This window comes from Nelumbo nucifera, chromosome 8 (assembly GCF_055504915.1).
Source record: "Nelumbo nucifera cultivar China Antique chromosome 8, China Antique-T2T, whole genome shotgun sequence".
In the NCBI taxonomy this organism is placed as follows: Eukaryota; Viridiplantae; Streptophyta; class Magnoliopsida; order Proteales; family Nelumbonaceae; genus Nelumbo; species Nelumbo nucifera.
In genome coordinates, this window is record NC_142656.1 from 15,932,823 (window position 1) to 15,990,054 (window position 57,232).

The following is a 57,232-nucleotide window of genomic DNA, read 5'->3' on the forward strand; positions in this document are numbered from 1 at the left end:
TGGGAACCAATTTTGTTTGAAATCCGGTCTGCATATATATATATATATATATATATATATATATATATATATATACATGATTTTCGAACTGTTATTGACCCGGACGGTTGGACCATTCAACGTATTCAGAAACTGTCTAGGCAATTGGTTCAGTTTTAGTCCACCATTGAATCGATTAACGACCGATGGTCAATCCATCGATCTATTCAACGGTTTTTGGCCGTTTTTTATTTTTATTTTTGTTGTTAAAACGGGCCACCCATTTGAATCGGATGATCGAACCATCAACCTAGAAACCAGTGGACAGAACGATTCTATTTCCGAATCATTTTTTAAAACCATGTATATATATATATATATATATATATATATATATATATATATTATATATATATATATATATATACCCACAAGAACCAAAACTGAACCACTGATCTAAATCCTGAAACTAGAACCAATACAATCAAATTTATCCGATCAGACCGGACCCTACCCATTGACAGCCCTACCAATTATTGACTTGAATGCAGCAAATTTCTCTTGACTCTTGGTTCGACTTCTAGCTGGCCCTAAAAGCGATCAATGGGGGATGATGGGGAGTGGGGAACCTACTGGTCCATGTTAACCGACCCCACCGCTATTTTTTGGTTCCATGTCGGACCGATTCTATCATAACCATGTGCATGGCCACATAGGGCCTCGCTACTGCAAGCTAGGTTGGAACTAACATCTCCATTAGTATTGTTCAATAATCTTGTACATTATACCAACCCAACCCTTTCAGTTGTCAACTTGTCACATTTCAACATATAAATATGTGGTGGGAGAGTTCAGATTTTCCATCAACAAAACACTTCCAACACTATCCCAACAACCCACTGCAGCCGCACATTGGATCCCTATCCGAGTGGGAGCCATAGAGAACCGGTCTACCATCAAAGTTCTTCATTAGACCAGATCCTATTAATTGGGCCGAGCACACTGCACCAATAGGAAGTACACATACAGGATTGGTAAGAAGACAAAGCGGGCCAACCACATATTGTAAAGTCGACATCCACTTAGCTTGTAACTTGTAACTGAAGCTGTGAAATGGCTTGGGATGGAATCCTTTGTTAGATTTTGGGATGAAGTCCTGTTAAAATGGAATTAGATTTATGGGAGGAAATACATAATATTCCTTGGATGATTCAGTGATTCAAATGGTCATTCGGCGTCACTCTATATGAATGGTGGCATGGAATCATATGTACCCTACTTTGTCCCCACCTATGAGTCCTCTCTAATGTGTACTATGCCATACCAAAAGGAAAGTTCCTGTTCCTCAAGCCTTCAAATTTGTTCCTCCCCTCAATTAAGTTTGTTTATCAACTTACTCAAGCCTTCCAGTTTGGGACTTAGCTACTTACTATCAAGGATGGGCAAATATCTCAAGTTTTCCCATAATTGACTAAATCCTTCCCGATTTTTTTAAATCCTATATTTCCCTTTTGTGGTCGATTTTGCCCTCTACTATACTTTAAATTTTCGAAGTCTCACTCTGTGCTTTGTTGCTAACCAACAAAAAGAAGGTCTAATCCCAAGAATCATATTGATGCACACAAATACACAAAAACAGTGAATTCTATTTTTGAAATGATATTTATGGATTTCTGAAAACATGAAACTGCAAATCGACGAATCCATCTTCAAGAACGTCTTGAACTTTTGAGATTTTTAAGCTAAAAACCAATGAATCCAACTTAACAACTTCTCAAAGTCTAATTGAATCTTCTCTAATCCTCCCAACAGTAGTTGTTGCTCTAGAAAATGGTTTGACATATGATCTAAGTGACTCTAGACCGATTGCAGCAATTCTGCACAATTGATTACCTCGATCAGCCTTCCTGCTTCCAACTTCCTGACCTCCAATATGCAATGGATGAACTTCAAAGAGATTAAATTAAAATGCTAACGAAGTTTGACCGCTAAAACATCTGCTATTTTCTATCTCAACCTGGAATAGAGATGCTATTCCAACGTCGACTGCATTCATGATTCCTCCGGCTCTCGCCATTTCTTTTGAAGCTTGTTTATTGAACGAAAGCGAGGAAATATAGAAATAAGGAAAATAACAAATAAGAAAAACCTTTATCTAAAGCCCTGGACCTATCTATAGCTTTCATTTTGCTACAAGAAAGTATGGAGATGGAGAGAAAAGGCGAGAATTGAGACTTAGAGATTGGATCTACAAATTTAAAATTTTAAAGAATGATGAAGTAAAATTGAAATTGGTTCATTTGAAAATTTTCAAATATTTTATTTAGAAAATTTAAAGAAGAATGATAGGAAAAATGTCATTTTCCACCTTTTCGTTAATGGAGCTAATAGTGAGAGGGTTTAGTCAATTGTTAAAAAACTCTGAGATACTTTAAGTCAATTTCTAAACTGTGAATAAATCAACTTCCCAAATTGATATCCACTATAATGATTTATAATATTTTGAAAACATTATAACACCCCATCACATTGGCAATCTGATGTGTCACTTGTTTATGTTTTAGAAAACAAAAAGCATTTACATTGACAAACACTCCATAATTATTTTTATTCTAAAAAACAAAACCATACACATGGACTAACGCCCCATAAATGTCATATGAGCATTTTCATCCACTAAACTTGATAATATGTTCATGGTGTGGTGGAGCAAGTGAGGGGTTGTTTGACAATATGGTTGGTTTTGTTTTCAAAAACAAAAAAACAATTATCACATCAGCAAAATTATATTGTTTTTAATGTTATGCAGTTGTTTTTTTTATTTTCTAAAACAAAATAAACCATATTATGCAATACCCCCTAAGTTAATCCAAAGTACAATGGATGAGAATACAGAGGAACCCTATGGTAGTTGTTTTTATTCACAAAAAACAATAACCATGGTTTGAAAACTGAATTCGACCAGATGGTCGGACTGGTTGACCTAAGAACAGTCAGGTAGCCAGTTTTGTTTCACCATAAAACCTCTTTTTAACAAAAAAAAAACTGTTGATTTAGTCAATGATCAGTTGGCCTAAATGGTCAAACTGTCAATCCGGACAATAATTTTTAGCTGCTTTTTTTATTTTATTTATTTTTTTAAGTCAAAATAGGCCATCTGTTCAAACCGCACAATCAAACCGTTCAACCCGAGAACCAATCCCATAACAGTTCCGTGTCCAATCTGATTTTAAAACCTTGACAATAACCAATCATATGGTCGAACACCCCCTTAGTATTTGATTTAATTCCAAATAGAGGTAGCGGTAATTCCGCAGCAATGTGTAACCTATTTCCCAACGCTTGGGCTCAGATGCCTGCATGAGTAGTATTTTCTCATAGATCAATGAGATGGTCCCACATTATGGGGCCTGGGCTGGCTGTAGAAAACACTAAGGTCGTGTTTGGTTGCAATGCAAATGCAAATATGTATACTACATATTTACCCATTTTTTGGTTCATGAATGTAAACATGGTTTACATTTTAAACCGCTTTTGCATTCATCTTGTTTGTTTGAAATCGGTGCAAAAGTGTGTGCCCATCATTAAATGTTCCAACTATTTTATACTCCAATGTATTAACTTGGGTCAAAAAGTTAATTATCAAAAGAACATAAAATTGTATCCAAAAATTAGGTACAGTAATGCCCTCTTCTCAGAGTACAAAATTGTCAAAAAATACATTTTTACTCTGATAATCATTATTCTTTTACGTTTCAAACAAACACTCACAAACACGAACTGGGGTACATAAATACCCTAATTCGGTGTTTGTATCGCAAACAAATGGAGCCTTAGCATTTAAAAACAGTACAAATGCAAATAATAATACAAAATATAAGGTTTTGCACTCTACATATTTACATTTATACTCCTTCCAAACTCAGCCTAAACAAGTCCAGATTGCTCGAACTTCATTGTCCGCTCTAACTTGACAATTTTATTTGAAATGATTTTAATTCGTAGACTGTGAAATGGGACCCATCCATGATAGGTCCTGACCTCGGGAGGGGATCCTCCAAATATGTACACGAGATGACAGGTTATGTGAGTCGAGGGACCCATATATATGCTGTGTATACTTGAGACCCATCTAGAGAGCGGATCTGGTCCTCACAATATTTGTCAGCCGCACATAGGAGCATCTTTCGTATTTGTATGTTATTATTTATAGGAGATGTTCTCACTATACAATGGGATATAGATGTAAGGTTGATGTAAAGAGTGCATAGATGAGTTGTTTTATTCGGGGTCGAAGTAGCCCACCTAGCCCAAGTGTCCAACCCAATTTTTTATCAAGGTTATAGTGGTTCTTGCTCAGAATCGGAATCAAAACAGAATTATTTCGAAGTCAAAATTATAATGGTCAATTATCATAGTCCATTTGGTTCAAATATGAATTAGAATCAGCTGGAATGAGATTTCATTCTAAAGGGAGAGAAGGATTGCCCATTCCCTCAAATGGGTGAATGCCATTACACTAAGAATGGGATTCTAATTTCACCTAACAAAACAATTGGAATTGGAATAGATCATTCAGATTCCGATTCCAAACATTTATTTCCACGAACCAAATGTACCTTTAAAATCATAAGAGGAGATCTACAGTTTATATAATGGTTTTCAAAACCGGATCGGACCGGAAAAACTGGGACGGGTTCCGTTTTCCCCAAAAACTGGATTTCCCCCCTAAAACCATTGATTTTAGTCAACGAATCACTAAACCGGGTGGTTAACTGTTTGAACCGTTTGAACGATTTTGACTGTTTTTTATTTATTTTTTTGAATTTTTTGAATTTCTTTATTTTTTTATCAGAATGGGCCAAGCATTCGATTTGAACAGTCAGACTGTTCGACCCGATAATCAGACTCTGACCAATTCGATCACCAGGTCGGTTTTAAAAACAATGGTTTATATCACCATCCAGTCAGACTCTTTGGATCGGACTATTTGATAGTGTATATTCCATAAGAGTTTGATAGCGTATGCTTATGACTGGGCTAAATTATAAATGGGCCAAGAAGACAGAATGAGCCAAAGAGGGTTGTAGTATTATTCCACCCAAACGAATTCTCAAATTAATGAACCCACAACCTGGAAGCCCACACATCACTTTGAAGCCATTATTTATGTCTTTTTTATTGGTCTACCAAATGAGACTTTTTATGTGAATAGTGCATTTAATAATGAGAACAACCATGCAGATCCACTAATCCAGGCTGTGCTTTTAAGCAGCTGAGCTACGTATCCACCAAAGAGGAGGCAGAAATACTGAGGCCTTTTGGTTTGTGAGAATAGGGATTTAAAATTAGAATCAGAATGAGCCATTGGCCATTCTGATAGAATGGCATTCTCTTATTTGAGGCATTGACCATTTTGACCTTTCACAATTAATTTCATTCCAGTCGGTCAAAATAGAAAAAAAAATCAAATGACTTAAAAATCTCAAACCCTATTTCTCTTTAACTAATACCAATCATCCTTACATTTTGTTTGCTTTTTAAGAAGTTAATTATTCAGATAAATGCAAAATACTTACTTAGGTAAGTATATTTGTTCATGTTCTTTTATTTCTCATATAAATAAAACAACGACCATTTTAGTCATAAAAAACAATTGTTAAGAGGAGCAATTTTGTCCGATCAAAGCATTGGCAAGTGGCAACTTTCCCCTGAGTGGGAAAGTTGTTTACCCACCTTAGCCACCTAAGAGAGGGAAAATAAATTTTCCGCAGACCCTACATAATCTGAAAAATAGAACATTGGTATCTTGATCAATAAGAACAAAAATCCCATTGACTAATTTTCCCCCTCTTAAGATCAAAGAACGAACGGGCCTTTAAAGTCATACATATCTTATGGAATCTGATTCTACTTTTTGTCAAAACTAAAGAGAATAAAGGGATTGAAATTATAATTGGAATCGGGATCAAAATCTTTCAGAATTGGAATCAGAATATCTATTCATATTCCCATTCAAACAAGAATTGAAATAGAAATTGGAAAAAAAAAAAAAAAAAAAAAAACTAAAATAAGATTTCATTCTCAAAGAAAAGGGAGAGAATAGTCATTCCCTCAAATGATGAAATACCATTTCACAGGAATGGGAATGACCCACTCTGATTCCAATTCCACACCTCTATTCCTGCAAATCAAATGCGCCCAAAATTCCAATTCCCACCGTAAATCAGATGGACCCTGAAATTTAGCAAGTTATTATGGTTCAACATCATGATCAATTAAAGCTAAATGATCTGTTTGATGGGACCCATTTCATGGTAGGACCAGGGTCGTATGACCCGATTTTTCTTTTTCCACTTTGCTATGCTGGCCGTTTCCCAAACGTACGCCATCTGTGGTCCAAACCTGACGAGAGTTTCATCTCATGAATCCATGCCCCTCTTTCCCGCCTTTACAACTGACGAGACGTGACTTCGTTCAACGAATAGGAAAAAGTGATGGGCCCATCAGCCCATGTTCGTGAACGATGAGCGCGAATGAGTTTCATTTGGCCCCTTCAAGTTCAAAAGATAGCGCGAAGAAGCTTTCAATTGTTACAAAAACCAAAAGAATGAAAACGAATTTGGCTGTGTCCACTCCTCCATACATTTAAGGAGCACACGACGAAAACAATAAACCAACTTTTTCATTTCAACTAAAAAGAAAGAAAGCATCACCTTCACTCATCGGATTTCAATTCAAATCTATAAATATGGAGTTAGGACTGAGGTGTCAATGGTATTCAAAAATCTATATCGACTTCGAGATTTGACATAATTAAATCAAATTTGAATAATTAGAATATTATCATTAATCAAATTTAGATATCTTATTCATATTGTTTAAATAATCGAATATAATTCGAATATGATCTGATTCGATTTAATAAATATATGAATTCGATTGATTATTTAAATATTATATATTATATATAACATTTAAATTATATAAATCATTTATATATTTAGATATTTTATATATTTTTTAATTACCTAAAATAATTAAATGGTTAAATTTTAATTAAATTGAATATTCAAATATTGAAATTTCTAATTGAATTTCATCTGTTTACACCCAGGGATGAATCCAAATGGATTTGATCAGATTCTAATCCTATCAAAATCAGATCAGATTTGGATTTAATCCAATCCTACTTCATTTTTAAAAATAAAGAAGAATTAGAAAAGCTAACCACTTTTTAACTTATATATAAAAAATAAATGAGAAAATCTACAATACCATAAAGACATGGTACTCGGAGATATTTGACCAATCAAACCACCCTTATGAATTTTGACGAATACCACCTGATTGGTCATCTCTTTTAAGATATTGGGTGATTTATATATTTATATAACTTTTATATATTAAAATTAATGTATATTATAATATAATCGGATTCAGATTTTAGGGTAATCCAAATCTGATCCAATTATATAAATAGATCATATGAATCCGAGTTGGATTTTGGACTTCCAAAGTTAATTTGACATCCTTAGATAGGCCTATCAAAATAAAAGAAATACAAAATATAAAGTGACAAAATATCCCCATACACAAATTAAAAAAAAAAAGTTGATTACATAGGCTCAAACTCAATTTGGAAAGAATATGCAATGCAAATACAAGATTTAGAAATATAATATACAAGGTTTTGTACTGTACATATTTGTATTTATAGTTTTTCCCAAGCCAAGCCATAATAAAAAGAAAAAAAAAACAAATATAATTTACTTGACAAAAATGGTAGTAAAATAAGAAGTTTTATTAGGTTTAATTTAATGTTATTGAAATAGGCACATGCTATTTGAAAATAATATAATTGTTTATAAAACACTTGCTTCATTTCTTGAAACTTGTAATTAGGGGTGCAACTTGGGCAGTTTGAGTCTGGTTAAGTGTCAACCCAGGCCCAGCCCTAAAATGCAAATATTAAGCTTAGACCTGTCCCAACCCAAACTCAAGCTTGAATTTACCAACCCAAACCTAACTTGAGCAGTTGAGCTTAATCCAAAAAAAAAATGCATTGGATCAATTTGAACAGATTAGTCGGGTTTGAAAGAATTTATGATTTTTTTGTACAAGCATTTTTATTAGGTTTTATATCCCAACTTAAGAGTAAAATGGATTGAAATTATATACAAATTTTATTAATAAATATATTATATATTATGTACATGTATATATAATTAGAAAAAATATATTTTTTTTATATAAATAAATTACATATATGTATGCATTAATTCTGGTGGGCTTGGGTTATCCGAGTTCTGAACCCAAACCCAACCCGAGTTTCCCAGGTTGCAGCCCTATTTGGTAGTTCATAGTTGCAGTGCAATGTTTTCCAAGTAGCAAAGCCAAACGACCCCAAGAAAATTGCTTTTCAACTTACACAAAGCAAAAAGAAAGGAAAATAGGATTCACAGCTAACCGTTTCCGGGTTTTCTAGCTCGCTCCAGACTCCAAACCCTTACCAAGACAAGGAGACCCGGAAAGGCGGAGACCAACCCACAATTGTTTTGCCTCGGTCCTCGGTTTAGGGCAGCTCTCACTATCCGAACCGTTCAATCAGTGGGTCGCCTGATATCCCGAAAGATTTAGAAGACAGAAGGATCTCTCACGCCACTTGTCAATAGGTGATTCGTCCACCTGTACTATTCATACATGTCTGTTATTGGCAATAACTGTAAACCAGCTAAGCAAAGAGCTTTGAAATAAATAAATCAAAACGAGCATTCTTCATCCACTCTGCCTTCCTTTTCCGTGTTCGTAACTTCGTATACTCCGTTCTTCTCCTTATTCCCTCTATCATCGTCGCTAAATTTAGCTAAATTCCGCCAAATCCCATCGAAACCCTAGTTTTTGTTTGAGGTTCCGATTCCCGGAAATGAATCTAACCGACTCGGATAGATAACAAAAACTATTTCACTCGATCTGTCTAGATAAAGAAAGAGAAAGAAAGAGAAAAGAAAAAAAAAAATTTGATCAATCGTTGTTGATCGGAGATAGAGAGAGATGACCATCCTGTATGCTCTGGTGGCGAGGGGATCCGCGGTCTTGGCTGAATTCAGTTCAACTTCGACGAATGCGAATGCTATCGCTCGGCAGATACTAGAGAAGATCCCAGGCACCAATGACAGCCATGTATCGTACTCACAGGATCGATACATCTTCCATGTTAAGAGAACCGACGGCCTCACTGTGCTATGCATGGCCGATGACACTGCGGGAAGTGAGTTCCTTCTTCCTTTCCGATTGATCGGTCCACCCTGTTGGATTTCTCTGTTGTGATTTTTGTCTAGGTGCTTATTTTGTGGAATCCATAGCACTATTCGTTGTTCAATTTTTCTTATTGAATGCATCCTTTGGAAGTTTAGTTTGGGTGAGGGAATAACAGGAACTGCGTTACATTCTTTTTAGTTTCAGATTAATAAAAGACTGATATTTTCTTAATTTTGTTTCGGGTTCACTTTTCTCTATATAAAGGCAAGTGCGAGAGAGTTGTTTGATGATATGTAGATAGATAAGATTTGATCCTATAAAACTGAATGGATTTTGGGCGGCTTTTGCAAGAACCGATATATCATGTTATCTTTGGAACTTGGCAGAAATAATGAGAGAGAAAACTTTGGAACTTGGCACAAAAGTGATTAAAGAATTTATCAGGCTATCAGCGTGCTGTATATTCATCTGTTCTATTTTCTTTCATGGATTTTAGGAAATGAAGAGTAACATGCTTCTTTCATGTATTAACATCTATGCTATTTTATTCTGTGATGTATTCAGTTCCTTTTGGTAACTGCTGGGTAGTGGTTTGTAGTCTTACAGCCATTTCTCGACTAAATAGCATGCGTAAATTGTAATCTTTGTTGGACCTTTTTCTGTGCAGGGAGGATTCCTTTTGCTTTTCTAGAAGATATTCATCAAAAATTTGTAAAGACTTATGGCAGAGCTGTTCATACAGCTGCTGCTTATGCCATGAATGATGAATTTTCAAGGGTTTTGAGTCAACAAATGGATTATTATTCAAATGACCCTAATGCAGATAGGATAAACCGGTTGAAAGGTGAAATGAATCAGGTAAATATTTGGATTGTCTTCGGGGATATATATACCTTTTGATTGTTATTTCAGTTGTGTTCTTCTACACTCACTTTTCAATTGGGTTTTTGTCTCTTTTTATTTGAGATTTTAAGTTTTTAACATCCGAAGTTCTATACTATTTGACAGGTGCGTAATGTCATGTTAGAGAATATTGATAAAGTTTTAGACAGGGGAGATCGCTTGGATTTGCTGGTTGGTAAGACTGAGAATATGCAAGGAAATACTATTCGCTTCAGAAAGCAATCTCGCCGTTTTAGGAATACTGTATGGTGGAGAAATGTAAAGCTCACGTATGTGTTACCATCTTTACCTCTTTTTTCTCCCTCCCTCACACACACCCCCCTATGCAGGTATGCATGCATAAAGGAACACTTGCATTGGGATATGATGGGAAAAGATCCTTGTAGCTGCCTCTGTATATATTGCAGCTTTTCTTTCTTTCCTTATCTCTTATTTTTCTTTTCTTTTGTGGGCGATGGGTGGAATTAAAAGATGGGTCCCCTAAGGAATTGTGGCATTGAGTTTTAAGAGATTTAGTGATTATTTATTTATCTTTGAAAATGAATAGGTCTATGATTACAGCCATTTGATATGAAGATTGTTTGGTGGAAAAGCTAGGGAAATTGGATGAAACTTAGGGTTTAAGACCATGTTTAAGGATGAATTGAAAAATCTGGTAGTTCAATTAGGCAATTGAGGTTAGTTTGGCTTTTGATCAGTATGAGGTTAGTTTGGTATTGGAATGAAGTGTTTATATGGGCTGAATAAAGGTTTCAAGATGATTTCTCAGGTTATGCAGAAAATCGCATGAAATTTCATAGGGTAAGAAATGAGCTGAGAAAATTAGTGAATTTGGTCAATTGGATGAAAAACTATTTGGATGGAGTTATGTAAAGGGGTGGCTAAGGTTAAATGGATTCCTCTTGGTCTTTGGGTTTTGTGGTTCAACTAGATGGCAGTTTTTACTATTGTTTCAGTTATTGATTAAAAAAGGAGGCAGTTTTGACTATTATAGGTTGGTAACCAGTCCAAGTTTATAGACTTTAATCCAATCAGTAAACTTGACAGAACCCAAGTACTCAACTCAACAAGGCATTGTCCCAGCTATATGCAGTTGACTACATAAATCTTGTTCCACCATCCTGCTCTGTTCAATGTCATATACAATGTTAAATTATGGGCCTTCAAATCATTTCTAACTACTTCAACCCATGTTCATTTTGGCCTGTTCCTAGCTTTTCTAGACCCTTTAACTTGCAAAAGTCACTTCTTACTGGTGTTGAATATGGTCTTATTATACTTTTTCGTACTCATCCATCTCAACATCCAAATCTCTACTACACTCATATTTTGGATATATTGTTTACTCCATTTAACACATTGCTGGCTTAAATTCTCCATTTAGCCTAAGTGGTATTCTCCCATTACATAGGACTTCAGATGCACCCTTTCATTTCATTTCCACTCCGATTCTATGGGTGACATCTTTTTAAATCTATCCTTTATTGTGAATTGTTGAACCAGACTATCAAAGGATGTTACATTGAGGTATCTATTGGTCTCCAATCTTGATTTCATCCTAATTAAAAAAGGCCATTACCCAATATGGCATTTTTTTGCACAAAGTGGCCTCTCCCAGACCTGAACCCAAATTTTCATGTGGTCTTTCAGCTGTATACAAGCTGGGCAGACCGTGCCATGGTCTTTCTCCATTTGGTTCGTAATAGATCTAGCTGCGAAAAGTCGGTGCACCGAAAAGACATGAAGCTTTTCGCATCTTTCTCGCTTTATTCTCGCGCAAAAAGACACAGAAAGACACGTGATATCCAAACTAGCTTCGGGCTGCTCAGATCTTCACGAAAAAGCTCAATGCATCTTTTGACTGTCAGAGCTACTAAAAGATCTTTCCAAAAAGATTTGCCAAAAGGCCCTGTAGTTAGGAAGAGATTATGAGGTTGGATATAAATTATCAACCAAAACATCTAAAATGCTAGGAGATTACATGGAACAATGAGATGAAACATCTAAAAGCTTTGATCTGGGGTATTTCAAGCCTGGGAGTTTAAATAGGACCACCTCCCATTCATACATGCAACCCATATACAGCATATATATTTTCTACAAGTTTACAACTTGGACAATGTAAAAGAGAGTTGTTTAGGTTTAGGTGGACCTCTTACATTTCATAGTGTTATCATATGTATAATCAAAACATTATCGTACTAACTCTTGAATGTTTTGCCTTTTTGCAGAGTTACATTGATTTTCATCCTCTTGGTGGTTATTTATATCGTGATTGCATTTATTTGCCATGGAGTGACACTGCCTTCCTGCATTAAATGAACACATTACACAGGTGTTGTGTGCTGGTGCTGCTTCATTGCATTTTGTTGGTTTGGGGAGTAGGGGATTATCCATTACAAGTTGTCAAATCTTTTGCTGTCTCAAATTTTTTGGTAATTCGACATATTTTGGGTGGCTTTTTTTTGTTGAGGCTTGACTTGATTGTATGCCTGTCGAGAAGTCCATGGCTTGGATAGCTTTGTAGGTATCAGTGAATATTCTCTTTGTTTTTCAAGCAGGGCTATGAACGATAAAGCGGCTTATTCAATTGGTATAATTTTGGTTTTGTTTTTTTTTCAAGCAGAGCTATGAACAAGGATAAAGCGGCTTATTCAATTGGTATAATTTTGGGTTTTGTCTATTGAAACCTCAGGTCGATAAAGCTAAGAGCGAAGCAATTGATGCGAATTTCCTGTTATTTTTCATTTAAACCGATTGAATGTATTTATTCCATGTGGTGAAATATATTCATATTTTTGACAGACCTAATTTTCTTAAATTCATAATAAATGTCTGGCTTTTTTTTCTGTTCTTTAACGCATTTCCCCTTTTTAGGAAGATCTTCTAACTGCCCAGATGACCAACATATGTAATGAGTTTTGGGGGTCCTGCTCTTTAATGCTGTTAAATGAAAGACTTTTGGTCATTTTGGGCGTTCATGAGCTTTTTAGAGCATAGGTCTTTCTGACTTTCTTTCATTCATTGCCAAAAAGAGAAAGACCAAATTTTGGTCTTCCAAGTTTTGAAAAGCCAAAAAGATCACACAAAAAGACTTGCCAAACACTTCCTAAGGTCACAGTAGAAAGATATTTTGTAAATAATGGGTCAGGAATTAAGCGCTCTATATTAATGTTGCCACTTTTTTCGTTTCCTCACCTAGGTTTTGTAACTTGTGCTAGGTTTGGTAGAAACTTGGGGAGAAACAGAAAAGTTGAGGGAAAGTGTAATCAAGGATTCTTGTGAAATTCCTAAAGAATTTTCTTTCAACTTTCTGTTTCTGCCTTATTTTCTCTAACCAAACACAGCATTAGTGTATTTCAGAAGGCTCGAGCTCGAGTAGTCCCTAAGATTTCAATTTAAAAGATAAAACTACCACTAGCTTACCTCTTTACTGATTTTTTTTTAAAGAATCGAGAAGAAAGAAATTTTATTAAAAGAAAAGGTTAGCTCTAGCTTACCTATTTACTGATTTTGTGACCCTCTGTCGACTTTGAGTTCTGAAACGACATGCAAAGGCCTAACCTGAGCTTAAGGTCACTTATGGTGTCTTCATCACAAAAACTGATCGGAATGGAAGCAAATAATTTCCGTCACGAACCAGCACCTTGAAACATTATCAATTCACATTACAACAGATACTGCACTCTCAACTTTATGCAAAAAACTTCCTTCTATTGTAACCATAGCTACGGACCTCTTAATTGAGACAACAAACTTTATACAATTTCACTCATTTAATCCCTTTTCTCTTTGAAGAAGGTAAGAATTTTATCAACAGTAACAGCAATACAATACAACACAACAAGCTCCTTGGGGCAGGTCCCAGATCCTTTTAGAATTCACAAGTTAAAACTGTAAATACATTCTGATTTCAATCTCTATTAATTGCTGACAAACTTGACTCTTCAACCCCTTTCAAGGCGGTGTCAGGTGGATCAAGAGCATGCCGAGCAAGAAACACGGATGGCTTCATTTTGATCTCCCTTCACATACATGGTGAGGTTTAAGTTTGAGGTAATATCCTTACCCGCTAAAATGAGTCGTCAAATGCCTATGTGGAGAAGCATCAAATGACAATTGTGATGGAAAGAAACAGCATATTAAACCAGCCTAATTCTTTATATGTTTGCTAATTCTATCTAGGATGGGATGTTAATATGCTGGTCATTTCAACTAATTCACTATGACCCAAGAACAGCTAATACAGTGCTCAATTGGATCCCAATATGGGCCACATATTATCAGCTCAACTCATCTTGTTGGAAATCTGGATTGATGGAGATTTAAGCCTAACCACCAGAGTGTCTACCAAATGAGAGAGTGCTACTATGAAGATGCAAGAACCTGCTAGAAGATTGTAATCAAAATGCAAAAGAGTGATGACTGGAGCCTCATTACTGCCACATTTGAAGAGAAGGGGAACCAAGCTGCAGATTGGTTAAAGCAAATTATGGACAGAATCTGCATGGTTGTATCAGTTCTCAGATGCTAAACTACATTTTATCTTGTGATATGTAGGGTAGAGTCTCCCTGCAGATTGTTTAGGTGATCCCTTCCCTCAATTACCCCACAAAAAAAAATCCTATGATGACCCAAAAGATTCAATATAACATCCTAGAAAGATTAAATGGGTATAACAGTTTGGGTGGGTTGGGTTAGAGCAGATACAGGTTAAAATGTACCATTTAGACTATTTAATTGCCTTTAAATAGGCAGGTTGAAGCTCACCCTGCACCTAGCCTGTTCTATTACTCCAAAGCTAGCAACCCCAGTGCACGAGGCTCCTGCCAAATGTGAGGTATGGGGAGGACAGATTATGCCGCCTTCCACTTGCAGATACAGAGAGGCTGTTTCCAAGATTTGAACCCTGGTCACCTAGGTCACAATGGAGCAACCCAACCATTGCACTAAGTCTCACCCTCCAAAACTAGTAACCCCACCTCCAAAAAAATAAAGATCAGAAAAAGAAAGCCAAAGACCCAAAAAAAACACATGAACACACACGTGTGTTGAGAGAGAAAGAGAGATGGGTCTCATAGTGTCATGTTAAAAATGAAACAAAGTAAAAATAGTATAGGTATAAAATGGATATTGTACCTTAATAATTTGAGTCATACATGGTCTTCTATGAGACGAACCTTGTTCAATGACTCCTCTAGAACTTGTAAAGCGACCTTGTATCGTTCTTGAGATATCACCCCTTCCTCAACAATTTGAAGGGCATGTTTGTATAATTGATCATAACGTTGTACTGGATTATTAACATCAATGTTGTCAGAATCATGATATGGAACATATATGCACTTAAAGTCCTTCCTCCATCTTGACAGAATGAATTGCGGTGGGATTTCCTCCACACCATTGTAGTTCAAGACACTTAATGCATGTCTACATAGGTAACCTTTAAAGTTAAACCAACCACAGATGCAATGAACATCCATTTCAGCTGCATTATATAAGACTTCAAAATCCCTGATTTCCCAGCTGTTCTGTTCACCCTCAGAACGCTCTTTGACTATGTATGTAATGATAGGCCTATCAACATGTACTTGTGTTATGTTGAAACATGAATATACATGTTCTACTTCACATTGGAACTTCTTAAAGATTTCTTTTGTGTACACTTTGGAGAGCTGCAACTCGAAATAACATCTTGTTTTCAACATGGGACTTGAGTTTCTGGACTCATAATCTGCCTTGGCTTCTTTCTGATGGTTCTTCTGTAAGGCCAATTCGTACTTACCAAGAAATTCCTTCAAAGAAGTATCCTTGTGGATATATCCTTCAAAAAATGAATTAATGCTTTCACTTGGTTGGATGGTGGACATTCCTGCAAAAAAATTGTCTTTTAAGAAAGTTGGAACCCATCGTTGTCTATCTTCATACAATGCTTGGAGCCATTCATGATCCCCAACTCCATAGCGCTGGATCATATCCTCCCAAGCTGTTTCAAATTCATCCACTGTCAAGGATTTATAAATTGCTTTATTAAATGCACTTTTAATTGCTTCATATTCAGGCAAACCACCCAATTTCACTGGAACTTTTTGCATAATGTTCCACAAACAAAGACGATGGTTGGTCCTTGGGAATACTTCAGCAACTGCTTTTTGCACATTCCTAGGTTGGTCGGTAATCAAGGCATATGGAGACCGTTCTGACATGCATGTAAGCCATGCCTTGAACAACCAAATGAAAGACTCAACTTCATCATTTGCAAGCAAACCACAACCCAACAGGACAGTTTGCCCATGGTGGTTCACTCCAAGAAATGACACAAAAGGGATATCATACTTTTTTGTCAAGTACATAGTGTCAAATGCAACTACATCTCCAAAGTAGACATATGCAGCCCTAGACCTTGCATCAGCCCAAAACACATTTCTTAGACATCCTTCATCACTGACATCTATCAAATAAAAGAAGCTTGGGTTTGTCAACTGCATGTGGGAAAAGTAATTATAAATGGCCTGTGCATCTCCTTCTTTAAGCTTCAACCGATTGCACTGATCGGCATAATTCTTGAGATATCTTCCATCAACAACCAAGTTCTCATATTCCCTTCCATCGAGAGCAATTCCAGAATCACAATATAACTGTGAATTTCTTTTAGCCCTATGTGATTTATAGAAGCGTGCACTTGCTGGACTATTTGAATGGTTGTGATCAAGCCTAACTTCAATCACTCTCCACACTGTAGAGTCCATCAACTTAATTCTTATCATTGCTGGACAACCAGTTCTTGTTTCTGGTCTTGAACGCTTTGCTCCTCTTTCCCTCTTAAAACCTTCTCTACTGCAACAAAGCACTACAATGTACTTCTCTTTCCCTCTTTTCTTAAACCATGAATTTTTTACTCTGACACCAAATCCCAGCTCCTTAGCATAGCAATTGTAAAATTTATAAGCCTCATCATAAGATTCAAATTCCATCCCAACAGCAGGTGGCACAGGTTCCTTGCTTCCATGGATTTCACCATTTTGGCCATCTGACTCCATTATAGTACAATCTCCTTCCATCTCAGATTCACCACCTTCATCTTCCATCTCAAATACAGGTTCACTGTTAAGAGAAACTTCCTCCATCTGGAACAAAAGCGAAACAGAATAATGTTAATAAAAGATTGAAGCTTTTATTATTTTTGGGATGTTATAAAATAACCTCTTGTTACTTGGACAATCTATTAAATAAAAACCAGTTTTCAGTTGATTTCTTTAACTAGTTCTCTTAAACAGAACGGAATGGCGAAACAGGATTCGTGTTGCCAACTCCATGTAGTTGGGATAAGGTTTGGATGATGATGATGAACTAGTTCTCCTCTTAATTGATTTCTGAACAATAATGTTTCTGATCCTATTGAATATGACACAAGTCTCCAAAATGAGTCCATTAGACACTCCTTAAATATCAAACTCTTCTGCAATAGATGGGTCACGTAAAGAAAGGCACAACTAAAGAAAAGTTTGTCCTTCTGGGATATGATGGCTCATGAAGCAAAACCTCAAATGATGTGAAAAAAGCCACATTCCTTTACAACTAAAATTTTTCATTGATATTTAGACTCTAAAAGTAGTGTAACTCATGGGAAGTGATAGGACAAATTTGCAACTTTGTGGAAATTAGAACACCTGTCGATCATGTTGATTCAGAATGAGACAAAAAATCTAGATCAGACATATCAGAATATGGTGTTTTATAGTTCTGAGAAGACACAAAGAAAAAAGACTCATAGTCATTCGAAATTTTGTACTGATACCCAAGGAGACAATTATCTAGTCATACTGTGAAGATTCTAGCTTATTAATGATTATTTTCTTGTAGCCTTGATAACACTTAGTTTGTATTTTTTTTCCCACTTCGTACATTGGGCATGGAAATGACAACTCTTATAGATTGTTCTGTTTAACTGTTATGCCATCCACTATAAGTTTTGAAATGTTGATGTTGGTGGAAATGTTGGTCATCCAAATATAAGAAACACGTCAGAAATGTCAGAAATATCGTACGGAAATATTACAAAAATTATAGATATGGTGGAAACATTGTAAAATGTGCAAAATATAGAATGTTATTTTATGAAATGATAAAAGAAGCATAGGCACACCTTTTTAAATTATTATCTTATTCTAAATCATTAAACAAAGCTAAGAAAATAAGGTTATAAATAAAAGAATATATTCTAAAGTTGCCCTATAAACCTTAAGATTCGGAGCTTCATGATAGAACGAGTTAAAGCAGAATTTGAACTCATAGAAAATGTAAATGGTTGTAATAGATTAACCAAATAATCTATTACACAAAAAAAAAACTAATATTTAACTTTATATTTGAAATGAATATTGAGTTAGCTCAAAGTGGTAATCATATAAGTTAGGTGGACAATAACTTGCTACTTCACATACCTACAATATTATTACCAAATTATGTTATAATACTATCTCTTGTACTCCACATAGTATTGGTAGTGTTCAATGGGGAATATGTCAATTCCAGTAAAATTTCATGTTGTTACCCATGGAAGTGGAAATGGAAGTATGTCGTGGAAACTATCTCTTGCACTCCACATAGTGTTGGTAGTGTTCATTGGGGAAATGTCGATTCTAATAAAATTTCGTGTCGCTACCCATGGAAATGGAAATATGTCGTGGAAATATTAGGGAAATTAGGGACATTTTAAACCATCTCATTACTCACAATCCACTACAATATGAAGAGGTAATTGTAGGAACATTAGTGTGAATTATTTGAAGAGAATTGTCTAGAATCTAGACCAACTGAGTAATCTACCTTTGAAGGTAAAATTGATATTCTTTCATTTTATTGTGATAAATAACGAACCATTATCAGCTGCAATGGATTTCACCACATACGAAATTTTAGGATCACTTTTTCTTGTTTTTTTTCTTTCTTTTTTCCCTTAAATCAATTCTTTAAATAATTCAACTAGATAAAATTCTATTCTCATTTATACTATGTAATCTCTAAAGATCCCATGGGTAGAGTAGAGAACCAACCTATCAAGACAGCCTTTCCCTCTTCAACCTTGCATCTGACAAGGCAGAATCTGTAAAACAGTAATAGCAGATGAAAAGGCAGAGTGGAATCTTTACCTTAAAAGGAATTTGAATGATTGGAACCAGATACAATCATTGAGGGTGGGTCTTGGCATTCAATGGTTGGGTTGCTCCGTTGCAACTTGGTTGACCAGGGTTCAAATCTTGGAAACAGCCTCTTTGTATTACAGGGTAAAGCTGCATACATCTGTCCCTCCCCAGACCTCGCATTGGCGGGAATCTTGTGCACTGGGAACCAGATACAATTTTTTTATGGGAAACGGTAACTTTCATAGTGTCACCTTCATAGGCAAGGTGACCCCTCAAAACAAAAACAACTTACAAACACACCCAGAAAATATTTTCCCCGCTAACTCCTTGCTTTGCTAAGGTATCAACCATTGCATTTGCTTACCTCCTACTCCATTTATAATGTGTTTCAAGCTCCCTTGTTAGGTACAATATTTCCCTTACAAGCTGTCTAAGGGACCAAGTGCCCAAACTGTTTGTTTGCATCCAACCTACTACCAATTTTGAAGGGACCCAGATACAACCATTCTGCTGTTAGAAGAGCTACAACATTCTACATTCAAATCCCCTAACTCAGACTTCAAGGATCTGGGACCCAGACTCAAATAGCTATTTTATTGTTAAGTCCTGTCCTGCTGCCTTTCTTTTATTGAAAGGAAGCTCTCATGCAAGGGAAATGGATCTGAACACTAAATATACCAAGTTACCAACTAAGATATACTATGTAACCACTTAAAGGTTCTCTTTTATGTTTCTATTTTTAAGTATTTCGGTTCTAATAGGCATTTTTTCTAGAACTTGGTATCATGTAGAATCCAATCTTACTCATCTAAATATATTCAGTCATAACTTCTCAGTTCCAAGTTAACTTGATAAAGAAAAAAGGTCATTACCCAATGTAGGTCCCAACCATCTAAGGTCTTGGGAGGGTTGGATTAGATAGGGACCTAACCTTTGGCATTTTTTATACAAGTGGCTACACTCAGATAAACCTGCATTTTCACACTTGTCAGCCTGAGATTTTGGATCTTGAAATGAGTTTAAGTGTGAAGAATAAAAAATAAATAAGTAAATAATAAACAAATAATGAATTATTGAGAGATGCCAAAAGCAGTAAGAGGAAACAGTGTTGCCAAGACATCAGGGTTATTTATAGTCAATTAGGTAAAGAGGATGAAATTTCCCAAATAGTTTGCCAAAATTTGGAATACTTGTGCACATGAATTTGATTTTTTTTGGGAAAGATTCTTCAATACCAAAGTTCTCAAGTATCAACATTAAGAGAGGTGGAATATCTTTGTAAAGAAGATGACATTTTGCTGTGGAGAAAATCCAAACCATGGATGTGGTATCAATCACCTAAAGTCAGAACATCAACACTGGCAAAGATGCACTTGTGGTAAACTTCCATAGGAAGTTTGCAAGAAATGTGGTGCTGAACCCAAGTTCAAGATAAACTTCAATGACTTGGAGGTCTGGATGTTTGCACTTCTGCTCTCTCAGAAGTCATCCAGTTTAAAAATGATGATAACTGGCAACAGGTAGTACAGGTACTCACTTATCTAGATATCCAATAAACCATGGCCTGATTAGTACGGATTCTGTCCACCAATTTTGGACCTAATAATAACTGGGTTCAATTAAGGTCCATAAATTAAAGACCCATTGGGGATCAGGTACAATCATAAACTCAATTAATGAATACCCAATAAACATGTAAAAATACGAATAATGAAATTTGTAGGAATGAAGAGAACAAACCCACTTCTCAGTGTTATTCAATAGGATGTTGGCGATTTCTACATACCAGATTAATTCTGATCATTTGGTGGGTCTAGGTCTGTGACTCTGTAACAACTTGTGTCATACCCACATTTGAACTCAACAAGGCCCAAAACAAATGTACATAAGAGAGTCCAGGTCTATGTATACCATATATATGGACTGCCTGAACTTGATTCTACTCTAATTGAAATCTCTGTGAATCTATGATTCACGAGTTCAACCTTAAAGATACTTTGTCCTATAAGATTCTGAATATATTGGTGGGAACAATAACCCACCAACCAATTAATAACAAGTAGAAATGTGTTATGAGCATTAGTAATGTATTAGAAGAAATCAATAAACAAAGTTGTGAACATTTTTTGATAATAGAACCCAAAGATGATAAGTTTGTTTCTTTTTTCTTTCCCTCAAGACACAAGTTGTCAAGAGTTTCAAATTCTAAATGCAAATCAAAAATCTTACTTGAATGATTTGAATTAAACCACAAAGGAAACTCAAACTTCAAAGTTCTACCCATTGATCCCCCCCCCCCCCCAAACCCATAAAAATTCCAAGACAATTTAGCTATTTGACCACCCGAAAACAACTTCAAAAGAATCATATTGAAAGGCTCAATACGAGTCATTCAAACTAAAAGCACTCCAAATTTACATTGATCGAACCCTTAACTGCGCCCACAGGAAAATTAACTAGAACTTATCTGCTCATTCCTACCCAGACAACGCCAACAGCACACAGGAGTCCCACTAGGATGGCTCTGTTGAAATCCATTAACTCGAATTTCCGGATGAACTAAACCATCCAAAGATACCAGAAACGTTATAGTCCTAAAATTGACCTTAGGCATCTCTTGGGTTTCAGTTCACTTACAGCCACAACTCGCGATGATTAAATTGTGGAAGATACTTCAGTGGTTCGGTCCAGGCATAAAAGCCTACTAAAATCCCTGCTCTCTTCCACAAAAACAGAGAAACCCGAGTCCAAATCCATCACAGAACATCAACAAGGAGAACACTAGAAGCAGAAACAATTTCGTTCATCTCTATTTCTGGAAACTCAAACATCATGAAATATATCAATCGAAAGAGAAGCAACAAAATGAAAATTTGCAGCAAGAGACTATTTCGTGATTCCACCAAAAAGACACGACTTTTAACAAGAAACCAAGAAGATTTTAGAGATAAATGACCAATTTTTCAGCAAACGCTGCAAATAGTTCAATCGATGATCAAAATTGTGAATGAAGAAAATCAAAAGAGTAATGATTTCAACCTCTTACAGTGTCTTCTCCAGGTTTCCTGTTCGCCGAGATGGTCTTGTCGCTCCAGAGAAGCCAAACGGATCAAAAGCCATCGCCGGTCAGCATGGTGGAGAGCTTCCCTTCTTCCAGTCGAGTCGACGTCGATAATTGAGAATTCCCACCCCTTTGCTTTCCCGGGAAGTGATAAAGCACGCGCTTACGTAAGGACGGTCTTCTAAGCGTCCGATTAGAATAAAAAATGAATCATCTCATTACTCGACCAAGTATCTTTCAGATTCCAGTCCGACGGTTGACAATTCTTGGTTCTGGAACCACGTGTTTTCTGAATAATTATAAATAGGATGATTACCAAAATACACGGAAGGCATTCTACGCCCACTTGATGGACCCCATGTAATCGGTTTGAGCCACAAGCATGAAAATTCAAAAAAACGACCAACCAACCGACTAATAAGAAAGAAAGCTGGTGGTCTTCGTTGGTTCAGACTTCAGACAGCAGGCTCTACTCGAAATAATGGCGTCGGCCCTGCTCTCCCCTTCTCTCAAGCTTCCAAGCTCAACAATGGCCTACGACGCCATGAAGAAGAATAAGATGTACTTGAGAAGGAGAAGAGTAAGAGTCATGGCAGCTGCTTCTGAGAACAACAGCAGTGGGAAAAGGACAGAAGACGATAAGCCTGCCTTCAATCCTTTCGGTTTCGTCACGGATAATCCGTCCAGCCGAGGAGCTATTCAGCTTCCCGAGAGCCCTGCCGAGGATGGGAATGTTGGGCAGATGCTCTATGTAAGGGAAATTTCTGTTGCAATCCATTCAATTTGTGATTACTAAAATGTTTATGCCCACATTGTGATCCTCGAGAGCTTGGAAGAACAAGTATTCCCTATTCCCAAAGAATGGTTTCAAGAATGGTTTGACTTAATCTCTTCTCTGAGAAATAAAGTGACAATTTGTTATTTTGTGATTTCATATATTTTTTTTTTCACGTTTGGTTCACCAATCGTGTAAATGTAGGCTTCCTTGCCTGCTTGGCCCCAATTTAAGTCAATCCATCTTTCTCAGACAGATGCACACTTCACTTAATACTTAATGTAGTCCTCTGGAATCCATCTTGGACTAACAAAATTGAAAATACCTATCATGTTTGCAATGAGACTCTGTGATCATGTTGTGATCTTATGGATGATATAGTTTTTTACCCAATCTGTTATGCGCATACCGGTATATTAAGCTCTTAATCATGTGCATTATAACTCAAATTGTCATGCTTATTCTACATCTATGCATATAAGAATCCTGAACTAAAGGAATATCAGCTAATGATTTAGGGGTGTTAAAATCATGAACTACCTAATGGGGAAAAAAAAGGAATTTTTATTTCTTTGTTGCATCCAAGATCAGGCAATTTGAGTGCATTTTTTAAATGCTGATACTTGTTGATTGATTCTGTTGGAACAAAATTGAAAATGCCTATCATGTTTGCAATGAGACTCTGTGATCATGTTATGATCTTATAGATGATATAGTTTTTTACCCAATGTATTATGCGCATACTGGTATATTAAGCTCTTAATCATGTGCATTATAACTCAAATTGTCATGCTTATTCTATGTCTATGCATATAAGAATCCTGAACTAAATATCAGCTAATCATTTAGGGGTGTTAAAATCATGAACTACCTAATGGGGAGAAAAAAAAAAGGAACTTTTATTTCCTTGTTGCATCCAAGATCAGGCAATTTGAGTGCATTTTTTTTAAATGCTGATACTTGTTGATTGATTCTGTTGGATTTTCTCTGGTATCAACTTTTCTGATCATCAAAAGTCATAGCCTTCTGGTATTATGGTATTATGGATATAAGTTAGATGATGTGAAGATTCTAAAAGTGAGTTTGATTTTCTCTTTTAATAAACTATAAGTGTTGTCATGACTCACATTGTTTTCATATCCAGAGGATAGAAGACAAGGGGAAGGAGTATGGTTCTTATGTCAAATCAGGGAAGTTTAGATGGTTTGTGAGAGAAACAGGTGGAAAAGGACTGCCATAATTTGTTTATAATTATTTTCTTTGCCTTAGAAGAACATGTTGGTAAAGAAAGTTTTTCCCTGCAGGATCCCCTGGGAGCCGACGTGGCACAATTGTTTTCATTCATGGGGCTCCAACACAGTCTTATAGCTACCGGGTGGTCATGGCTCAGGTTTGTCACAAGTTTTGTTTTGGATTTATAGGATACCTCTAGATTTTGGATTATCGAAGTTTCCTTGTTATTAATGTAATCTTTCCTGCTCTTTAATGGCACCAAGGGTAGAAATCCCTACTTCTGTATTCTTTGATTGGATAGTTATCCAAAAGGGTCTTAAGATCTTATCGAGGTACCTGAATCAAGGTTTTAATCCACAGTTTCAAACTAGGTCTTTGACCTGGTTTGCAACTGAAATTTCAAATGAAATTCTGGGTTTCTAGTCAAAGTTCATAAGATAAAAAGAAAAAAAAAATGGTTTCTTCCTTCTTTTTCTTTGGGGGAATAATTAATTGTTCATTTTTTTCTCGATCTCCTATTGTTTCTCTTTTTATCTTGGGTTCCTTTTCCACATATTTTAAACTCTTAAAATATAATCACTTTTAAATTTCATGGTGCCTATCCACAAAAATGGAAAACTTTGTAAAATTATAAAAATACCAGTGGAATTTAAAACCAGTGACCCCTTGAACTGCCACTGTACTGATGCTACTAAACCTGGTACAGGGCTAATATTTAAGAAAACTTATGTTCCTTGGAACATCCAGATCCTCCATCATATTACACATAAATTGCATTTCCATGGACTTTTCAATCTCCCTTTCCCACCAATTTTCCTATGACGTGATTTGTGTGGCAGTTACATTCATGTCTTGCAATTGAAATTTTTCAACAAGTAATGTTAAAAATTGGAAAGGCATCTTCAAAATTTCAAATGCATCTAGCTCAACTGAAACAAACCATTGCAAATTTTCACTGACTATAGATGTAAAATTCACATAAACCATATAAAATGAAGATAATCCCAAAAGATATCTGCTTATAGTGCGATGGCAATAGCAATACCCGCTTCACTTGATGGTATTTTTATTTCTTGAAAATATTTTTTTTACTTTGACAGATGGCCGATGCTGGCTTCCATTGCTTTGCACCTGATTGGATTGGATTTGGCTTCAGTGATAAGCCCCAGCCAGGATATGGATTTAACTATACAGGTTTTGGGCATTTTTTTGGATTAGTAATTTTGGTATTATGTAATTATATCTATGTGTTAATAAGAATCTTATTTATGCAAGTCCAACATCTTTATTCTTGCAGAGCAGGAATTCCATGTAGAATTTGATAAATTACTTGAAGTCCTGGGCATTGAATCTCCATTTTTTCTCGTAGTTCAGGTTTGATTACTTTTAATTCAGAACAAATATTTATTGTTTGTTTCATGTTGAATAAGTTTTTGACTCATCTATATAGATTTAAATATGTGTTTGAAAATAGATTCTCGTTCCTTTAAAAAGTAATTAGTTCTGTTTTGTTGATAGTTGAACTGTATCTATATCAGTAAAAATATGCTTACACATTATCCTTGTAGGGATTTCTTGTAGGTTCATATGGATTGACCTGGGCCTTGAAAAACCCAAGCAGAATTTCAAAGCTTGTAATTCTTAACAGTCCGTTGACAAATGCATCTCCTACTCCTGGATTGTTTCAAAAGCTGAGGTTCAGTATTTTTCTTATCATAGTAGTGTTAGTTTTTAATCAAAAGCAAAGTTTACAACGTATCATCATAGGCTAACTATGCATGAACCACATGAATCATAATTCTTTTATTGATATATTATATTCAAACACAAATTTGTAATTTAAATTTCATGGCTTCTTATTTAACTAAAAATACAACATTTAAGGGGCAAAAGGATCACAAAAAGGAACTCCTGCTGCTTCTGGTACTTCTTGGTGCCCTCTGTTGAACATTATAATGTGCTTGGCACAATATAATTTCAATTACTAGAATTGTGAAACTACTATCCACTTTCTAGAATAGGAAGAAGTTCAATGAAATCAACTTGCACTACACTACTTACTGTACAAGTGGATCTCCTATTTCCTAGAAAATCCATTATTTCCATGGAGAATACAAAATCAGGTATTTTCTCCAAGTAGCTAAGTTTGGAAACATGGAAATTTCCTCCTATAAACAGTGGATGCATAATTTCCAAAGAATTACAAGTTGGTAATTTTGGAAATGTGTAAATTGCAGGGCATCAGCACTTTTGTTTCTGTTGTATTCCCTACTAGCTTTTATTTCTTTTCCTTGGTGTTTCTTTTTTTATTAGCTTAATTAAAATCGTAATAAGTATAGCATAAAAAATGAAGAATATAAATATAGCTATACAGTGGTATCAAGGTGAGAACTATATGCAGCAAGACATGAAAAGTGAGAAGGTTATAGACAAAAAGAATCATCATATAAATTTCTTCCCATTCCTACTGAAATAGAAAAGTCTCATCCCTTTAAGAATTAATCTTAATTGTGTAGTTACATCTAAATACTGTGAATTAATTATTCTTCTTAGCATTTTCTTTTTGGAAAATATATCTGTGATTTTTCTCCTTCTATAGACCCCCAACGGTCACCAAGTACAAGGAGACACCAAAGAATTTTGGCCATGCCTATATGATCACTGAAGGTCTCTACTGTTTTTTCTTGATGCTATAAAACCTATATTATTTTCCATCTTCTGAAGCTTGGTCCAATTCCTATTGACTCTTCATTATTCTAGTCTGAACTAATAAAATGAATATTTGCTCATTGAGTGCTGCAAGTTTCTTGAATTTACTAATAAGAATTTAGAATAAAATGGTTGTATATTAATCAATGGACATAAGTTTCTATTTTTTTTCCTTTTGATAATAAACAGTAAAAATACAATAGCATTCAATTTGAACCAGGCTCATACTGTCCAGAATTAGACAGCACACAGCAGAGTATCACGTGCCCAACCAAGTGGGCCACACCTCTATTACATACTGTATATGGGCTGTGCAATGCGTGTATAAGATAAGTTAGAGGGAAAGGAATCTATATTATCTGTTCAGTTAGCATTATGTTGGGCCATGCATGGAGTGGGGAGCCACGTGGACCCATTTGGAGAAGTTGTTATGAGTTGTTATGGGTCATTTAGCAGTGAGAGGGAGAGTTATGTTAGGTCATGTATGTGTGTATGAGTGTAATGTGTTAAGTGATATGAGTTGCTTGAGTTAGCTATGGAGTCTTTGAGTTGTAGTGGGACACAGATTTTGTTGTGGGTAGGTGGGTCATAGGAAGTGGAAGGTTAATAGGAGTTTATATATTATTTTGTATTCAGTTTAGAAATTATTATTGGAAGAAAATACATTTTTCATTGCAGTTCTGCAATCGCAGGTTTCTCATCTCCCTCGAAGTAGACGAACTGACATTATGCCCTACCGGGAACATTACACTGATTTATAAGACAGCACACAACTGACAATACATAAAGACATAATATGAACAGATTTATGATTACAAATTATCCCCACGTCCCAGCAAACCCGCCTTGTCACCCCTGGTTTTGCAATATTATCAGCCAAATTATTGGAAGACATTGGGATCCACTTGAACAAGCAGTTCAGGTTTCTTTCCATAGATTTTGGATTCACTTGATGGTCCATCTTATGAATCTCTTTGTTTTCTTACAACAATTGGAATCATGTTTCACATGTTTATGGGTCTCCTAGACCATTACATCTCTTCAAGTTGCCTCAATTACTTTGTTCTCTTCCTTGGTTTTTATTTCCAATGCCCACATCCATGCATGCTCTTCTGGGGCTTCCATGGATGTTAAGCTTTTATATTTTTTCCTTTTATGTAGAAATGGATTAGCTAAGACTTTTCATGTCTCAATTACCAGTCTTTCTCACATAATACATACTTTTAAAGATCCATCAATGAAGATTATGGAGTTAATAAAATGTCATTATCACTTTCTTCTGTCTCTTTCTTTAAAAGTGCTATTAATTTGATGATATATTTTATAATTCACTTTATCACTTCTGAAGCTTTGATGCACTGAGGTGATTCCATTGCCATATTGAGAAAAGGAATTGATTTAGTAAAAATTTCCACTTCACAAAGAAGTTTTGATTGCTTTTAGTATGTTGATTACCCCCACGATTTACATGATATAGAATAGACTCTGATCTTATTTCAATAACAAGGAAGAACATGCTATTGGATAAGGATCATATTTTGTACTTTTAGCAGTATGAAATTGTTCAAATTGTTTGGTGTTTGATTCATTATGGAATTAACTTAGTAATTGTCTTGCAGAATTCCACTCTATGGTGAATTTACATGCCAAAATGCTGTTATGGCTGAGCGCTTTATTGAAGCAGGTAGCCCGTATGTATCCACAATTATATCTACTTCCTTGTAGAAGTTGTTAATTTTAATGACATCTCATTATGACTGGCATGGCAACCTGTGGTCTAAAACTTATTATGACTTTTGACTTTGAGTTTTAATTTTGTTTCATTTTGTATAGCAAATTATCTCAAGCCCACCTGAGGTCTAAAAAAGCATAGTATATATTTTCCTTGCTTAGCTTCAGGTTTCAACTGAAGTTCTGTGGCAAACTTTAGAGATCAGCATTGGTCTATTTTTTTTTTTAGTTCCTTTTTGACCTACTTTCAAATTTCAGTTTTGATTTCTGTCAGTCGTTTTAGGAGGTGAAATTTTTCTAAACATGTTAAAAAAATCCCTAGATGCTTATGATGCTTGTGTTGGTATATAGGGGTTATTCTGCTTATGCATTGGGTCTTTCTGATATTGCTTCATATTTATAGGCAATAGGCTGGAGATGATGGGCTCTGGTTGTTTCATTTATTGTACTGTATGGTTATGGGTGGTTTCTTATTTTGGCCATTTTCCTTTATGGTATTTTTGGGTGTTCTGAAACTTTTTTTGGCCTTTTGAGTTTGCTTAAGTTTGGACTTGCTCCTTGTTTTTTTTTATATTTTTGTCTTATTTTTCTTATTTTATAATAGTAATCCTGTTGTCTAAAAAAAAAAGAGAAAAGAAACCAAGATACTTGCAGAATTGCTATACATTGTGCTTCACTTACTGATCATCCACTATCTTGACAGATATGTACTGAAGTTGGAAAAAGCTGATGTGTATCGCTTACCATATTTAGCAAGCAGTGGACCTGGATTTGGTTTGTATTTTGTTTTGTTTATTTTTGTTGCATGTATTTTTTACCTTTAATATTTTAGTACCTTCATTGTTCTTTTAGAATATTTCAAGAGAGAAGTACTACTCAGAATAGTATGACAACCTGCTCATTTTTTAGGCTTAAAAGTTCCAAGACTATCATCACTTTGAGAAGAATGTAAGAATTCATCGTTATTTGTTTTAAAATGAAATACACAAGTCCATATTATTAACAAAATTTTTATAGTTACCTATCAAAAAAGAACAAAATATACAAGTCCATAATACTAATGATATTCATCATCTTCGTTGAAACAGTGACTGGAATATACATGAAAAGTTCTATTAATCCATAATCTCGCATATACACATATATAAAGGTGTGCAATCATGTGAGGGAAGATAGTTGGTCTTCACAAACAACTATTTTTTAACATTATATATTTCAAAGTATTTGTCAAACAGTTACAAATTTAGTAGCAGAGATAATTCTGTTACAAAATGATTATTAAGTTTTTTATTTCCTTCAGGAAAATACTATTATGTGTGTGTGTATCAGTAGTTCACTCGATGAATACATGCCAAACAAGTGAAAAATGAAAAAAAAAAGTATGAGCACATTTGCATTCCAAATTAACAGTAAGAGTTATTTTATGAAAAAAAAATGATGAGCATAATTATTTTAGCAACTTTCTGTATTTACAACATCACTAATATTATCCTTTATCATATTTTTGTTTTTCTTTTTTTTTCAGCTTTGCTTGAAGCTGCAAGAAAAGCTAATTTTAAAGACATATCAAGCCGAATAGCAGCTGGATTTTCCTCTGGAAGGTATGGCATCTCTAGTAAATTTTAAATGTTGACAAAGATGTATCTGAGTTGTCAAAGATGATACTAGTATACATGTTGAAAAATATTCACTTTCACAGTTGTCAATAAGCAATATTATGCATTGAATGCCTATTGTTTCCATATAGTATCTTTTGCAAGTAGTGGACACATGTTACCGTGTGCAGCAAGAATTATTGATGAATTAACAGTGCTTAGAAGGGAATTACGTATACTGTAATGGCATAGGTGTACAAATTTTTGTGTAGGGCAAAGACCAATAGGATTGAACAAGTATCTCACAAGGTTTTTGAAACTTCCCTGCTGGATTAAGAGGACACTGGAGGCTAGTTTACTTGCTTCAGTAAGGCTCCAATTCTGTGTGTTTGTCTGTTTCGAGTATGAAAAACCTCAATAAAAAGCTCAAACAAAGTTATTCATAGGCTTTTTGGGCTATTGAGGTCGGATTAAACGTTTACTAGTGTATAGAATTTTGTTTTCATATGCTGTACTTTTAGTTGATTCATTCAGATATCAGATGTTTTCAAGGAGATAAAGAAGTATCATAAAAGAGTATTGCATTAGCACTCTGTCATGAAGTCAAGGAAATTCCTATGGGGTCTGGTATGGCTCAATCTGGTGTATTTTGCTTCAATCTAAAAGTAGGGCATCTACTAGTTTGTCATGGAAATTCTGTTTATGGGCTTTGCAATATGAGAGGACAACTATACAAAACAAGAATCCACATATTGAGTATTGCACTATGAAAAAAAGTAGAAATAGAAATCTTTGCAAGTTTATGTTGTAGGACATTTCACCGGAATTGGCATGCTATGCAGAGAGAGGTCTTTGCATAGGAATAAAAGTCTAATCTACACACAAATATTTTGTGTAAACAATTTGGTTTATTGTTAAAGAACATCCACATAGAAGGTTGTGCATTTGCTTATAGAAGAAGTTGGAATTCCTTGTGGAAAAAAAACTACATCTGTGATGCATGTCAACCAGTCATGTCAAAATCTAATGTTACATTCAGGTTCTATATCATTATTTTACCTAAAGTGGTTAGGATATAACTAAAGGTTAACCATGCTATCTTTTCTTGATTTTAGGTTATAACCAAGTGACTTTTGTACCATAGGTGGGACAAACCAATACTGCTTGCTTGGGGCATATCAGACAAGTATTTGCCTCAATTAGAAGCGGAGCAGTTTCAAAGAGAAAATTCTACTGCTGTCAAGCTTAAGTTGATAGAAGGTGCAGGACATATGCCACAAGAAGATTGGTAAGTACATTCCTAGAGTTTATTTCACTTTTACCCATAAGCATCTCACATTTTATTTCCTCAGAAGTATTGACCTTGTACCATGTGACACAGGCCTGAGAAAGTTGTTGATGCTTTAAGAGTATTTCTTTAAAGTGAATGTGAGTATAGCAACGAACGCTGCTATCTTTATGATGGGCATACAAAGATTGCTAATACCAAAGTTTTAGTGCTATGGTGAAGGGTAAGTGTTTCTTTTTCTAAATGCTAACTTAGATCTGCAACATTTTTAACTTGCCTAGCATTTTTTAGTAGATGCATCAACTTTTAAAGTCTTAGTCAATAATATAAATATTCTTATCATAAAATAAACTATAATATAAAGGAGAAAATGTTAACATATTGCATTTTTTTACAAAGGGGGGAGCATATTGGGTGAAAAGGCCAAATACTAGTTAAGAATAGTATTATGAGGCTTTGTTTGCCTTTCTAGGAAGTGATTTTTGAATAATAATTAGGGTCTGCCCCATTTGTTATTTCATTATCATCATCATCCAAGCTTTATCCCAACTATATGGGGTCAGCTACATGAATCCTGTTCAACCATCCCAGTCTGTTTAAAGCCATATCCATTTTTAAATTATTGGCACTTTAATCATTTCTTACTACTACCCATTTCCTTTTTAATCTACCCCTAGCCCTTCTAGCCCCTTAAACTAGATGGGTCTGCCTCATTTGTTATAGTGAACTTACATTATCACCCTTCTACAGATCCTAGGATATGAAAGTTCAACTATGGATATAGCCCATGATTGAGTGGAACTAATATAGGAGCCATGTAGCTCACCCCATATGGTCAGGATAGTACTGGATAAAATCATCCCTGTTTATTCCATAACCAATATTCAATTGGTGACGTGCATGGGAAATCACCTAAAGCAAAGTTTAGAAAAATCACATTTTCCTAATCATCCAATCTCCTGGGATCTGTTGGACAGTATGACAATGTGGTCTTGCAGTTCCAAGTTTACAATATTTTGGTATGGTCCATCTTGATTTTTTTTTTTTTTGATATTTAATGCTATGCACCATTAATAACTTCCCCCTGACCCCTTTTTTGCCAAAGTGATGATTGTGGGATTTGACTCTGCGTCAACACTGGAACAAACCAGCCAACACACCAACGAGCCAGCCCTCGTTGGATGGTCCATCTTGATTTGAGGATTCCTTTTAGTGTGTTTAAATGATTTCTGGGTTAAACCCACTCCAACATGTCTGACATATAGACATTATAAATGGCTTCTCCGCTTTCTTCCCATCTGGAAACAAGTTTTTCAAACAAAAAATGAGAAACATTTTTCAGATAAAAAGTGGGAAGCATTTCCCTAAAATTAGAAGAATGATATTTGCAAATGAAATATTGTATGTCTAATTATCTGCATTTCATTTTGCTGGATAACAGAAATAAATAATGTGTTCTTTTTTTTTTTTTTGCTTTCAAATTATTTGCAGATTTTACATGGTGTAGCAGTGGCGGAGGAAGCAATCTAACTGGCAAAACAGCTCTTCTTTAGTTTTGGCATTTTGTATGTAAAACATGTATATCTTCTTAGACTATGCCATCCTTGAACATTTTTTCCAAATATATATTGTGATGATGCGCAATAGTCAAATATATCCATTCTATCACATCATCTGTGTAATTTCTTCTTTCATTATTCTCTTTTTTTATTATCTATAATTTTTAATTGCGTATAAAGTGCAAAAGGCAAAAAATATCAACTTTTGTAAACCTGAACTCCTAAATGCAGGTCTATTTTACAGGGTGTTCTCTATCCTGATTTGAATTTTTAAGGTGTTTGAAGTGTTGTTGTATAAGGTAATATGAACGGACAAACTTTACAAGAGAGATCCTTTTTCCTCTCACTTGGTTCTTGGCTATGGCATTGAGCCATGGCACATACATTGCACATTGATGCATGTGTAGTATCTATGATCTATTAAAAGCTCTTGTCAACCTCTCATTTGATTCCTTTTTCCATGAGTGTTGGCTATCTAGTACTGTCTACCATCCAAACTGTTCAAATAATACCAACAACATTAATTTAACTTTCTACATCACCCATTGAATTATTTATCAAATAGGTTCAATATTTATTTCTTTCTTAAATAAGAAAAAATAATTAAAAAACTGATCTTTTTTCATGTTCTTCATAAAGCTGACGCAACTGATATATATTCTTCAATATATATAATGTGCTTTGTATCATACGCCAAAATATATTTTTAATAATTTAATTTAGGGTAAATTACAAAAAAAAAACCCTACCTTATACCTTGGGATAGTGATACTTAGGTTTTCCAACTTTTCATTTTGTGATAGGGAGTTACTTTGTCCTTCTAGATTCCACAAGTATGCTCATATTATTAGCATTTCATCAGTATTGGGTATTTATGAGATCATTTACCTTCTTTTTTATTGCATCTCCAAATGCTAGGTTTTTAAACTTTTCTTATCTCTTTCTTCCTCGTTTCATTTGTTTAAGATAGAGGTGAAGGATAGCTGAAAGAGGTAGAGCATCCATTATTGTTGGCTCTAATCAAGAATAAAGGAGAGGATAAATGGTCTCATAAAAGCTCAAAACTGACAAAATGCTAAGGGCACAAGAACAGTGTTTGAATCCGAAAATACAAGGTAGTTCTTGGTTGCAAGTGGAACTTTGGGGACCTAAGTGTCATTGGGTTCAGATCTGCTACTCACGAACTGTTCCCACATCTCTACCCACGAGATAATACAGCTGTGCATCGGGAATATCTCCTTTGTTATTCATCGGGAGATGTTCCTAATACATCGGGAGATAGTTCTTGGTTGCAAGTGGAACTTTGGGGACCTAAGTGTCACTGGGTTCAGATCTGCTACTCACGAACTGTTCCCACATCTCTACCCACGAGATAATACAGCTGTGCATCGGGAATATCTCCTTTGTTATTCATCGGGAGATGTTCCTAATACATGCTGGTGGTGCTCTGTGGGTAAGGATGTGGGAACAAATTACAGGTAGAATATCTCGGGTGAATGTCACTACCCTCAAAGTATAATGTAGTTCAAAGTATTTTGCCCTTTAATTTTAAAATGAATAACCACATTTGAGATAAATGCATGGTAAGAGGACTCTTGGCCTCTTTCTTTCCACTATATATAAAACTAGTGGGGCCCGTGCAGTGCATGGAAAAATAAAAGTTGATTAATTTTATTAATCTGAAAATTGTACAGATTAGATATTTTTTTCAATTAGATCTTATTGTTTGATTTCAGTTTTTCCCATGTATGGCATAGGGGGCCCGCTATAATTTAAATTTTAAAATAAAACATATTGTAGGTCGGGCCAAGCTGAAGTACTGGGCATTGTCCCAACCCTAAAATTTTGGGCCTAAGGCAGGCTTTAACAAAAAAGCTGAGCTGCGCGCTGCACTCGGAATCTCCTACCCACTCTTTACCCGCCGTGAATTAGAGTCACACATCTCTATTATGAATTGAGAGATGTGTGGCTTCAATTCACTGTGGGTAGAGAGTGGGTAGGAAAAGTGAGTGGGAAATCTGGGTTCGAGCTGCTGAGGGCTAAGGGATAGAAACTTTTGGGTTAGGCGGCTGACAATGATCACCTAGCTAGTCCAAGTCCAACAAAATATTATCTTTTGGGTTATGCCTAGGTAACCCATCGGCAATCCTACTTGCACTCTAGTAATAGTGGCCAACTTTTAAATTAACATTTATTATTTTGATTTAACTTTAATATTAATATCCTTTATTAATTATTATTTTTAAATAATTGTTTAGTTTTTATTAATGAAAGTTTAGAAATAATTTTGAAACTTAATTAATATAATTAATGAAATTTATCTAAATGAGAATAAAAATAATAAAAATAGATGAATCTAAATTTGTCTAATTTTATCTAAAGTTAATTAAATTAACATAATCATATTCAATTAAATTGAACAAAATTTAGTTATTTTAAAAAGTTGAGTAAATAACTATTTAATTAAGAATTTAGTAAGTTAGTGTTAATAAATTATTTAAGTGATTAAGTAAGAGATAACTACATTGAATATTATACTTAACTATATTAAAATAATTAAATTACTTAGTCAATTACAATTAATGTAGTCAATTTTTAGTTTTTACTTAGTTAACTAAATCAAATTTATATATTATATTAATTAACTTAACCAAATCATGTACCTTACTTTTATTATCTAAATTTAACGTAATAAAACAAATAAAGGTATCTAAATTTATGTAAATGTGACTAATGAAATTTATATACCTAAATTTATCTAAACATAAATTTGTAAGTCAAATTTATCTTTAAGTTATATAAATTAGATATAGTTAGATATAAACTTGAATTTTTATAGGTCTGTAGTGGAATTCATAAATCTGCCCTGGTTCTGTCCATACTTTTCTGTATTTTATGTAAATTACTTACCTTACATTAATTTGATTAGGTGTTTGATTGATCGCTAAGGAGTATGTTGTTCAACTTTACTCCCAAGAACAAAAACAAAGAAAGAAAAAAAAGTGATTAAAACAGAAGAACACTGTGGACGATCGGTGATCAAAACTATTGTGTTCTTGCTTGAAATAGAAAAAAAAAAATGGGAGAAAGGCAATGTATACGAAACGTATGGAAGAAAATACGGAGTAGAAAATTTGTTTTGATAAATTTTGAAATGATTACAAATTGGTTTCCTGATAGAGGAAAGGAAAGTGGAAATCAGTTGGAGAGTGCAGGAGTTAGATAGACTAAAAGCCGAAAGAAGGCTGGGGAAAGAGGGTAGGGTGGAAAGATGGAATTTGAAACAGGAATCGGAAGATCTTCTTAGGAAGGAAGAGATAAGTTGGAGGCAAAAATCCCAGTGCAAATGGCTAAAGGAAGGGGACATCATCACAAGGTTTTTTCATTCGTTGACAAATGGGAGAAGAAGAATTTTGTTTCAAAGTTGAAGTGGGATGGGCAATTGCTGACAAGGGAAGAGGATATAGCTCAAGCTTCGGTTAATCATTTCAAATTAGTGTATGACAACCCAGGGAGACCTAGTGAGAGCTTAGAGGACTTGGAGTGGAGGGTGGAAGATAGTGTTTTATTGGAATATTTGGAAAAAAAGATTTGAAGCCCAATAAGTGAGAAATGCAATCTTCTCCATGAATCGATTTAAAGTTCCTAGGCCTTATGGTTTTTCGATGGCCTTCTATCAAAATTGTTGGGAGATAATTAAAGAGGATTTGTTTGAGGTTTTTAAAAAGTTCTATGAGAGAGGCAAATTTAACTTAGGAGCAAATATAATTTTTATTGCCTTGGTTCCTAAGAAGAATGACGCTCTCCAACCAAAGGCTTCCAGACCTATAAGCCTGATGGGAAGCATGTATAAGATCATCTCTAAGGTCCTAGCGCTAAGATTAAAAAAGATCCTCCATTCTTTAATATCATCGCATCAAGGGGCCTTTGTAGAATGAAAATAAATTGTAGATCAAATACTTATTGCCAATGAATGTGTTGAGATGAAGATGAGGAGAAAGGAAAAGGGGTTTATTTGCAAATTGGATCTTGAAAAGGCATATGACATGGTGGACTGAGATTTTTTACTAGATGTTCTCAAGAATAGAGGGTTTGGGGAGAGATGGTGCAAATGGGTAAAGGGATGCATTTCTTCATGTCATTTCTCAATACTAGTGAATGGTGTAGCTAGGGGTTTCTTTCCTACAAAGAGGGGTATTAGGCAAGGAGATCCATTGTCCCCATTCCTCTTTACCCTAGTAGTTGATGTTTTGAGTGCCATGATTTCAAGGGTTGATGCTAACAATTTGATAAGAGGTTGGAGGATTGGTAGGGAGGAGGTGGTCGTCACACACTTACAATTTGTGGATGACATCATCTTGTTTTGTGATGGGGAGGAAGGGGAATTACGAAACTTAAAGAGTCTAGTGCTTCAATTTGAAACGAAGTCCAATCTTAAAGTGATTTGGGGAAAAAGTTGTGTGGCAGGGCTCAATTTAGGGAGAGAGGAGGTGGATTCCCCAACTAGGATTTTGGGGTGTGAAGTGGGGGATTGGCCTTTACAATATTTGGGGCTACCACTAGGAGGGAACCCAATCATTAAGAGTTTTTTGTACCTTGTGATTGAAAGATTCTCCAAGAGGTTAGCAAATTGGAAGGGGAATTACATCTCTTTAGGGGTAGGATAACCTTAATCAAGTCAATATTTGCAACCTGCCAATTTATTTCTTGTCTACCTTTAGAGTACCAATGAAAGTAGCTAACCAATTAGAGAAGATAACGAGTGATTTCTTATGGAAACTAGGGGATACTAAGAAGGATCACTTGGTGAAGTGGGATGTGTTTTCTAGGAGCAGGGATGATGGAGGCCTTGGGTCAGGAAATATAAGATTAAGAAACACGGTTGTGCTAGGAAAATGAATTTGGAGATTTGGTGACTACCGATGGAATAGGACAGACTTTGGTTTAGAGTGATTTAGTATTCATGGATTGGCAGATAAAGGCTTGGATGCAGGACTCGACCCTGGGGCTTCTTAGTTTTCTCCTTGGAAAGCTATTCAAGACCTCTAACCTTGTAGGGAACTTTCCTTCTAGGGAGGTGTGGGGTAACCCTGTACCCCCAAAAATTCAGGCCTTTTGTTGAGAAGTGGCACTCCAAAAAATCAACACCTTGGATTTATTGCAGAAAAAATAGGTCAAATATGTGCCTCTCCCCCCAATGTTTGTTGTCTCTGTTAGGGGTGTTCACATTAAATGTTGAACCAACTAAACCAGCCTGACCCAACACCTTGGATTTATTGCAGAAAAAAGAGGCCAAATATGTGCCTCTCCCCCATGTTTGTTGTCTCTGTTAGGGGTGTTCACATTAAATGTTGAACCAACCAAACCGGCCTGACCCAACCCGAGTTGGTCGGTTTTTTAAAACCATCGGTCAGTTTCAGTTTGTATGAAAAAATAAATCGACAACTCGGTTCGATTTCGGTTTTCATGTGCCAAACCAAACCGAACCAATCCTATATGTTTAATTGTTTAAGTAATTATTAATTAGTCCATACCCTATATGTTAAAGGTTGATATATTTTATTTGTGTCTATTTGAACTTTGAAAAAAAAACATTGGTTATTTATGATAAAAACTAAAAACATAAAACCAATACAAATATAATACATTGGTACAATATTTAATTTAGTTTTATATAAATTTAAATATATATTTTGATTTTGCATAAAAATAAAAAGAAATAAACTTAAATATAAATAGATATTTTAGTTATATATATATAAACTGACTAAACCGATAAACCGACCCTTCATGTTTGGGTCAATTTTGCTTTAGGGTCAGTCGGTTTCGGTCTAGTCAATAAGTAAACCGACTAGGTTGGGTCGGTTGAAGAAAATGACTCAAACTGACCCAACTCGACCAGTGGACAGCCCTAGTCTCTATTTGGGTTCTGACTCCCTCCTCAAGCGTGGTGAACCTCTTTGATCCAGATTTTTGTAGGCAACCAACGGTTCATGGAAGGATTATGTGGAGAGCCACTAGAGTTGTTATATTGTGGTCAGTGTGGGAGGAAAGAAACAATGGGATCTTCAAAGGTAGTTGTAGATCCAAGGAAGAGGTTGTGGCAGGAGTAACTACTAGGTGGTGGAAGAGGTGTAAATCCAAAGAAACAATAAGAGTATATAATTGGTTTATATTTTAACTTTTTAAAAATCAATCAAATCAAACTCGACCTGAGTTGGTCACTTTTCTAGTATTTCCGGTCGGCTTTGGTTCAGCAATTTTCCAACCCAACCAAATTAGGTCAATTTCGATTTGGTCATTTGTAAATAGACTAAAATTGAATGAACCCAACCATATATATAGCTTTTAATACAAGAAAGCGAGAAAACTCCCATATTTCTTAATCTAAAAGATTTTATAACATAAATTTAGTTTTAATAATACCAATATAATTTATTAAATTTAATTTTAATTTATAAGTTTTAACCTTTTGAACAAACAAACCTAATCAAAAATAGACCCAAATCGATACAAACCGAGTTGGCAGGCTTTCACTAATAGTCGGTTTTTGCGTGACAAACTCCCAACTTGTCCAAGTCGATTTGGTTGGTGAAATAGCATACAATCAAACTGAACCAATCCTTGAACTCCTAATTTCAACCAAATTAATAGTCTAATCTTTAATAAATAACAATAGTTTAATATCCAATAATTATTGAAAATTTATACAAAAAATACACAATTATTGAAAATAAATAGATACCTAATAAAGATACAATAATTAAAAAAAAATACAATAAACACTGAAAATATATTAAATTAGTCAATAAATAGTGTAATCTCAAATAATAGTTTAATATCTAATAAATATTAATCAATAAATTATTAAATATAAGAAATACATAATTACTAAAGATAAATTTATAACAAAAATACAATAAATTCAATTTCAAAAGTTAAACAATAATTGTATAATCTCCAATAATTATTGATAATTTTCTGTTAAATAACAAAACAAAAATAGATTTATAAATAATTATTGAAAATATAATTATAAAAAATACAATAAATAACTCCTAAAAATACAATAAACATTAATTTTGGTGTATATATAAATATATAATGAATATACACTATTATTGTGAAACTATTACTAATAAAAACTATTTTTTTAAGTTATTTTCTGTGATTATTAAATGATATAAGTGAAATTAGTTATTTATAATATTATTTAGTTATTTAAATAATATTGTTATTTAGATTTTGAAAAGTATTAATTATTTATTGAATTTAATAATCCATAAAATTATATTTAGTGCTATTATTACATAATTCGTTTTTTATTTTGTAAAATATTAAATTATTATTGATATGAATATTATGAAATATTTTATAATTATTTTTCTACTTTAGTCATGTTAAATATTTTTAATTTCGTTATTTTAATTATTTAAAATTTAGTCATGTTGAATATTTTGTTATTTAAATATTTAAATAATATGTAAAATATTTAAAATTTTCATTATTTGAATTTTATTTATTTTAATGTTATTACGTAATATTAAATATTTTGTTATATAATTATTTAGCTATTTTTAATGTTTTGTTATTAAGATATTTAGTTATTGAAGTATTTAAATAATGTTTTGTTTTCGAATGTTATTTTTTTATTATTTGAATAGCATTTAAATTGAACAATTTATAAATTTATAATTTATATTATAGTGTACTATGACCTTTAGACAAAAACCCCGTTAACTTTCCATTGAAATCCACCGTTATAATATTTTTTAATTCCCATATTACCCTTATAACAAAAAACACTGTTTATCTTCTCCGACCTCATGATACGCGAACATCAGCGGCGATAAGGAGAGGGAATGGGAGATTGGGAATTAACAGTGTCGTACAAGACAATCCTCTGTAAGTCCTTGCGCCGCTTCCATTTTCCTCTCTTCAGCACATCCTGGAAGAAGCTCTGCTTCATCATCTCCTTGAGAACCACCGGTGGGAATGGCTTCGTGTTGAAGAACATATTCGAGATCCAGCTTCTGATTGTCTCCTGTCCCAATTGTTACCAAAGATGGGTCGTCTTTAGGATAATCCAGGGGCTTTGGGCCGCCCAAGGACAACAAGGCTATTTACAGTATGAAGAAACACTGCTCAATCAGTATCTGCACCAACTCAGTGTCGTCGCCGGGGATCGATCAAATCGGTCGTTGATATACACTTCTTTAGATTTTTCCCTCGCTTTGTTTACCGCGCCTCTGTATTTTTCCTCAGCATCAGATCCTCAGCAAACGCTTATGGCATCAAACTTGGTTAGATATATCACTTCGTAGTAAAATGGGTTTGCACTGCTATTTTTTACTATAGCCCAATAAATGTCTTCAAACTGAAGATCAAAAGTTTCATCTGTGTAAGTCCCATAGTAAAAATGTGCTCGGAGAAGGACGCGCTCTCCCTTCCCCACATCTATGGAGTAGCAATTCTTCTTTCCGCTACGGAATACTCTTCGAGTTTTGAATGGACGATCCACTGAATTATCTACATTTGGTACAGTTTCCTTTTCGCCGCTTTTAATGTAGGGATCATCTCCTACCCATGCGATATCGTTTGCGTCAATGAAAGAACAGAGCAACCGCAATCCATGCTCAGGAATACTGCATTCGATCGCATATATATACATTACGGAAAGAAAATGAAATGGAATGGATTATTACCGAGAATCACACAAGAAAAAATAATATATAGATGCTCAGAAGAACTTTCCCTCACTTTAGCTTTTTCCCTCACGTTGATCAAATCTGTATTTTTCCCTCACTTTGTTTACCAATCAATAGTGAACATGTTGGTTCACATGCATCCTTTCACTAATTCCTGATTGACTCGTTGCTTCCCTGGATCCGGTCCGGGCTGCCTAGCACCCCAGCTAGATATTGGTGTCATGGAGATTGAGCACCTAGGCGCAGACATCGCTTATTTTGACAGGTAGAGAACTTGCCGATCTCCCTTTCTCTCCGCCGTCGGAAGAGCAATCCCTCCTCCCCCACTTCCACCGCCGCCTTCGCCTTCAAACCCGTCGCCGTCTTCCACCGCTGCAACTGATTGTAGCGGCGGATTCGAACTCAACGGCGTTGAATCCACCACCGGCCTCTCTCCATCTTTTATTATTTGTTTTCTTTTTCTATTTCTGCTCCTTCCCACGGTTGTCGCGCCCTCTATCACAACCAGTTGCTGCCCCCTCTGTATTTCCGCCAAATTAGTCGCTACCCCCGGCCCAATTCGAGCACTCCCTACAGAGGAAGAAGAGAGATCCGGGGAGAGAGGGAAGGAGAGAGAGATGTGGATTACTGCCGCCGTTGAGGGAGGGGAAAAGAAGAGAAGAAAGAAAAAATAGAAAATAATAGGTTAAATAGGTTTTAATAGAAAAAGGGCAAGAAAAAAATAGAAAAAGTTTAGTGAGTTATTTTGGTAATTTAACATATTTTGTCTGACTTAACGGTCAAAGGGGGTCTTTCTCATGGTCATAATACAGGGGGGTCTTTGTCGCAAAATAAAGGACAGGAGGGTCTTTGTCACAGGCCCCATAGTACAGGGGGGTCTTTGTAATTTACTCACTTTTTTAATTGAAATTTTCTTTAGATAAATATAGATAAAAAGTGGGGGAGAAGATAAATAGGAATTAGATATATTTTATGAGAGAATCTCTCTACTAAATTAGAGATAATTTAAAAGATAAATAGGAGTTATAGATAATTTAGGAGATAGATAAATAGGAATTAGAGATAATTTAGGAGAAAGTGGGGGGGAAATGGTGCCACTTGGCTAAACAATAGAAGAGCAAATCCTTCTATTTCTTTATGGTTGTTAAAAATAGTTAAGCCCATATTATTTCCACATTGGTTTAATGGGCAATTATGTAGAACTAAAAAAAAATAAAAAATTCAAAAAAAAAAGGAAATTAAGGGGGATTTGTATAAATTATCATTCTCTCTATGTTATATATATATAGAGAGAGAGAGATAATAAAGATGCCTATGTTAATGAGACATATTTGAATAACATTTGTATGAACTGTCCAATAAAACATGATCACAACATCAATGCAATGCTGTTTTGGATTTAAACCAATAAGAGATTGTAATGCTTGCATGCAAAATCCATACAAACATTACTACATGACCGTATAATATATAGTGCCCATTTGGGAGGGTTTCCAATGAAAGGTTGTACCTTTCCAATGTAGGCCCCACACAGGAATTACACTACAAGAAAATCGATCAATTGTCGACTTAGGCTTGAAGACCGCTAACTTTGGTCTAAGGCGGCGGTCTTCAATCTACCCCCTAAACCTCTGCCAACTTAGGTCAAGACCGCCGGCTTAGATAGAAAAGACCACCGCCTTTAAGGACCGATCCAATGCGGTTCAATCATCCTTAAGCCGACAGTATGTCATAATCGCCAGCTCAAAGTTAATAAAGGTGACATTCGCTGCCTTAGGTCCATCGATATATTGCTTTTGTTTTTAGGTGGCGGTCAAGACCGTCGGCTTAGAGTTCTTTGGACCGCCTCCTTAGGTCCATCGATATATTGCTTCCGTTTTTAGGTGGTGGTCATGACCGCCGTCTTAGAGCTCTTTGGACCGCACCTTAGGTCCGTTTGTATATTGCTTCCGCTTTTAGGCGGCGTCTTAGAATTCTTTGGACCGCCGCCTTAGAGCTCTTTTATGTCTAAGGCAGCGGTTGTATGGCTACCAACTTTGATTTTTGTATTTTTATTATTTATATCAATCTCAACATTTTTTTGGCACTTGTTTAATACAAATCTCATGATAGATAATGCATAAAAAATCAATTTAAATAAAAAACTTTAAATTAAATTATTAATTATTATAATATCCAAAACAAATTGCTTAAATACAATATCCAATTAACATAAAAAAAAGTACAAAAATCAATATAAATGCAATTTAAAAGATCTATTTCCATTCAAATATTTTCTTACCAAAAAAACTAATACATTCGAATCAGAAATTAATACATGTTAAGTTTCAAATGAATACAAATTAATACATGAGAAACGTCATGGCATTGTGCTTGTGTGGGGGCTCAGGAACAATAGTTAATGGAACACCAGCAACCAAAGAGCTATGAAATTCCTTTCTCACAAGTTCATTCCAATTCCTTTCTGAGATGTCAACTCTAACTATGCCCAAACTTGCAGGATCTGCTAACCTACAAGAACGGAACAGAACAGGTATTTTAAGCCATTTTGAATGATAGCAAGTACCTTCTTTATGACTAGATTATATTTCCTGGATGCATGAAGTATAGAAAGAACACAATGAAATGGTAGGAAAAAAGTCCTAACAAAGAGAAAGAAATAGATAAACTTTAAATGGTTTAGAAGAGTTAAATGTTTTACATTATTATATTAAAACTTGTCAACTTCAAGCATAAGAAAATTTAACAGAAAATAATGGAATATTGTTGCCGACAAAAATTGCTAATAAAATCAATACTTCCTAATATAGCCCAAGTTAGATGCCAAATGTCCTCCAACAGTAAATCTCTGACATCAGGTACAAGAAATATTATATGTAAACAAACCTTTTATTCGTATATATGTGCATTTAATGGGAAAAGTCAAATCTGACCACTACAGGTCCTTGGGAAAACTTTATAAAAGAATGTTGTGCATGAAAGCCAATGAATGAAAATGTCTCGACACAAGTTTGAAATTTGTATTTTGATTTCATTTTTAAGTTCCCATCATACAAAAAAGTGTTTTAACAGTTGCCCAATTTGAAGACTGACCAGTCATCTCTATAAATTAGGCATTTGAACTTGGAATCAACAGACCTGGTTCAAATTTATTCTCCTGCAATGAAAATGTACATTGCAATCTAGCCTGACACAAATATTTAAGATTTGGGGTTGTTCAATTGACATCAGATTACATGCACAAAACACTGAATGAATACCGTATTTGTTAACAGAAACAATTTGCAAATATGCAATATATATTTCTCATTCTATATATTCAATCATTAAGTATAATTTTCTTGTAGGAGATTATAGAATTTTACCACATCATTGTTTCATGAATTTCTATCAATTAAGGAAGCAAAGAAAATGATGATCTAAAGCAAATATGCAATGTGATTGCATTATCACCATATGGCATGTTTCCAATTTGCAAAAAGTAAAAGTATTTCAGAAAACAACTTTGGAATATATAAACAATCAAATAGAGCCAAGGCTAAGAACTGCAAAGATATTTTGCATAAAAACCAAATATGGAACCTGTGAGTGATAGCTTGAGCAGGATGCAAATATATCAGAACCATGTATGTGCAAAAGATCTTGATTGTTTGCAGAAGCAAAGGATACACCACCACTACCTGTTGATGCAGTATGTTGTTGTTGTTGCTGGCGATAAGATGAATATGTCCCTCCTAAGCTGAAGCCAAGAGATCTCCCCATCTATATAATTTAAGCAAGAAATTATGAGGCTAAACTAAAGTTGAAAAATAAGACATAATAACTTTCACAAAACACAAGGAAACTCAATTTTCCATCAAACATGACTCACAGAGAAGTGCTGGGACTGCATCATGGACATGGCATTGTCATTAAGTTGTTCTTTTGGTGTAGATCCATTCTATAACCATTGTTCCCACCTTCATAACAATTACAAACAAATAAATACCAACGTACAATCCCAAATTCCTAATCCTAGTGGAAAGATAAACATGCATTCCAGGTGTAGTCAAAATGCACTAAAGTTGTGTCAATACTTGAGATAAAGAGAAGTGGAAAATACAACATTGAAATGTAAAATGGAAAATGACAAAATGATATTGCACCAAATTACAATATGAACCAGGATAACATCATATGAACCCATTGTAGAAATTATTCAAATAGCTATGATAACACAATAAATAACAAACATGTTAAACAGGACCAAGAGATAAACCATTCGGTACAGTCAAAGCTCAAAAGATGTGTGTTATGATTGAACACAGACAAGACATTACTTTATCATAAATGCAGATTCTATAGCAGAAGTGGAAGTGAAGAATACATTCATTTCAAAGGCTGAAAACAGGAAAAAAAATAGAATAAATGAGATTCAGAGACAGGATCATGCTTTTTATTGATCAACAACAAGAAACTCAAAAATAGAATAAACAAAACACCCGATGAGTTAGCTGATCTTCAATCAATCTGAATAGACATTGAACTCTCTATAAGCCAGAAATCTTGCATTCCTGATGTGGTGTCATAGGTGCAGGGGCCCTCATAGTCCAACATGTCTACAACATGCATCAACCTCAACACCTGAATAAGTGCCATAATCTCTCCTCATTGAATCTCCTTGGCCAGTGGAGCCAGACTGCACAACAACAGTTTAACCCTTATCTTGGAGAGCACCACATACTCCTGAGCAAACCAAGTCCTTGTCAAGTAGCCACCGAAGTTACAGCTTGACTACTCCATGTAAGATCATCCTTTTCAGGATCATGCAAAATTCACCAAGATTGTACTAGATGTTTCCTACATGCCCCTCAGCCTCTGAAATTAGTTTTTCCTTTTCTTTTTATTTTTGAAATTAGTGCAACATCTAAACTTAGCCAAAACACTTGGATTTTTAGTTTTCTATTATTCCTTCTTCATTAAGGAAGCAGCTAACAAGAATTCAAATCCCTCGATGGTCCAATTCCTAGGATCCACATTGTACATTTTTTTATGCATAAGCAGTTAACGTGTCTTTGTTACAAGCACTTTAAGATATGAGAATTTCATAATCTGGATTATGAAAAGTCCCACTTACCTTTCACCCTTACTTTCCTGACATAAATAAATGATTAGTGCCACAATTGACAAGAGGAAAGAAAAACTTTCTCAACCTCTATTTTTATTTATTTTATAAATAACTAAAACCAAAACTTTCTTATCTCTTTTCCACAAGCAAAGATAAAATACCTCAAAAACGATACTAGACCAAGAATGATATATAATTTATGGCAACAAGACATTCTAAAAGTAAGTAATATCGATCGCACAAAGAACATCATCTTTTCAATCTAGATCCAAAAAACAATAGAAAAAACACCTTTAAGACTAGGTAAAGCTGGAAAATCTTCATTTTGAATGCTAAATTCTTGGTTTTATTGGACAACACCAACGCTTTGCTTTCGTAGCGAACCTGCAAGGAGTAGGTTAAACTATATCATGTTGCAGGAGAAGCAACTCCAAACAAGAATCCAAAAGTAGAAAAAGTTAAATTATTAACTACCCATTATGGAAAGAGAGTGAACATTTTTTTATCAGCAACAAAGAACATTAATTTATTTATATAAACAAATAGTGTACATATTCATTTATAATAAAATAAAATTTATTAAAAGCAATAAAAAGAAGTAAGGAAGGTGACCAAAAGTTACCCAAGAGAAAGAAAAAACATATGTACTCCCAACCAAGCTACAAAACCAAAAAACAACCAAGCAAAAGAAACACCCCAGACGCAAATTCTCCAACCACATGGCAGCCTAACAAACATCTTCCATACAACAAGCTCAAACAAGCAAAAAACCAGTCTGTCCGAAAAACAAAGAAAACAAAACCCCATCAAACACTAAATATCCAGCAATCTAGAACATGAACTCTGTACTTCGTCTTAAGAACTTCCATTGATTTCATAACCATCTTGCTTGGCCCAATCCCAAATAGACCGATGGCTTCTGAATCTTCTCACTGCAAGAGGAGCCTTCCTGAAATTCTTCAAACCCAGAATTAATCCACCCTAGCTCCAAAACTGTGTTCTAAAAAAGCTGACATGCAAATGACTCTTCACCCTCTTCTTCGACAGCCCCTACAGGTCCAACTGATGTAGGACATCATGTATTTGTACTGTATATTGTATTTACAAATCTTGTATTTGTATTATACATATTTATATTTGAACTCTTCCCAAACTGAGCCTTAACGACAACAAGGGGGAGTATTAAAAGAGGAGATGCAAAGTCCCATGAGCCTATAGAAGCAAAAGCACATTAAGAAGAACCAGAAAGAGATTTCCTCAACATAAACCAAAAACCAAGAAAAAACAAAAAAAAGGGGCATTGCATGTACAAGAAGCAATATGTTGGTTGAACACAATGAATTGTATTAATGCAACACAAGGGAATACTTTTTTGAGTAATAAGAGAAATTCTATCGAAAAATATTTGTTTTTTAAAAGGAAACGATATATTTTATAGATACTTGCAGGAAGTCCTTCAACCAGATGGTTCGATTTGCTCTATCTGAGTAATTAAACGATCTGCTCTAGCCTTCAGTGTTTTCCTTGGTGAAGTTAGTCATATCTATGATTTTTTGGTATTCTTTAAAGCCTTTAGTATGTGCAATCTTTTTCTTCAATCGGGAAACCTTATTCCTTTGCTCCTTGTACCGCTCAAGTTAGTCATATCTATGATCTTTTGGTTGTGACATTTGCAGCACATGACAATTGGGGAAAAAAAAGGCTAAGCATCTACCATGTAATTTTCTTAAATGCTTAGATTTGATCACTAAAGACGAGTATTTCTTAAAAGCTTAAAGCATCTACCGGTTGAAGGCTAAGCATCTTCCAATTGAGGAAAACCTAAAAATAACAAAAAACAGATAAAATGGAAGAAGAGATTTTCAAAAAAATAAAAGCTTAGAGAGAGATGTATACCAAATATTGTTACAGTTAGTCATATATCAGATATTGATTTGATCACTAAAGACGAGAAAATAAGCGGAGCAAACCTAGATTTTCGGATGAAGTCGTCAAGTGAACGAAAGAGACAGAGTTTAGTGAGGAATAGAGAGAGGGATGAAATTTTTTTTTACCTTCATACGAAATAGAGAGAAGGATGAGAGGCAAGAGAAGAAAATCCACGCCGCTGCGTCACCTTTGCTAGTTGGAGAACAAAGAAATAAGAAGTCGACTGAGAGAGAGAGAGAGAGAGAGAGAGAGAGAGAGAGAGAGAGGGACGGGAAGAAGAAGAAATGAGAAAGAACAGAGGAAGAGGCGGGAAAGGAAAATTGAGTGGTCTCTGCCGCTTTGGTCTGTCGAACCGGAATTTAGACCGGTTTAATTCAGGTTTGGTTATAAAATCCGCCGCGTCAGCCTTTTAAACCAATGTAGATGGCGGTCTTCGAAAGCCTGCCGCCTAGATATGCCTATTGCCGCAGTCACAAAGACTGCCGGCTCTAAACCGCCGGCTTTAATCCTTTTTCTTGTTGTGAAAACCTAAAAGTTGAGTTAAAAGACCATCCCAAATACACTTTATTGAACCAATAGATTGGCTTTGTGGTGAAGTTGTTTTTTAGTAGCTTCTTCAAAACAGCTGAACCAAAGCTGTGAAAACTCTCCCAAATGGGCCCATAAAGCTCCCATTGACAGGTCACGAACTCTTACACAACTCAATCAAAGCTGTGAAAGCTCTCCCAAATGGACCTATAAAGCTCCCATTGGCGAATTGTGAACTCTTACACTTCCTTATTTCTTGAACTTTCATTTCGTGGGCGACAAGTGTCTAATTACACAAACTGAATAATGATGCACAAATAAAGTGCAAGAGATCCGAGATCATGTCTCCAAGCTAGGGCTGTTTTAGTTCTCCAAGTTAGGCTTTATTCTTTTAATTCTTGTTCATCTTGAGAAATAATGAATAATATTGAAATGTTTGGTTACAAAATTATTGCTATAGGCCTTATCTTTTTAGAATGAAAAATCAGCCAACAACACAAAATTTAAGGTAGCATGCAACATAAAAAACAATCATGCCCCATCTTGCTTATTTTCATTATTTAAAGAAACTTTGCTAGTGGTTGTTAATCGTTGGCCTAGGTCTACAAAACTATCGCCATGGATGTTTATTGCCTTATTGGCAAACTGCCATGGAAACTTACGCCAACAGATATTGATCGTTTGCCATCCACCGATAAACATCTATGTTGACAGTTTTGGAGACTAAGAAAGACAAATTATAATTGTTGGCATAGAGTTTTTTTTTGTTAACAATGAAAATGAGCAATATATGGCACTTGTCATTCTAAATAAATCATTTTTTTAGAAAAAAAAAACATTTGTTCCATATCAATATTTTCTCATCATGCCATTTTTTACCAAGTCTTGTTCATTTTAGAATTTCATCTTGGGTAAGAATGAGAAAGAACTAGAGTTAAACCAAACATGACCTAAAAGCCTAGTTCAACACCAAATCCAATTATAGATTTTAGATGTTTGAACTTGTATTTGATTAATAATGGTATTATCTGTGGATTTAACTCCATATAGTATGTGTTTGGAATCGTGGATGTTTATTTACTAAACGTTTTGTACTTGATTTGTTTGGAAAACCGAGAAAAGTAATAATGAACCTGTTTATTGACACTTAGGCACCATTAGGCACCACATCAGCAAAACAATGAATAAACGCCTACCCATTGGGAGAAGCAGTAAAGTGAAGCTTCCCCAAACGGTAGTCGTGCACATAAATTGAAGCCTACTTTTGCAAGTCCCTATGCATACGGATTCACATAATGGGAGAAATGTTGAAGTGACACCTATGTGGCATCCTTTATTTAATAAATGCCCACGATTCAAAACACCCTCATAATCTATCTCCATCAATATTGGAGATCAATTAAAGAAAATAATATTTTATATATAATATAATTATGTATATCAATAGATATACAACAAGTTTATACATGATAAATTTAATACCTTATGTTATTATACATATATGTTGCTACCAAATATGGGGCCGAGAACAACAAGGGAATTTCGTTGGTGTTCGAGGCCGGCAGGTCCAACCTGTAAGTAGAAGAAGAGTACATGTCAAAGGCCTTGGGTGTTGAGTGTTATTCTAGGGGCTGAGACTCTAACGGTCAAGTTAGCCATGTGCCAAAGAGGGGTCAAACCAGGCTTGAAATGAGGGTTCATAGCTTAGTCCTTAATTGCTAAGGATAATTCTCTTGGTATTCTGAATGCAATAGAGTAAGTTTGAGTAAGTGTCTTTACCTTGAGATGAGCACCCCCTTTTTATAGCTGACCTTGCCTTGGAGTGGTTGGAGGCAGTTGTAATGTGTGGCCATGATTTAATTTGGCCGATGCCACGTGGCGCAATTCGAGGCCTGTCAAGTATACCTACATCACTTACCCCCCACTCTCAAGGCCGTAAGTGGTTGAGGTCGGGTGGTGCACTGAGTGGAGACCTCGGCCTTGGCCAAAGAGAGTACTACGTAGCTGCGTGGAGGCGTCGAATGGCGTGTTGGGTGGAGACCTCGGCTTCGATCGAAGAGAGTATCATGCAGTTGAGTGGAGACGTTGATCTCGGTTGTTGAGGGCTCTTCTTGGTGACTATGTGGTGATTGCTTCATTGCTTGCTTCTCACCTCATTGGAGGAACACAATGGGCCAAGAACGTAGGACCATGGCCGGCACTGGTGTGGGACACCCGCATTCGTTGGTCGTATTCCGTACGGGTGTCGTTGTCATCAAGTGTGGGTCTGTGCTAGGGACGGGCATCGATGTCGATTGGTCATGGCCATGTGTAAGACGATGTGGAGGGTCACCCTGTTTGGGTCGCTCTTGACCCAAAGTTAACAGGTGGACCGCTTTATTCCTTCGGCGGCGTCTTGTCTCCCTAAGGTCGATGCCACGTGTAACGTGTCGATTCGAGTTGTCAGGTCAGCTATTTCGCGGTCATTGGATCAAAGAGCAAGTGAGGGCTCTTTCCAGGATGTACTATATTTCGGGGGGCTATAGGGTTACAGTCCCCTGTGTTGGTGACCGGTAGTGGCAGCCTGTTAAGGGGGAGGTGTGTGTGCATGAGCACTACCTCCACCTCGGCCTCTATTTCCCTTTGCCTCCTCTTGTCCCTAAAATCCTCAACCACTACAACATTTTCCTCAACCAACTTGCTTCGAACGCAGTTAGGACCATAGTGGTTGTGTTGGTGATGGCTCGCCTTCGAGGTGTGTTTGTGACCCTAAAAGTCTTATGGGGTATATTCTCCTTGAGGAAGATCCCAATGGGGATGATCTATGGTACTACCAACGCCGATGAGGTAGGGTAGTGGACAATCCGTCATCCATCCACAACTGGAAGAAGAAATATTTCTTCGTTTCTTCGTTCATTGTCCAAAGGGATGGTCCCTCCGGTATGACTGGGGGACGCCATACTCATTGGCCGAGAGGATCAGGTCGTACAATAGCGAGGAGGAGTCGACCGTGATGACTCGGATATGGGCTAACTAGGATGATTCACATCAGGTTCTTAAACAGAGGAAGCCTTGGTGTGGGTTGGCCTTAGCTCTGCCCCCTCGGTATGGGCACTCCTACTGTTGGCTAGCTATGTTGTCTGCTTAATTTTCCTTCTCCTTCCTTTAACACAGTCTTTCTTTGTTGCTGAAATGGACGGGGACTTGAAGGACAAACTCATGCAAGTAGCAATGGCAAAATCTAGGAAGGTCCCGGCTGAGAGACCTCCAAGGAGGTTGAGCAAGAAGGAGCTGCCGAGGCCGAGAGGAGAAGGGTGGCCACACTCAAGCGGCCAACCGATGCCCCTCAAGATTAGAGGGTGAAGACGTTGGCGATGAGGGACCACCGAGCTGAGGGTGTCGCTGGAGGTTCTCGACAATCGGGGCCTCATTCCTCATATCCACGCGACGACATCCCGTTGACGGTACGCCGACTATTCTACCCGAACTGGAACATTAGGGAGGGGTGACTCTCTCAGCAACCCAGGCATCGGCTGAGCTTTGGTCACTGGGATTGCTTCCCATGGGGGATTAGCACTCATCGATGCAGCTCTCCATCCAGGCCGCCCAGAACACTCTACTCGATAAGCTGGCCAAGGTAATTCTTGATCTTCACTTGCTTGGTGCTATTATTCTGGTACTTAGTTTTTTTTAACTGACGAAGGTTTATTGTGTCTTCGTAGACGTTCTCATGCGTCATTGGCTTATGTGACAAGGTGGAGGTTTTGCTGTAGTAACTCTGATTGTCATAGGAGGAGAACAAGCAGCTGAAGCACCAACTGGTCGAGAAGTGGACCAGCCGAGAGGCCACTGTCAAGGCGGCCCGTGAGGAGCATGGGCACCCCAAGAAACTTGAGTCTGAGGTGACGGATAAGAGAGAGCAGCTGAGGGCTGCCAGGGACTCATTGGACGGGGCGGAAGAAAAGCTTCAGGAGGCATCCGTTCGAGCCATGAAGGAGTACAAGGCCTCTGAGGCCCATAAGGACGAGTTGGTCGATTTTGGCACCGCTTCTTACTTGGAGGGCATTGAGGATTATGTCTCAAGTGTTGGCGCTCCTCCCGGATTTTGATGTCAACTAGTTAGGGATTCGTCCTCCAAGCCAACAAGCAGTGGCCAACGAGCATGTTGACATCGAGGCTAAATGAAGGCACTCACATAGGGCTGAGGCTCCCACTGGACAACTCTGTAAGGGGCTCGGCCTCCCCCATCAGGGCCCTCTTTTTTTGTAAAGATTTGAGTGCACAATGAATACACTTAATACACTTGAGTTTTTTTGTCAAACTTGTGCCTTTTTCTTTCTTTTTTCCTCGTATTTTCCTTTCTTTTTATGTAAGGGGCCAATGCCCTCATTGAAGAGGCATAATTTGCAAAGAAACTCATAAATCCTGGCTTAGCTACCTACGAAGGTGTTCCTCTTTAAGGTTGTTAAGTCAAGGCTGACTCTCATCGCTGAGGTCTCGGGACCCACTTCCTTAGTGAGAAGGAAGGGAGGTGATGCCTTAGCCTGCCAGACGTATTTTTCTTTAAGGGTTTAGAGACCGGACTCGCATGTGGCTGAGGCCCAGTGAATGGTGCTCAGTTGAGGCCGTGGAGTACCTTTGCCTTAGTGAGGTAGCATTATTCGTTTAGTGTGTTTGTTCATCGCGTTTTGTGTTAAGCGGTGGTTTGATGTTAGCTCCTTGGCTTAAACAAAAACTCACTTCTTCGGAGAGTCTTTGAGGATGAGGCCAATGTCAAAGGCCGCTCGTTAATGATGAATGAGTTCCCATAAGCTTTTGCCTTAGCTAAAGAAGGCGACTAGGCGTATGACCCTCTAAGAGTCATGTGTATTGGGCTGATGTCCGGTTCGAGCGTATAACCTTGGTGAAGGTTGTGTGCTACAACCAATCATTCGGCGAGGGGGTGTCCTGACGATTGGATGAGACGAGGACATTTACACTAAAGTGACTCAAGCCGAGGAGATATGAATTTGCATGCTTTATTCACAAAGTTTCCACTAGTCATATTTACACCATTGACAATACATTTAGATGTCTTCGACATTCCAAGTGTGAGGCCACTGGTCTTTCATTCACTAACAGAGCATGGGCAGGTAGGCAGAGGCTTCTCATATTCTCTAGTGGCCTAGCCGAAGGCTTGGATGAAGGTGCATTTGATCAAGTGGTCTGCTAATGCTGGTGCTTTCATGGTGGGCTCGACCCGACTTGTATTGTCTCCTCGGGCTTGGCCTCAGCTTGTTGGTTCGTCCCTAACGCCATGCCCTTCCCAATGGTAAGGCTCCTCAGTTCTTGCCTTTTAGCGTTGCAGTGTAGCACTGCCTGGCAATTTGTCGGTCCCCCTAACTACTCCCACGCCATGCTCAGTAGGAAACTTCATAGCGAGGTGATAGGACAAGATGGTTGCCTTGAGTGCATGAAGGGCCGACCTCCTTATGATAGCATTATATGGGGAGCCTATCTTCACACCAAAGAGCTTGGTCATCTGTGTGACTTGCCGAGTCTTGGTCCCTATCGTGACTGGTAGGGTTATCTTCCCCTCGGGCTTAATGACTGCTCTAGAGAATCCTACTAGTGGCATGTCTGCAGGTTGCAACTGATATGGCACCGATTACATCTTCTCATACGTGTTGTAGAACAAAATATTGGCCGAGGAGTTGTTGTCTACGAGGACTCTCCTCACAACATAGTTGGCGATGGTGATAGACACCACCAACATGTCGTTGTGGGGTAGTGAGATCCCTTGTAGGTCGTCGTCGGTGAAGGAGATGGCGTCTTCCGGCCTTAGTCCTTTAGGTGTCGATCTCTGGATGTTAAATTGTCGAGCGTATGCATTTTCACTGAGGCCGATCCCCCAACAATGACATCAGTAACTCTAGCCAAGGGGGGATGGGCTTGGGACCCGACCTCCATTGTCGATATGAGGACAAGACACCGGTATCGCCTTCGACATACTCTTTTAGGTGCCCGTGGAGGATGAGGGACTCGATTTTATCACAGAGTTCGTAATAGTCTTTGGTATTGTGGATGGTGCCACGGTAGTACTTGTAGTACTTCCTGGGGTTATCTCTTTTGGGATTCAATTTTAGTTTGGCCGGCCACCTCATATATTCCTCCTTCCCTACTTGCATCAGTATATGTATTCGGGAGGAGTTCATAGGCGTATTTTATTGAAGGAAGGGGTCGATAGCCTCTTTTTATTGTCTTTGTTGGTGTGGTCATGGCCGCGGCCTTCCCTGTCCTTCATCTTCTTGTCCGTGACCCCTCAGTTGGTCTCAACCTTTGGTTCTTGGAGGCGCTCATTGGCCTCGACCTCCTTGACGGCAATGTACTTTTGTGATTTCTTCAATAACTCAGCCTTATTCTTAGGTGGGGTCTTGGAGATGGGACCATTTGAGGGGTCCGGGCCGAAAATCGTTGATGGCTGCATGCATGGATACCGAGGGGTCAATGTCTCTTACTTCGAGCTTTTCCCACTTGAACCGGTCAATGTATGCCCGAAAGCTTCTTTCACGCTTCTGCTTGATTGACATAAGAGATACGACGGTCTTCTAACACCGTCGATTGCTGACGAAGTGGGAGAGGAGGATGTCGGCAAACTGGTCACAGGAGTTGGGCTGAGGGGGAGCATGAAGAACCGTCTGCGCACTGCTCCCTTGAAAGTGGCTTGGAAGGCTTGGCACATTAGGGCATCAAAGTACCCATAGAGGAGCATGAGTGCCTTGAAGCTCTCCAAGTGGTCATCTGGGTCTGTGCTCCCACCGTAAGTCTCTAGAGTGGGAGCATTGAAGTGAAGTGAGAGCAACTCCGAGGTGATGGAGTCAATCCGGGTGGACAAGGGGTTCTCACCGGTGGAGGCATCACCTCGGCCCTCCTTCACCAGCCAGATTTGATATTGGATTGCGCCTATATGCACTTGATGGTCACTGAGTCATCGATCGATGGGGGCTTGGACCTCGTCCAGGTTCAATGGGTCGGCCCTGTTTTCCAGAGTGCTCATATGCTGGCACGTCATGAACCTTGCGAGCTTGGAGATCGTTGAGAAGATCGCGAAGATCTAACACTGGTGAGGGAGAGGTGTAGCATCGGCCTCTAGCCCTCGAAGGAGGGCTGTAGTGGCTAGAATGCCCACCATCGTCCTAGTTATCATGGGGAGCCAAGAGGTCTTTGACGGGGGCTTGCTAGCCCATTGACTGTTGTTGTTGGACATTGAGGGGTCAGCCCTCCCGGGGCCGATCGGGCATTGGCCTAGTGGTACATGAGTGGAGTGTCCATTGTATTGCCCCTGGCTTTCGACGAGGTGACCACCGTGCGGGCAGCCTCTTGTTGGATGCCCCACCTCGTCCAATCTTTGGGCTTGGTTGTCTAGCCTGTCGAGGATTAGTTTGAATTGGTCCATAGTAACTAAATTATGAGCATTCTGAGTGTGGTCTTACTTATCGACCATGTTAGATATTTGATTAATTAAGTTAAGTTTTTCCTTAAAGCAAAGTCTTGCAAAATTCACATAGATGATGCCAATTGTTACTACCAAAGATGGGGCTGAGGGCAATAAGAGAAATTTGATGGTATTCGATGGCGACGAACTCGACCTATAAGTAGGAGGAGAATACACATCACCAACTTAGTCCTTAATTGCCAAGGATAATTCTCATGGGATTCTGAATGCAAGGGGTAAGTATGAATAAATGTCTTTACCTTGAGA

General features: G+C 36.5%; 3 protein-coding genes and 1 long non-coding RNA gene across 12 annotated transcripts; 2 read left to right on the forward strand and 2 right to left on the reverse strand.

Annotated features, from left to right (window-relative positions):
• Positions 1-8,290: 8,290 nt before the first annotated feature.
• On the reverse strand, positions 8,291-22,487 carry LOC104592503 (protein FAR1-RELATED SEQUENCE 6). 7 transcript variants are annotated; one of them, XR_016079578.1, is made up of 4 exons: positions 22,329-22,486; positions 15,283-17,270; positions 13,644-13,789; positions 8,291-8,667 (listed from the first exon to the last, which is right to left on the reverse strand). XR_016079578.1 is itself a non-coding variant. In XM_010251909.3 (3 exons), exon 2 carries the CDS (start codon positions 17,268-17,270, stop codon positions 15,297-15,299), a length of 1,974 nt encoding a protein of 657 aa, XP_010250211.1. In that variant the 5' UTR covers positions 22,329-22,486; the 3' UTR covers positions 13,775-14,168; positions 15,283-15,296. The 7 variants fall into 7 exon arrangements, 5 of the variants coding, with proteins under 5 accessions (XP_010250211.1, XP_010250209.1, XP_010250208.1 ...); XR_016079579.1 differs by lacking the exon at positions 8,291-8,667 and adding an exon at positions 10,425-12,052; XM_010251909.3 differs by lacking the exon at positions 8,291-8,667 and having other exon boundaries at positions 13,775-14,168.
• Positions 8,728-12,997, forward strand: LOC104592504 (vesicle-associated membrane protein 711). Of its 3 annotated transcripts, none has more exons than XM_010251912.3 (5): positions 8,728-9,250; positions 9,908-10,098; positions 10,249-10,412; positions 12,375-12,478; positions 12,770-12,997. In XM_010251912.3, the coding sequence occupies exons 1-4, from the start codon at positions 9,034-9,036 to the stop codon at positions 12,463-12,465; spliced, it is 663 nt and encodes a 220-aa protein (XP_010250214.1). In that variant the 5' UTR covers positions 8,728-9,033; the 3' UTR covers positions 12,466-12,478; positions 12,770-12,997. The 3 variants fall into 3 exon arrangements, 2 of the variants coding, with proteins under 2 accessions (XP_010250214.1, XP_010250213.1); XR_734417.3 differs by having other exon boundaries at positions 8,733-9,250; positions 12,375-12,666; XM_010251911.3 differs by lacking the exon at positions 12,770-12,997 and having other exon boundaries at positions 8,733-9,250; positions 12,375-12,768.
• A 282-nt stretch (positions 22,488-22,769) lies between the features above and the next one.
• LOC104592505 (alpha/beta-Hydrolases superfamily protein) lies at positions 22,770-33,375 on the forward strand. The gene is made up of 12 exons (XM_010251913.3): positions 22,770-23,101; positions 24,270-24,345; positions 24,430-24,515; positions 25,459-25,552; positions 25,656-25,732; positions 25,927-26,054; positions 28,687-28,758; positions 29,502-29,572; positions 30,324-30,399; positions 31,538-31,681; positions 31,775-31,904; positions 33,173-33,375. Exons 1-11 carry the CDS (start codon positions 22,832-22,834, stop codon positions 31,812-31,814), a joined length of 1,134 nt encoding a protein of 377 aa, XP_010250215.1. The 5' UTR covers positions 22,770-22,831; the 3' UTR covers positions 31,815-31,904; positions 33,173-33,375.
• A 10,719-nt stretch (positions 33,376-44,094) lies between these two features.
• On the reverse strand, positions 44,095-49,276 carry LOC104592506 (uncharacterized). The gene is made up of 5 exons (XR_734418.2): positions 49,110-49,276; positions 47,347-47,439; positions 45,820-45,907; positions 45,629-45,710; positions 44,095-44,459 (listed from the first exon to the last, which is right to left on the reverse strand). It is a non-coding gene; the product is annotated as an uncharacterized LOC104592506 (long non-coding RNA).
• Positions 49,277-57,232: the final 7,956 nt, after the last annotated feature.

Coding starts and splice junctions, on each gene's coding strand:
- LOC104592504 (XM_010251912.3), top strand. CDS start 9,034: ATGACCATCCTGTATGCTCTGGTGGCGAGGGGATCCGCGGTCTTGGCT. Junction 9,251..9,907: donor GGCCGATGACACTGCGGGAA/GTGAGTTCCTTC, acceptor TTTTCTGTGCAG/GGAGGATTCCTTTTGCTTTT. Junction 10,413..12,374: donor TGGAGAAATGTAAAGCTCAC/GTATGTGTTACC, acceptor GCCTTTTTGCAG/AGTTACATTGATTTTCATCC.
- LOC104592503 (XM_010251910.3), bottom strand. CDS start 17,270: ATGGAGGAAGTTTCTCTTAACAGTGAACCTGTATTTGAGATGGAAGAT.
- LOC104592505 (XM_010251913.3), top strand. CDS start 22,832: ATGGCGTCGGCCCTGCTCTCCCCTTCTCTCAAGCTTCCAAGCTCAACA. Junction 23,102..24,269: donor ATGTTGGGCAGATGCTCTAT/GTAAGGGAAATT, acceptor TTTCATATCCAG/AGGATAGAAGACAAGGGGAA. Junction 31,682..31,774: donor CATATGCCACAAGAAGATTG/GTAAGTACATTC, acceptor CATGTGACACAG/GCCTGAGAAAGTTGTTGATG.